This window comes from Lissotriton vulgaris, chromosome 4_1, assembly GCF_964263255.1.
Source record: "Lissotriton vulgaris chromosome 4_1, aLisVul1.2, whole genome shotgun sequence".
Lineage (NCBI taxonomy): Eukaryota > Metazoa > Chordata > Amphibia > Caudata > Salamandridae > Lissotriton > Lissotriton vulgaris.
The window spans coordinates 719,239,594-719,311,682 of NC_141691.1; positions in this window are offsets into that span (position 1 = coordinate 719,239,594).

A 72,089-nucleotide genomic window follows, 5' to 3' on the forward strand; every position below is an offset into this window, starting at 1 on the left:
GAGTTCTTGTTTTAATAAGTATGTGTTTCTATAAGTGATTGTTTAAGAGAGTAAGTATGTGTAAGTTTCCTTAGAAGTAAGAGGGTAGTGTATGTATAGCTGTATATGCAAATAAATGGATGTTCAATAGTTTATTTGCATGTGTGAGTATGTGTGTGAGCAACTTTTTGAAGACTGTCAGTGTGTTAACGGATGTATAGGTGTCTCACTACATATGATGAGTTATTATATGTATGAGTGACTATATAGAAGTGTTGGTGAGTGAGTGGATGTGTATATAAATGGTGGAATTACTGAATTGGTTGTTGTATCTGGTATAGGTATGTCCACTTTTTTTTAAATGGTATTTTTTATTTTTCAAAATGTGTTTTAAGGGTTACTTTACAGTGAAAGTAGGTCAGTCTCTCTGTCACAAGGATGGTGTCTTCAGTGATGTCATGAGTGATGTCACTGACCATGTCATGAGTGATGTAATATGTGATGTCATCAGCAGTGCATTACACGTGCAAGTTATAGTGAGTCCAACTAACTATAACGTGGGAATTTCAATGGTTTTATGTCAGTAAAATTTCCAGGTAACTATAACTGGTGTGAAACCTATGGTTTTTTCAGTGAATTTGATAGGTTTTTTAAATGCTAATTCCTAACTATAACTGGTGTGAAACCTATGGTTTTTTCAGTGAATTTCATAGGTTTTTTAAATGCTAATTCCTTTCTATATCGAGTTTCTAACCTTTTTTTTTTTTTTTACAATTTGCTGTTTTTTGTAAGTATTCATTTTTTTTTTTTATATAATTTTTTTCTTTTGCGCTCTGGGTGCGCGCTCCGGGAAGCTTTCCGGTAAGCTCTCCGGTAAGCTTTCCGGTAAGCTAACCGGTGAGCTCACCTGAAAGCGCACCCAGAGCGCTACTTTCGTTTGTGAAAAAAAATATGAATGAAAAGTTAATAATAATGCAAAACATTTCGTACCATACAAATAAAATCAGTTTTTTTTATAAGGAAAATGATTATGCATTTCCGTAAAAGTTTGATGACGTCACTTCGGCGCGCAACGTAAGTGCCCTCGGAAGCGCCTACGTTCGCGACGCGTAAACGCACCCGGAAGCGCCTACGTTCGCGCCACGTTTGCGCCCCGGAAGCGCCTACGTTCGCGCCGTGTAAACGCACCCGGAAGCGCTCCGGAGCGAGCAGCGTAAGCGCGTCGGGTCATGTGACCTTAAAATAAAACTTTTCATTGGTTGCTAACAGTTTTTTTTACAAAGAATGAAATCCCCACCCATTTCCTTCACTTCTTCTTTCACTTTTGTGACTGAAAGACCTGCCTTTTTGTTCCAGGATATTTCTTGGTTTTACAATGGCTGCCAGACAATCCAGCAGTGAGGATGACCCAGAATTCATTAATGAAGAGCCTCCTCAACGAAAAGTTAAGGAACATTTCATTTGGAAATTTTTTGAAATCCCACCTGGACAAAAAAAGGTAAATGCTCCAAAAGTGCAGTGCAGGATCTGCAAAGAAGAGCTGTCACGAGGTAACCCTTTGAAAAAGTACTCTTTTGGGAACTTCACAATGATCCGGCATGTGCAGAGGAAGCACCCCCAGAATTTTGCCCGGGAAAGTGTCAGGGCTCTGGCACAAGAGGTTCCCAGTGATGGGGCCTCTACATCCACCGGAGGAGCAACTTCTTCTGGGAGGGGGCAATCACAGGAGCAGGTGCCAAACATTCAACCTGCATTTAACCATGGTATTGTCAGATGCAGATACTGCAATCAACTCCTCACCTATGGGGAGCAAAGTGTCCAGCTCATGGTTCGAGCATTGGAGAACCATCACTGCCCTTCCCACCCCTAATTATTTTTGTTTTTTTTGCTCCTGTTGAGCAGTTTCCATTCCCTGTTTTTGTTCCTGTTTTGAAAAAAGAAGAAAACCAAAAGTTCTTTTCAGAACTACCTCCAATTCTCATCAAAGAGCTATATTCTTAAAAAAATGAAAAAGAGTAAGTGAAATAGAGTGCATTGATAATTGAAAGGAGAATGAGTAAGAAAGAACAGAAAGGTATGAGAGGTGAAAGGAAGTGAAGTAGGAGGACTGAAAGAAGGTGAGTGTTAGGAAAGAAACTTATGAGAAGAAGAGTGAATATGGGGAATGATGATATTCAATGAAAATGTTGAAAAAGAACAGGAGTGTTGAAGGATAAGAAAAGATGCATTGCTGGAGTTGAAGGTAGAAGGCCTCATTTATGAAGCCATGCGTCACTTTAACGCCACCAAAGCATCACTTTTTGTAACACAACAGTCCAATAAAAAATGCACCTTATTTATTCATATTTACAAAGTGGCGTTTCTAGGTAAATACGTCACTTTGTAAACCCCTGTGCCACATTATTCCTACGTCAGGTGTAATGTATGCAAAAGGAACGTTTTGACGCAAGAAAGGGTCGTAGAGGTGACACAGTGAATAAACTGGAGGCCTCATTTCTGAAAAGTGACGCATCGCTACGTGAAAACAGCGATGCGTCACTTTTCTGGGCGCACTCCTTATGACATTCCAGATATGTCATAATTAATTTATGACTAATCAATTCGCAAGGAGTTACAGATACTTCAGTATTTCTGACGTATCTGTAAACACAAAATTGACACATTACTGGAGTGCGTCACAAAAGTGACGCAACTCCAGTAATGTGTCCTTTCACATGGGGAAAGCACCATGTGAAAGGTCTTGCGTCAGTCTTACACCTGCTGTGAGGCAGGCGCAAGATTTTGACGCAACAGCATCCTAAAAGTGACGCAGTGAAATCTCATAGATTTCACTGCGTCGCTATTACCAAGCTTTTTGCGGGGGAACGCCCCCTCTGCATACATTATACCTGACGCAGGTATAATGTGGCGCAGGGTTTTAAAAAGTGACCCATCCACCTAGATGCGTCACTTTTTAAATATAGCGCAACAAGGAGCATTTTTTTACACCGCTGGTGCGATGCGTCACTTTTCTGTGCGCACTCCTTACGACATTCCAGATGTGTCCTATTTAATGTATGACGAATCATGTCACAAGGAGTTACAGATACGTCAGTATTTCTGACGTATCTGTAAACACAAAAGTGAAGCATTGCTGGAGTGCGTCACATAGGTGACGCAATTCCAGTAATGCGTCCTTTCACATGGGGAAAGCCCCATGTGAAAGGGCTTGCGTCAGTCTTACGCCTGCTGTGAGGCAGGCCCAAGATTTTGACGCAACAGCATCCTAAAAGTGACGCAGTGAAATCTCATAGATTTCACTGCGTCGCTATTACCAAGCTTTTTGCGGGGAACGCCCCCTCTGCATACATTATACCTGACGCAGATATAATGTGGCGCACGGTTTTAAAAAGTGACCCATCTACCTAGATGCGTCACTTTTTAAATATAGCACAACGAGGCGCATTTTTTTACACCGCTGGTGCGATGGTGCTTTCCCCATGTGAAAGGACGCATTACTGGAGTTGCGTCACTTTTGTGACGCACTCCAGCAATGCGTCAATTTTCTGTTTACAGATATGTCAGAAATACTGACGTATCTGTAACTCCTTGCGACATGATTCGTCATACATTAAATATGACACATCTGGAATGTCGTAAGGAGTGCGCACAGAAAAGTGACGCATCGCACCAGCGGTGTAAAAAAATGCGCCTCCTTGCGCTTTATTTAAAAAGTGACGCATCTAGGTAGAGGGGTCACTTTTTAAAACACAGCGCCACATTATATCTGCGTCAGGTATAATGTATGCTGAGGGAGCGTTCCTCCGCAAAAAGCTTGGTAATAGCGACGCAGTGAAATCTATGAGATTTCACTACGTCACTTTTAGGATGCTGTTGCGTCAAAATCTTGCGCCTGCCTCACAGCAGGTGTAAGACTGACGCAAGACCTTTCACATGGTGCTTTCCCCATGTGAAAGGACGCATTACTGGAATTGCGTCACTTTTGTGACGCACTCCAGCAATGCGTCACTTTTATGTTTACAGATATGTCAGAAATACTGACGTATCTGTAACTCCTTGCGACATGATTCGTCATACATTAAATATGACACATCTGGATTGTCGTAAGGAGTGCGCACAGAAAAGTGACGCATCGCACAAGTGGTGTAAAAAAATGCGCCTCATTGCACTATATTTAAAAAGTGACGCATCTACCTAAAAAAATGCGCCTCGTTGCGCTATATTTAAAAAGTGACGCATCTACCTAGATGCGTCACTTTTTAAATATAGCGCAACGAGGCGCATTTTTTTACACCGCTGGTGCGTCACAAAAAGTGACGCACAGGCGGCGCAAAACTGGCAGCGCAAGGCCTTCATAAATATGGTCCTGGATTTTCCCCGTGCTTCGCTCCCCGGTGCGCTTCCCGGTGCGCGTACCGGGCGCTCCCCCCGCACAAATCGAAAAAAAATATTTTTTTAAAATGCCCCGCAGGGCCCTATTTTAGCCCCCACATTAAACCTAGGGGGTCAGGACGGGGTCTACCCTGCCCCCTTTTGGTCAATTCCCCCCTTTGTTTGTGCCACCTCTTGTGTCTCGATTTTACCGAGACACAAGATGGCGGCCGCTCCAGACTGTTTAGAATGTTTACAGACACCCAAGAGCCAATCAGCTTTCTGCGCGCAAGTCGCGTGGCGCGCCCGTTGCGCTCCCCGGTGCGCGTACCGGGGCGCGCCTATAAATATATATATTTTTTGGAACCTAAATTACTCAAAATCTACTGGAGCACATATCTTGAGCCATAGCAAAGGCACATCGGGCTACCAGTCCCTACAATTTTGCCAAGTTTGGTGTAAATCCATTCAGCCGTTCGGGCTAAAAGTGAAATCGACCGCCCTATGGAAATTAACATGGAGAAAACGTGTTTTGGGACCCCCCTTTTATCTCGGCCCCCGCTTGACGAATCCCCCCCAAACTTTCAGGGAAGGACCGGGGCGCCGCGAGGCCATTTTGAGGAAATTTTGAGGCAGATTCGTCAACCGAAGCCAAAGTTATTCCAAATAGAATTTTGAGATTTAACATTGAAAAAAATCCTAACTATAACTACCTACTGGCGACCGCCAGTAGGTAATATATATATATATATATATTTATATATATAAAGGAGGGCACTCGCTCTTGCACTTTGCTGTAAATAAATATGGATTGCTTGCATTCGAACTACTGATGTGGCTTCTTTGGTGTTTTTGAACGTACTAAAACACCTTCTGGAGTGGAGGTCTACGCCTGCTGTAACCGCTACTTCTGGCGGTCAGGACTTGTTGTTCAATCATATTTAGAGATATATATATATATATATATATATATATATATATATATATATATATATATATATATATATCCAGCAACACCTCCCTTGTGGAACACAAAGAAGCATGCCGCACACCGGACTTTGAAAATGACAGGCGCTTTATTCGTGCAAGTATCAGAATGGCAACAGATTCAATCCTGACGCGTTTCAACTCTCGTGGAGCCTTGTTCACAGGTGAGCCATGTAGATAATTAAGGTGTGACTGAAATTATGTTCGCTTTTAAAGGGCTACAGCGTCTCTCCGTAGTCTTTTATTACTGCAATGTCCATAATGCACTGGGAAAGCACTCTTTACAACTTTTAATAACCTTTTATTCAAGCCTTCAGTTCTGTTTTCCACTGTATTATTTATTTCTGGGGCAAATGTAGGTTTTATGCTTTCAAATATATACACGTGACTTCCCATGCATCCAAAATGCTTGAAATGTTTTGATGCCAAATAATAAACATATTGTCCTGCAGCGCCTGTTATTCAAACTCCATCAAAAGGGCTAGTGTCCAATTGATATCCCTAGCTCTGCTACACTTCTTAATAATTGGTGAAAACATTTCGTACCTTCAGCTTCAGTGTATCATGCAGGCGGGTCGGGCTCATGCTTTAACAACATCCAACATAGTTCCCTCCGAACTTGAGCCCCTGACCTCAACAGGGCGGCCTCGGCGCGCGGGTATCGGAGCACCCCGCTTACATCCAGCAACACCTCCCTTTTGGAACACAAAGTAGCACACCGGACTTTGAAAATGACAGGCGCTTTATTCGTGCATGTATCAGAATGGCAACAGATTCAATCCTGACGCGTTTCAACTCTCGTCGGCAACCCCAAATTCACCTGTGCTTAATCCTCTGGTAGCTTGGCACAGAATGTTAATGTTAATGTTAATTTTAATGTTAATGTTGCTTTTAAAGCGCAATCAATCATCCTGGGTAGGATATCAAGGCGCTATGATTTCTGTAATAAGCGGTGGGCTAATACTTGAGTAATACAGAGTTAGTCGGGTTTAGGAAAAATAATGGTTTTTAATTTTTTTCTGAAAGTCAGGTGGCAGTCCGTGAGTCTGAGATCCTTGGGCAGATCGTTCCATCTGGTTGCGGCCAGGTGGGAGAAGGCCCAACCACAGAAGCAGTCAGGCTTAACTTAGCTGCATTTTGGAAAGTGTTTATGCTGCACTTCAAAGTTATAAAGTGAAAATACCACACAAATAAAATCCCACACCATTTTAGAAAAATAGAGCAATATGTAATAAATAAATTCAGACAAAACAAAAAAAATTCCAATTAGTAGAACTGAATATATGCAGTTTTGAAGATTTAAGTGAAAATAGCGCAAAAAACCACAACGTCAACTATTCGTATATGGTTGCTCCAGACCAGGACAAAGCCACAAGGTCAGGCCGATTGCGATGGAGTGCAGGCCAGCTACAGGCCTTCTGCTAGGCCTGCTGAACAAAAATATCTTAAATCTTGGTTGCAGAGCATTGTGAAGTCCCTTGTCCAGGATGCAGTGCTCAGCCGAGGAGATGCAAGGTCCTAGTTGGAGATGTGTCATGCATCATCATTTCTCAGGATCTGCGTGGGTGCGATGCAAGTCCTGCATCGTCATCAAGGAGGCAATCGAGATGGGGGTTGTGATGTGAAGTCCTGCGTTGAGGATGTGTAATTGTCGGGCTGGTTCGGCCAGGGCTTGTGATGCGGGGTCCTGCGTCATCATCGAGGGTGCTGTCAATGAGGGGCTTGCGATGTGAGGGCCTGTGCCAAGAATGCATCATGGAGTGGAGTTTCCGCTGAGGTTGAGAGCTGCGATGTGAAGTCCTGCACTGGAGATGAACCACTCAATGATACTGATGCAGAGTCTTGTGAGGCGATGAGTCATGCAGCGGCTCCAATGCATAGTTTCTGTTTGGCGATACGTCGCACTTTAGCTTCAATGCATGGCTTTTCTGGGACCACAGTTGGGCTGACAGCACCATCAGGCCCACTTAGAAGGGTCCAGGACTTGGGATGGGACCACTTGGGAGGTGCTGGGTTCAAGGTAGTTGGAGCCTTCTGCCCCTGAGACTCTGGTCAGGAGGCCAGGCAGCCAGCCTTTGGAGTCACTCTGGTGATCCTGGGTTCAAGAAGCAGGTCCAGTCCTTCACTCAGGCAGCAGGGCAGCAGAGTGACAATCCTTGCAGAGCAGCACAGCAGTCTTTCTTCTGAGTTTCCCCACAGGTCCAGATGTGTACTGAAGAGTTGGGGTCTGGGGTTCAATATTTAGGCCTGGTGCCAACTTTGAAGTAGAAGACATTTCTAGAGGCTTCCACCCCCTGATTTGTCAGGCATCCCCCTCCTCCCTGCCCAAGCCCCAGCATGTCTGGGGTCACAAACGCCCAGTGGCAAACCCTTTGTGAGAGTGCTCAGGCAGAGCCTTTGTGATGTGTAAGTGTGGTAGGTGACAGCTCCTCCTCTTCATCAACTCAGTGGCCCATTCTGCCAACACCCAGCTTTCCTTTGTCTTTCTATCTGGAAGCAATTCACAAACACCAACTGCCAGCTAATAGTCATGTGACACAGAAACAGGCGGCAGGCACCAAGTAAGTAGGACAAAAAAATTGTAGCTTTTTAAGAGTGGCAATTTGAGAATTGTGAATAAAAATCCAACTTTACCGTTAAAGACAACACAACTTTTAATTACAATGTTTTTGACACCAAACTTGACCTGCCCACCTGTTTCCAATTGAAAATGTACAGTTTTTAAATACAGTAAGGTAACCCAATGCTATCCTATGGGAGAGGTAGGCTTTACGATAGTGAAAAACGATTTTTGGAGTTTTTCACAACCAAGAAATATAAAACTTAAAAAGACATGTCCAACTTTTTAAATACACTGCACCCTGCCCTCAGGGCTGTTCAGAGCCTACCCTGGGAGTTATGTATGTATATATGCACTAAAAAAGAAGGCTTGGGCCAGGCAACATTTTTATTTTGCCAGCTTGAAATGACAGTTTAAAAACTGCACACAGGCTGCTATGGCAGGCCTGAGTCATGTTTAAAGTGCTACTTAAGTGGTTACCACAATCAGTGCTGCAGGTCTATAGTAGCATTTTTTATTTACAAGCCTTGGGTACATGTAGTGCCATAGTACCAGAGACGTACAAGTAAATAGCATGTGCCAATTGTGTGTAAGCAAATTCTACCATGTTTAAAGGAGAGAAAACAAGCAATTAAGCACAACTTAGCAGTGGTAAAATGTGTAGAGTCCTAAAGCCAGCATTAACGATGTCAGCAGAAGGAAGGCAAAAAATTGAGGGAAAACCATAGAAAAGATGTCAGAACAACAAGTGCCATTTAAGCAATTAGTACCTTTGTAAAATATATGTAGATGTTTCTATTTCATTGCAATCACCATTTTGGAGTGCCATTTCTTAAAAACCATTTTATGTTTCTGCTTCTTGCACTTCGAGAAAGCAGAGGGGTTTGGTTGGGGGCGAGCGGGTGAGCAGACCTGCTCTAGGGCAGAGGAGGAGTGGCTTGCTCACTCTGAGGGCGCACACTGTTTGATCGGCCCCAGGTCCGACCAAACCCGTCATGCAAGCTCTCCCTTTCCTCCACGTAGGCTTGCAGCCTACATGGAGAAAATGGCCTCCCCATAAACGCCTGTGTGGGGGCATCAGTGCCAATCACAACGTTACTATTGCAGCGTTGTGATTGTCTTAGGTGGGAAACAGGGAGTCTGCCTGTGGCTGCCTCCTGTTGTAGAGAGGTCAACGCAGACAAACGAAGCGGGACCGGGCCGGTAAAGTAAGTTAACTTAACTTTCATTCATTTTTTTTTATTAAACCTTCCCCCCACTTGACCACCTCCCCGCGTGACGCCCCACCCGCGAGTCATACTGGCCGAGACTGTAGACGAGACATGAGTAGTGTGTGACATTATTACACGAATAACCACACTAGAACACATAGAAGGTTGACAAAAGAATATATTTCATGTTTCAAATATATGCTGTTAAAAGTTCATTTGACCTCAGTTTAACATACACCCTTCAGCAGTGGATTTTTCTGGCTTTCTAACCTCAACTTACCCATTAACAGGCTGCTGTTAGCAAATTGCGTTGAATAATTAGTGGCATTTTCATGGTCCTACACATGACAAAGAAAACAATACTTGTTTTCCATTACCCTCCCATCTAAAACGTGCAGAGTGCTTGAGAAACGATGTGAGGTGTGAATTTCTGCATGTCAAAATTCACTGCCTTCAACAAAAACAATTAACACTCATTTATTAAACCTCTATTAAATGTAAATATAAAGAGTCAGAAGTGCTAGAAATTTTCATTTTTTAGAAGTAGTCATTATCATATTTTCACCTGCAAATTTTGTGATACCTGCTTCTAAATAATCTCCGCGGCTGTTTAGTGCATGTATTAATTCTAATGTTCATGGAATTATAGGTGAGTAACTTCATCCCTCCTGGGTCACAGGGATGGAAATGGTCTGTAATTAGCACAGGTTAGGACACTCAAACTACTTGGCTCTTTACCAGCATTGCAATCTGTAGCATGCACCCGATGACAGATCTACCCCCAACGAACTGCTGAGAACCACTTCGGATCTTCAAAGTTTGCCTGTGGTCACAAATTATCCAGAAGCAGGAAAAAAAGAAAAACTATTTGACAGAGAAACTCTTGATGTGCTGCTTGCAGGGCTCTGTTGTGAAAACATCTTGAGGGCAATCAAGCACCAATTAGCACATGTCAACAGAAGCTTCACATGAGTAATGTGAAAAAATACAGGTAGGACTGAGATTCTTCATCAGACTCCACACACCTTGATAGTAACAGTCTGCATTGCTCTTTCAGCATTGCAGGAATAAAAACCTCCCATCCAAGAATTGCGATCATGACACTGACAGCAGACAATTTATCTGTCTGCATCATTCACATTACATAATTAATGTGATTCTGTCAGGAGTCAAGCAGCCCTTGTGATGGCAAAATCTCAGCATGACTAAAATCCTCACCTTGCATTAGAATCATAATTAAAGCGTGAATGAGCTCTAGTCACAAAGATTTCTATGTAACATACTCCTATAGCCCTCTTGGATTTTGCCAGGAATTCAGAAGTAAATCAGGAACACTACAAGAGTAATCACACATATTTATGGCAAATAATTGTGAGCAGAGTCTAATAGGAAGCTGATACATAAAATAGTGTGCAAAATATTTTTTATTTACATTTGCATGCAATTAAGTGATGTATCAGTATATCCTTCATTGTTTGATTCATTAAATCTTACAATAATAAGAATTCATATAATACTCCATTATATACAATTATAAAACAACAAATATATAAAATTTTACACATCTTTTGACTGAAATACATACAATAAAATTCATTACATTAAGGATTTACAAAATATGATAGTTAATAGTTTTCTGATTTATACTCATCCAACTTTTTCCATACTTTCATTAAAATGTTACCAATGCAGAGTTCATGAGAATATCGTCTGAAGAAAAACATTGTATTAATGCCCGTCTACATGTTCTTACTCCTCGGTCATTAATTAGTCTCTTTCATTTTTCAATTCATGACAGAGACACAATAGAAGCATAATATTTTCCTCCCCAATTTACACAGCCTACATAATGTGTCCTTTTCTAGTTTTTTCCAAGGCGGTAAATTACATAATCCCGGTAATACACCAAATCATGCTTTAATAAAAAAATTAATTATTTTTCAGTGACCATGGCGTATCCAGGTATTTCTGTACCTATTTTTTGAGAAACCATTTATTATGGGCCATGCATGTTTTCTTTTTACAAATATGTCTTTGTCTCTTATCAACAATAAGTGATCTGTTATTTTATTATTATTTCTTTAAATGATTCCCGAGTTATGGTAGTATCCCAAATCGACCTAACCTCAAATTCTTCCAGTGCCGCATTTATATATTTCCAGGCCGATGATTTTCCTATTTTCACTAATTTCTTTCCATTGTAACTGGGACATTAGATTGTCTTGGTCATTTTTTATTCGGTGCCATACTTTAATTGCTTGTCCTTTTCTTGCATACAGCTGATTATTTAGTCCAAATTCTAGCCTAACTTGAGCTTGCATTATTAGGCAGGAGAAAAAGGCTTTTAAAGGTTTTTGAGACAGCATTGTTGATGATAACTGCGTCTTTTCCATTTATAGCCTCACTACCGAATGTTAGAGAGGGCAGCAATTTAGCTGATATCACCTTTACGAAGGGAAGATAAGTTAAATCGCTAATTGCCTTTTGGATAGTCCTAAATGCAGCTGTCAAAGCATTTGCTTTTCTATAAATATCAAGTTTTTGAGGGAAAAAATTTCCATTATCGTCAAATAAGACACCCAAATATCTATAAGTTTCTGCTTGTTCTAATTGCAGCTTTACCAGAAACCCTTTAGATTTGTGTTTCAGTCTTGAGTTTTTTGTAATCACCATAACTTTAGTCTTTGTTTCATTTATTACCATCCTATTTTCTTTTGAATACTCAATTATTCGCGCAATTAAGCGATGTGAACTCTGTTTGCCTAATAGAGGAGTTGGCACAATAGGCAAACGGGAAACATAACTCATGAAAATAGCAAACAATTGTTATGCCCTTTTTTATTTCTATACAGCGCGTACAGAGGATCAAGGATATGGTAGACAAGGTCACATTTCCTGCTTCCATTGCTCTGAATGCAGGTGAAACATAATTTAATAGTTATGCCTACATTTGAACCTGATGTAAGATATGGAGATCAAATGCTTATCATATGGTCATAGTTGAATAAACTTGTCTGGAGTAGCAAAACACATATTTTGGAATTTTGGGATTGCAGTGTTTCTATACTGTACCCAGTTTGAATATAGTTCTGAAATCTAAGAAATACTGGCAGGCAGTGTTAGTTCTGGAAACAGGAAATAGCTACAGCTCAGGAAACAAGGATTCAAGAGAGCATTGCAAGCAGTACAAATCAGGAACAAGAAATAGCTGCAGCTCAGGAACAGGAACAAGAAATAACCGTAGCTCAGAAACTCAGGAAACAAGGTAGCACTGCCGGTAGTGCTAATTCAGACACAAGAAATAGCTATAGATCAGGAATTCTGGAAACAAGGACAAGAAGGGTGCAGGAACCATGGGTCGGTCTCACCGGTACACAGCTACAATGTCCAACTCTGGACTGTAGAGAGCTGGGGCTTAAAAGAGCTCACAGTAATCACATGCATCAGGTATGAGCAGGCTAGCAGCAGCCAACCACAGGTGAGCTGAATTCCTCCACCCATCCTTAGCCTGCAGGTGGAGCGAAGCAGTGAGCAGGAAATTTTAGGTAATGGAGTTTCAGGCATGAGCAGGCTGGCTTCCACAAAACCGGGCATGGATTGGCAATTTCCAAGTAGCCTCCAAATGTGGCTGGAAGTCAATATGTGCATGAAAAGGAGGATCCAGAAGTGTATTATGACAGTGGAAAGTCCCACAATTCGGTCCCCTGGTGGTGGGCACAAGAGCACATGGAGCGAATTGTGACAATTACAAGTGCATTACACCCTAAGGTAATAGTAATATGGCTGCTGATCCATACCCATGTGTGACAGACGATATTTTCCACCCAAATCTAATTAAGGGACTTTATTTCCTCAATTTACTCCCATATTTTGTAGCTGCAGGAAATAAAAAATCAACTTAAGGAGGAGCCATAAAAAACTCTCCGATGGAAACCTTGCCAACAAAAGAATGGAGTGGCGGAACCTTAGTAGCACTGTGAGTTTCATTATTATAAGAAATCTCTGCAATTAGAAGATTAAAAACTCAATGATACTGAAAAGCATCTCTGATGAATTTGGAATTTCTGCCCATTCGATTGGGGATGATTTCTTGAAGATAGAGCCGTTCCAGTTTTTAAGGCATTACATAGTGTCTTCTGAAAACATGACAGTTATTGAGTGCCTCTATCAGAGATGGTTTTATTATGCAATCCAACACATCAAAATATATCTGTCAAAAATCAATGGACTACTTCTTCAGCTGCTGATAATATCTGCAATTGCAAAATCTACTGTCATCTTTATTACATGATAATTTTCAGAAGGTAGAAGACCAGTAACAAAATCTCTTGAGATTGAATACTATAATTCAGGTACCATTAATTAGGCTTAGAATGCAAAGATTCATGTTTAGTACAAACGGGACAGGTATATTCTTGGAAATCAGAATGAACAAATAGCCATTCAAAAATTTGTAAAACCAAATTCAAAGTAATGTTAACTCCCCTATGACCAGAAATGGCAAAGATGTGACGCATCCATCTTCATCACTTTGCCTTGTAATTCATTAGTAAAAATAAAAATAGCCTGTTGATTAAGATATAGCTTTTTTTGTCAAGCCAAGGGAGTCTTTAAATTAAATTCATCCAACTTTTTTGAATTTAACTGCTCTTGTATACTTGAATTTGAGTACGAATTTGTGTCAAGGTGCCAGAACTGCTCAGACAAACTGAAGGCTCTGCCCGCAAATCGCTGAACAGTAGCGTGTAGGAGACTGTTTCCCTTTCCAAAGCTGGATGAATTTGAAAAGTTCTGATCTTGTTCTATGCTCTAGGCACAAACATGTTAGTAGCTCTACTAAAGATGTTGATTTTGCTTCATTTTGTTTCTCTACTGTGCCTTATTACTACAAGGATAATTTTTAGAGGAGCATTTTGAAGGGAATATTGAGTTTACTACAGTCAAATAAAAAAACATGCATTATACCTATTATACCTATTATACCTATATATGCCAACTTCAGGGAGACAGTAGCTTACCAAGCTTCCAGTTCACCTATGATATACCATTTACATCGTATTGCTCTAGATGTTTTCCTTCCAATAATGAAGCCTTTTACAACAATTCACTGCTTGCAAGTATCTTAGTTGGTCTGAATATCAGTCTTCCTTGTTTATGAGATTAACCCCAACCCAAAATCAAGTCAAGCATAAGGTGCTATATACATGGTAGTGAGCGGCACCAAGGGTCACAAGTACTTTGAAACAGTAAGTTCCTGCAAATAACAATTAGAAAATCGCTATTTCAAATGCATAAAAACTCTACCGAGTTTCATTTGCTATTCCCAGTGGGTCACAAATAGACCTAACTCATGAAAATTAATGAGGTAGGTCTCGATTTGTGACCCATAGGAAATCGCTAAAATCACAGGGATGCTGGCCAGCTGGGGTCAGCAGACCACTATGTCTGTTATTGCTTTTTCGATAAAAGCTAACTTTTTTTTATAAATGCAGAATGTTTTCTTTCAAGGAAAACAGGAAACTTTTAAAATAAATAAAATAAAAAGTTTCTGTTTCACTTTTAAAGAGTAGACAGTGGTCCAGGGAACCACTGTCTGCTCTTAAATAATGTTTTGCCAACCATTCTCAAAGGGGAAGGGGTCCCTAGGGGACCCTTACCATTCCACATTACTGTCACTAAACATTCATACATACCATTTGAATCCAGTATTAGGAAGGGATGCCATCACGCACCCCTTCTGAAATTTTGAATCACAAAACCAAAATTGCAATTCAGTAACAAGTTACATAGGGCCATATGTATCATAGTTCTGTTTTGCGATTCCTAAATAGCGATTTTTAAGGAATCGCTATTTAGGAATCGCAAAATGGTATGTATGAAGAAATTCGCTTTTAATTAGCGATTCCTTAATCTTCCTTAATTGCGAATTCGCATTTTGCGAATTCGCAATTAAGGAATCATTTCCAATGCATTCCTGTGGGCCAGGAGGCCCATAGGAATGATTTCCAAATAATTCTCAAATTGCGAATTCGCAATTTGCTAACCGCAATTTGAGAATTATTGCAAGGGTGCAGGGGTGTCTCAAGGACACCCTGCTGCACCCCTGTAAATTACATGTGTGTGCATATGGCGCACATACATGCCCTATGGGCATGTATGTGCGTCACATGCCACAATCAAAAATAAAAATTAGTGTATTTTGAACAAAAATCGCAATTTACCTCCAACTGGATGTTGGTGGTAAATTGCGATTCCTTAAGCTGAATTCGCAACAGTAAAATGCTTCATAAATAGCATTTAAGGAATCACAAGTATTTGCGATTCCTTAACTCCTTGGACGCTCATGACGAGCTCAGCTTGTCATGGTGTACACCTCCATACACTCATGACGAGCTGAGCTCGTCATGAACAATGGGGATCAAAGCTTTCCAGCACAGGAGGAAAATAACACTAGCATCGATGTGGTTAAGATGCGATTGTTTGATACATTTCAAATCATGCTAATTAGCCTTTTGCAATTCGCCAAAGGCCGAAATTCTGCGAATTGCGGCCTTTGCGAATCAAAAAAAGCTTGATACATATGGCCCCAAATTGCTATTTGGGCTTTGTAAATGCCACAAAGCCTTTTTGTGTTCGCACACTAGCTGATGCTGCAAATCGGCCCTCTGCAACCTGAAAAAAAGGGTTCTACATGTGGCCTCAGATCTTTTACTATTAGTATCGTATTCCTGCAATACATGCTGAAACAAGGATTAAGGGTTGTAGTGCATCCAGTTTAAAACAAGCTCCACAACTTTTGCGAACTGGGAGTCAATATTGGTTCCATCAAACATTTCCTGTTAACAGATCATATTCAGCTTTTAGAATGTAATAAAGAGAGCTTAGGGCTGAACGATCATTTTTTTCACTTACTTAATAGACACTCCCCCTGACCGGTGTAGATTCCTCAAAATTAATTGTTGCTATCAGCCTCCAGAAGCAGACCTAAGGGCATGGGGGCGTTGCAGGCATGTCTTCTTTCTAGGACCTTCCAGTTTCAACATCAATACTAAGAAATAGCAGGGTAATACCAGTTTAGCTTTTATGTTTTTATGCATGGGAAGAAGTAGGCTTGTTTACTTGTTTTTTGCTTAAGAGGTGTAAATTAGTAATATATGCACTTTTATTCTTCTTGGATGCTGCACTGTAGACCCTTCTGGGTACATAAAATCAACTGTTCAATGTATGATGAGTGCCTCAGATATGGAAAAGATAATATAAGTTATTGGGTAGATATGCTATGGCTTGTCCTGATCTAGGTAAACATTGGACATTGTGAGGCTCCTTCTGTAACGCAGATAGCACTGGTGCACATTTAATGCCACACCTATCTCAAGAGGGAGTTCCCTCATTAGCCTGGGGAGTGGTTCCATGCAAATGAGGGAATCTCTTTACCTCTGTGCACGTGCTGCATTACGGATGTGGGCGCAAAGGCAAAGAAGCTGACAGGAGGCGCAGTCATTGCAGCCCCTGAAGGGAGCCCTTTGGAGGGGGCGAAGGGAGTCCTAATGACCCCTCCAGATATTCCTTTGCAGACAGGTGCAGCACCCACCTGCAAGGGAATCGCTAATCTCACTTTGAAGTGCAGGCGGGTTGCCGTCTGCATAGGGAAAAACGAAGTGGCTTTGAAACAGCTGCTCCGTATTTCACTTAAATGTGCTGCCTCCAGGGGCAGTGCATTCAGGGTAATAGGGTCACATTCCCTGTTTGCGCAAGGCGCAGCTATTTAAAGTTGCGCTGTGGCACAAACCGAAAAAGTGCTCCCTAAGTGTAATAGAGCCCCATATTCTAAAGTAAGAGTGAAGCAAAGTACAGAATTGACCCACACAACAGACTTCTATCTACCTCATTAGGTGGAGTTGGTCCCTTGCAGAGGTCAAAGTGCCCTAAGGGAGCCCTGCTCCAGGAGTAATGATTCAATGCTGTGATGAAAAATTTGATCTTCAGATGTTTCCAAAATGTCAGATTAATTCTCAGGATTGACATATTGTCCATGCCTTGGCTTGTTGGAATGAAGAAGAGATGAAACCATAGCACTTTATGAGCATTAATGTGGGTTAATATAGCTGAACTATCTGTTTTAATGATAATCCTGCCTGTTAGGAGTACTATGATTGGCAGTGCAAACTCTTTTGCTCTGCACAAACTGTCCTAAGGGTGACCCAGGCATGGTAGTTGCTTGCCTAGCCTGATAGCGAGCTTGTACATAGATCTCATCCTGCCTATGAACACTGATCTCTACCACTGCACTGTAGATATTGTGGGCACCATTAGTTTCGTGTTACGATGTTCTTGATATTGTAAGGAATGGTGTGTTTGGCTAGAGCCCCGCAGATGTGATTGTACAACTCTGTAGCTGAATCCACATTTATATGTGAAGTATTTCACTTTGCTGTGATGCACAGTAATTCTCATTTTATTAAGCTAAACACTGGGCTGGACAGTCAGTTGTTCTGTTTGTTGATTGAGTTCAGAGTTTCTGCCCCCAACACTACCTCTATGAGAAGCCTTTGACCGCTTGCCCTTTCTACCCTGAAGGTCAAGTGCAAAAAGCTTGTACTTGGCCCAGTTTGCAGAGCCACAGTAGGACTGACCCCAGGACACCAGAGATGAATGACCCTAACTGTGGCCTAGAAGCCCCTGCCAACCCTATGTCCCTCTCTCAAAGTAGTCTGATAGTTACTGAAACATCATAAAAGCCACCAATGTTGTCTTTACGATGACTGTATGCAAAACAATGACTCAGTTTAGTTTCAAAAGGTTTCTGTATACCTGCTGTAGGGTGACCTCTTCACTCCAGGTCATTAAGGACAATCTCTTCTCCTGAACTTTTCATCTACAAACCAGTCATTTGAAATGTGTTAGTCTGAATAGTGCTATGGAAGCAAAACAAGACTGAATGCATTAAACTGTCCCACTAAGTGCCCATAAGGACCTGGAGGGAAGTAGTCATTCTACTGCGCACGCATCAGTGAAACTACTTATTCTTAATACTTTTTTTAGTTATCAGAAGACCTTGTTCGCAAAATCTAACTTATTGTACTGTACAGTAGGAGTGTCTCCTTTCTAAAGTAAGAAAGGGGAAAATGAAAACCTCCCACTGTATCTTCATGTAAGAGCACTGTTCCTGCTGAGGAAGTGTTGAAGTTCACAATCTGTCATCTTCAGAGATCTCTCTGGTCTTCCCCTGGTTTGCCCCACACAGGCAAAGTGGGGGCACTAATGATAAGAAACAATTCTATGATTACTTAAGTCACTTCTACATTTGCTGTTTGGGGTGCATCCCTCTAGGAGCTGCGTGTGCACTCCATGTCCAAGACCCCATCTTTATCATCAAGTGAACTTTACGCCTTGTGGTCATCTCTATGGCCCTTTCCTGTTAAAACTCCTTACACAAGAGGACACAACAGGCAGTCTCCCCAATATGCCCCACTGTGTGCTGGCTCTAGACGTGCTCTATGAATTGCTGTTAGTTGCACATTACCTAATGTCCTTGCTTTCAGTTCTAGCTCTTCACTGTAGGATGGCCAACTAACATCAGTTAATGCCCTCATCAGAGGGCATTAATTTCTTTCAATGGCACGAGTTCACACTTACAGTATATAGTAATAGGTGGCTTGCTTCTCTTCCATTAAAACTCGGTGGCATAGATTAGTGGGGGAACAATGAAGCTATGACGCACACCCAGTGTGCACACATCCCTAAATATTAAATGGAAGCCGTGTTCGTTCAAACATTCGGCTCTCATGTTGATATGAATCGCCGTCGTCAGTGCTTTCATCCCCGGCCCTTCCTCAAAACCTGAACGACGTCATGTTCTTTCACTGCTGACAGACGAGCATTTGGTCCAAAGATAAAAAGTCAATTAATACATCTCCTCGGATGTATTCTTCATATCTCCGCCATCCCTCCCTTCTCCCCTTTAATCATACGCCTGTTAACCTTTCCTTTCTCGCACATTCACAGAGCCCTCTGGGCTTATGTTGTACATCCCAACTCAGATCTTTCCCTCTCGTCAGGCGGCCCTCGCTGCCTAATTGGCTCTTTGCAATGATTACCACATACATGTTCATTAAGAGATAACTCACTTGTTTGTCAGCGTCTTAACAGTTAAATTGTCCTATTTGGGAGCAAATATTCTAATGTTTGTGTGAATTAATCCAAGGGGCAGCCTGGTTCTTGTCACTGTGGGCACAGTCGCACTCTGAGCCTGAGACCTGCTTGGGCCCTCACCTTAGGGCGCATCAAGCACCCAGCAATGGTTGAGGGGACAGTGGAGTGAGTGAGAGTGCAGCTCTGCACAGCAATACTGATGCAGCCCAGCCCAGAGCAACAAATTACAAAATGTGCTGCGTTAGACGTTACTGAATACTTCATGCTGCACCCACAGTTTTTATGCATTGCTATGCACGGCCTTCGCCACTTGTAAAGGAAACAATAGGAACCAGGTTCGAGTCTTGGCGTGGGCTCAACAACCTATGATTCTGGCCAAATCATTTAGGGCCATATTTAGGAGGCCAAATTGCGATCGCAAACACCGAAATTCGCAGAATTTCAGCGTGTTGCAATCGCAATTTGGGCAGTGTGCGATGTAGCAGACAAAAAACAACTCGCAAAATAAGGAATCGCAACATTTGTGATTCCCTATTTCGTGAATGCATTTAAGGAATCCCAAATTGCGATTCCTTTAATGCATTGCAGGAAGCACGCAAATTGTGCAATTTTGGCTTAAGGAATCGCAAATTACCACCAACTTCATGTTGGTGGTAATTTGTGATTTCTTTTCAAAATGCTCTTTTTTGCATTTTTCAAAGTGCCCTAGCAAACCCTCGAAAAATGATTGAAACTGGTCAATACAGAGACCGCCCTTTCCGTAGAAGGACACACTGTACCCGTATTCCCCAGCCACGTGCACCATGTCACCTGCCTTGAATACGTCCGCGGCACGCCTCACGTATGAGTGGCCCACGACCCACACCTCCTTTTTCACAGCCGGTGATGTCTGACCGCTGACCCGGTGTTGGGTCGACTGCCCAGTCCGCCCCGCCTCGTAGGCTTGCGCAACTGAAAAACCAAAGAAAAACAAGAAGCGTGAGTACATCATTACAGCTTCACAACATGTGCAAACGCACATACCTTTTATAACAATTGGAGGACCAACGCCCCACACGTTTAACTTGTTCCACATTCAGACCCCTGGCTGTAGCCTCTGTAGCAGCCCCTATCCGAAAGGAATGGGTCCCAAACTCGCCCGGGTTCAAGCCCGCAGCTGTAATCGACATCGCAAGCACCCGCTGAAACTGAAACCTTGTCAGTGGGGTGGCGTCCGCGTGTCTCAACAAGGTCCCCCCCCATGATGCCACCCTTCGTGTTAAATAATCCTCTAAACACTTCACTGGGCACATGGACGACCCGGGAATCCTGCGTATAATTATGCAGTCACCCATCCCACTCTGATCGGTCTTGGACCTCACAAACGAGACAGTCATTGTCTCCCCTCTGATCTGAACGTGCTCTGCGCACAGTCCTCCCGTCACATCCTGCTTGTTCCTCGCCACTAATTCGCTTACCCGCATAGCCCCATGAAATGCCAGCGTAAAAGCGGCTCGGAATAACACTGTCTCAAACTGAGATGAACATGTTGTAGGGAGTCTGGATAATAACTGGGCCAACCTATCCAAACCTATCGGGCGCCTCTCATCTACTCTGCGACCCTCAAGGCGTTGCCACCCACGTAGCGCTTTTTGCACAACGAAAGACGCTGTCGGGTCCTGGATCCCATGAGCCCTAGCAACAAAGGAAATGGCAGCCCGATGCCTCTGGGCCGTGGCCACCGATTTCCCTGCCAGATGTAACAACATCAGAAAGTTCACTACCCATTCCTCCTGGCGCAAAGCTCCTCCCTAGCAGTCCCCAAAAAGGCTAAATAGGACCAGAACGCCCCTTCATATGCCTTCCTCGTCCTGGGTGCTAAACTCTCTCCCACGAGGTTACGAAGTTCGGGGCACCGAGAGACCAGAGAGCTTCGGGAAAGGGTGCTGGCTCCGGGTCCGCTGTGGGAAGAAAACCCCAGAAGGCCTGCATACGAAAACGAGAAAGGGCATCAGCCGCCTGGTTCATTACCCCCGGGACATGTCTTGCTTTGAATAGCACATTCAATTGCATACACAGTAATACGATTTCCTTGAGCAGTCTCAAAATCCATTTGCATCGTGCTGCCTGGCTATTGATACACTCAACCACGGTCATATTGTCAGACCAAAATACCACAGAGTGATCTCTGAACCCTTCGGGCCACGTTCTCAGGGCCACCAAAATGGGGAAAAGTTCCAGGAAAGCAATGTTACTTGTCAGTCCACTGTTATGCCACCATGCCGGCCATTTTTGTGCAGACCATCGAGTGCCGAAAATGGCACCAAAACCCATGCTCCCTGCCGAATCTGTCCACAGCCCCAGCTCCTCAGAGGACACGGCCGGTTTGTTCCAGACGACTCGACCATTGAAATCCGCCAGAAATGCCAACCAAATGCGCATGTCCTGGCGGACCTCTGCCGAGAGCCTTGTGCGATGATGGCCCTCCCTCAGTCCGACCATGGCTTGAGCGATCGAACGGGAAAAGGGGCGGGCCATTGGTATAACTCTTAGGGCGAAATTCAACTGTCCCACTAACTGCTGTAATTGATGCAGCTTAACCTTAGATTCACTCATACACATTTGCAGGGATGCCCTGAACTTTAACACTTTATCACCTGGCAAACGGAAACAACCTTCTCCGGAGTCTAACTCGATCCCCAGAAACTCGAGGCAAGTCGAAGGACCCACCGTCTTACCTGGTGCCAATGGCACGCCAAACTGATTCATTAAAACACAAAATGCAGCCAAAGCTTGCCCACATTCCGGATCCCCGGCGCCCCCAGGAACAAAAAATCATCGAGATAATGCATCACATGTTGGAAACCCGTCTTCTTAGTGAAGACCCATTGTAGGAAACTACTGAATTTCTCGAAATAGGCACAAGATATAGAGCATCCCATCGGCATACACCTATCCATGTAATACTGACCCTGAAACATGAATCCCAGGAGACGCTGATCGTCTGGATGTACCGGGAGCAACCGGAACGCTGACTCGATATCAGATTTTGCCATCAGCGCACCGGGCCCCAGGCGATTCAAAATGGCTACGGCCTCATCGAAGGATGCGTACCGCACCGAACACATTTCCGGGTCTATCGCTTCGTTTACAGACAGACCACGTGGGGCTGACAAATTATGTATCAGCCGAAACTCACCCGGGTCCTTCTTGGGGACCCCTCCTAAAGGTGAACAAACAAAGTTAGCAACCGGGGGTACACTAAACGGACCGGCGACTCGACCTCGAGTAACCTCCTTCCGGATCTTTGCCTGTACCACAGTCGTATGCTGCAAGACCGATATCTGATTTTTGCATTTCTCCACACCCTGAAAGTCCCGCACTGGGATGCGGAAACCATATGAAAACCCGTTCCGCACCACCCCAGCGGAAGCACGATCCGGGTATTCACTGAGCCAGGGAATCATTGCCAAGGTATCAATCGGGGTAGGTAAAGGCGCTCCTCGGACTATGTTAGACCTGTTTGGTACCTCCTCTACCCCCGTTATCACCCGTTTTGGCTCTGCACGTGGACTCAGGATGGGATGATTGCCCACACCCACTACATTCGTGTCTAAATTTGCACGACCCCTGGGGCCTAGTACATTTACCCCTGTTAAAGTTCCAACAAACCCCCTTTTTACCTGTATTACCGGTAGGCCTCGAGTGATTGTCGGTACCCGTACCTGATCGAAAGGGCGTCCCCGCGTACTGACGGGAGGATTCGCCCACGTTACTCCCTACCAATGGCAATTTCAACATACCAGTGTCCTTCATTTTGGACCAGGACACAGAATCATAACAATCCCAAGTTAAGTTTTTATCATGTTCTTTTGCTTTTCTGAAAATATTATCATAGCAGAACCAATGATTACCCTCGTGTGATACAGAGTACCCCATGATCCGTGACTGATAAATCGGCAATTCGGGTAGCAATTCGGGCCTTCGTTCTCCCAAGATCGATGTGAAAACCCCCCACGCCTTGCCCCAATTGCCAATGTTTTCATTTACCTTAAAGGCGGCCATCTTTGCGCGCCAAACACTCGGATGCATGAGGTCCTTCTGACCTTTAACATGCTCCATCTCATAATGATCAGTAAGCAACGAGAAGATGTTTACATATATCCCCTGCCCATATCTTTTCCTTAATAGCTAAAGGGACATGCTGACCCAACTTCTCCCTTCGAGAGGGTGCCGACTCCTCCCTCGCAATCGGCAATGGCCGCTTACCTGAACCGGACGCTGTGTCTGTGACTGAAACCGTCCCCTGTGGCTTCTCAACGGCCGCAGCCGGCGGGGATACCCTCGCTGCTTCCCGTGTTTCACGCAGTTGCTTCATCAACACCTGCGCGTCGACAGCCGTGGCGCCCTCGCTACCTTTACCCAACCACGCTGCTAATTGTGCTGCCAGCTCGGGCGGCATATCTTCCCCGGACACGGGGGTGACCACAACGGGAATCGGATTCCCTTCCTCCGGCACGGGAGTGGGTGCCTCGAGCGGGACACTGGGACCCGGGATATCTCCCCCAGCTGCTCCCCTCCTGGGCCTCTTGCCTTTTCCTCCCGGGGCTGCTCCCACCAGAGGACGTTTCGGCCCCCCTTCCTCGTCCTTATCCATTCGCCTCTTTAGGTCGGTCACCTCTTTCATGAGAACACGCAGCATCTGGTCGGTAGTCATTCGCTTTCCCGCCTTCTTCGGCATTCCCCAACAGAGTATCTGGAAAACAAACAAGAACGATTACAACGCTCAAAATTGGCTCTTCGTTCCGTCTCGAGCTCACGTGCAGCGAGGAGGTGCAGCTTCAGAGCACAGGAACAAGAGGATGCTTTCTGGTCTTGTTCCTCCTTTTATCCGTCGTCAGGGCGGGCGTAAACCCGCCCCTGCCTGCCCCAAGGGCGTGGCCAGCCGCGTCAGTGTCTAGGCCAACCCACTCTAGGGCGGGAAAAGGCGCGCCCCGGCTACACCGCTTCGGGCATACCAGCCGAGACTCGCCTCCCGCCCAAGATGGCTTCCCGGGGGGATCGTGGTACTCTGCCATACGTTCGGGGGGACCGATTGGTCGCCCCTTTCCATTTGCGATTCTCTATTTGGGAATCGCAAATTGGGAATGAATGGGAAGGTATTCCTTATTGACGAATCTCAATTTGCGATTCGCAAATAAGGAATATGTAGGATTCGCAAAATATTTTGCTAAGCCTTCCTACATTGCGTTTTGCGATTCTATAATTGCGATTCCCTTGAAATCGCAACTTGAGAATCGCAAAAAACGTTTTACCTACTTATGGCCCTCAATCTTCCCATGCCGAAGTACACAAAGATGAATGAATGTGTGTGTACTCATGAAATGTAACTGTTACTCATGTAAAGCGCTCCAATACTGTCGAGTCGGGTTTTACGCTATATAAAACTGGGTGGAAAATAACAGAGCAACTCCACAAACCAACATTACAGTTTGCATGCGGTGGTAGCCAAGTCTGCCACATTGTGGTATTAATAAGAGACAAGGACAACCACATATGCCTGAATGGAAACTGGGCAAGAGTGTATTCCTACAACAATACTTCACTGGGGATTCATTTTTATAGCTTCACAATGCATATTCAAGGTAAACTGATTGCTACTGCAATTAATGCAAGAAAAACAGTCAGCCAGGCATAGTTTTCTAATAATTAAAAATTTACAAAAACATTGCAGAACTCAAATTGTATGGTTCTCAGGGCCACAAGTGACCACACAATGAAAAGACATTTGCAGTGAATTATATACATGAATATGCAGAAGCAAACTTCTTTTAGAGAATATGTGAATAGAGGTACAATTGTATATTCACTGCCAATTTATTTTCACTGTGAGGATCATTGAGGGCACTGAGAACCATAGATACTCCTGCCTTAACTACAGTCAGTAGTAGTCAATTTACTATAAATATGTATTGCCTATAACATGAACAATGCACTTCAGTGAATCATTAGTGAAAATATATACCGCAACGTGGTAGTCACTACTCTGTCACAAAAGGGTGACCAGAGCTGAGAAATGTCATCTACAGTTGACTTTTAATTGCTGGTGAAGGACGTCACTCATCGTTCACAGTCAGATGGGACAACTTTGAAATGAGTAACCTTAATTGTGTTCCTGATACTTCTATTTTTGTCCTTCCACACTCATTTTATATTTTGAGGTTGCACCACAAAAAGGATACTTATTCAGTCCATTTGTAAAATGGTGCACAGGGGAATTCATCACTCTTCTCTGGGCGGTGGGTGGGTCCTTGTGCCCCCAAATGAAATGAGGGCTTTGAACTACCTCCCAAGGAGGCACCATAAGGTTCTTATCTAAAGAGCACAGAATCTCCCATCATGCTTTTGGATGAGCAAAGAAATGAGCTGGATATTTTTTATTTCAAGAATGTAATGTTTATCAGGCATATACACTTACATAATGATCTTGTTTTCATAGGCAACCAATAAAGAGGTGACTGTCAAGAGATAGCACATGTTGAAAGTACTTTGTCTAATGAGAAAAAAACAATTTTGAAATATGACTTGGTCAGCCAGCCTCCTAGCTTTCCAAGGTGTCAAAATGAAAATCATTGAATGCAGCCAGAGAAAGTTCAGAATTTCCTAGATAGTTATAGTTATGACCTAGTTTCAATGGGGAAAAGTGTTTTTGACTTGCCTATGTCTTTGGCGCCCTCCTGACAAATCTTCACAGAATTTTCCTAAAAAGTGTGCAAATGATTCTATTTGTGCATGGAAGGTTTTGGTGTAATTCGTTGAGTGGGGGTTGAGAAAAAAAGGGGAGTCAAAAAAAGTGTGTTTCCCATGTTAATTCCCATAGGAATTTTAGACATGACTACAGCCCAAACTGCTGAACGAAATTATACAAAATTTAGCAGAAAAGTAGATGTTGGTCCAGAAAACAACCTTTTTATGAACTGGTGTAAATCTATTCAGTAGTTGTCAAGAAATTAAAGGAAATCCATATTTGTATATCTAGGGATGCAGATCCTCCGAGGATGCAACAGGTCCCGATGCTGGAATTTGATAGGCTGCCAACACTTCAAGCAGGAAGTTTTGGGAGGCCTCTTGAGACTCGTCCTCAGGTGAGTTCCAGAAAAAAGGGGCAGGGCAGCAATACCCTGACCCCTCATCTCTGGCCCTGGGGAGCCAGAAGGACCCAGCCAGGGCAAAAAAGATTTTTTTTTTATTTTCACTGTAAATTTTGACAGATCCATGACTCCAGTGAAACGTAAAAAAAAAAAAACAAGCGTGGGTTCCCATGGTTATTTTGAAAAGGGCTGCCCTCCTGAGGCTCTTTGAACTTCACCTCCTGGCCCTCCTAGTAGCCCCGGGGTCCATCGCCTCCCCAAGGCTTTCCTTACAATAATAGAGGGGGTAGTGCGTGCACCCTTCTACTGGGCTTACTGAAAGGCCCAGGGACCACCACCTTCCAGGGGCAATAATATAAATACATTGTGGGGGTCCACATGGCCCTGGGGACCACCACCTCCCTGAGGCCAAAATAAGATTTTAAAGTAGGAGGGGGGCTGTTTTGCCCCCTGCCATGCCATATAAGGCCCCAGGGACCACCACCTCCCCGGGTCCAGCCTGTCAATACAGAAGGAGGGGGACTGCACGGCCACACTCCTGGAGCCAAATATGGCCCTGGTGACTACCACTCCCCAGGGCCAGCTCCTGCTATGTCCTGAGTGCCCACCACAGGCACACAGCTGTTTGCTCTGTGCTTTTGTCGGTTTCCATGCCCGCTGTCATGTGGGCAGGGAAAGAGACAAAACAATTGCTGTCACACACAGGGAGATGAATGTTTAACACTAGGGATGTGCAATTAACTCCGCTCACTGGAAGGAGTTTGCAGAATTCTGCGGATATCAGCAAAAACACAGATTCTGCTGAGTAGCGGTGTTTGCCCCCACTGCTCACCATTAAACTCAGGTGTGTGCCAGGAAGCTGCCATCTTGGGAAAAGCAAAACACAGCAGTGTCACAAAACATAGAGAGCGGCCAAAAAGACTGATAGGTCTCTGCCCTGGCTGCAAGCGGAGTGCATTTTACAGGAGGAGGAGTGGACCTGCTGTGGGAGAGGCTTAAGCAGGAGCTGTTTGCATTCAATAGGGTGAGGGTTGTAAACAGTTGCCTCAGTTAATGTAGCCTCATTGCAACACAGTCATATTCCAGTAATGTTTCAGTTCCTGCTGGTTCAGTCTGTGACTGCTTTAGGTGGCGCCTTTCAGTGCAGCCCTATGGACAGTGCAGCTTTGGCAATGTGGCCATTTCTAGGGAAGCATAATTCGCCAGCAGCTGCATCCAATGTTGCCTTATTCTAGTGCTGCATGGATCCGACCTAACTCTTTTAAGCTCTGCCTCATCGTTGTGCTTACTCTTTCAGTGCAGCCTTGTTGGGGCAGCCAAATTTCGGACTAGTGCTTCTTTTGGACGTTACAAAAAGGTTTCTTTCTAATGTTGTCTTTTTAGATTGTCCGTTTGCTCTGTAGTACATAATTGCAACACTGCCTCATTGCAGTTTGGCTTCAGTTCATGCAGTGTTACTGAATACTTCCTTGTTCTGTTTCACCCTTTCTCTAGTGCTGCTTCAGTTCGGTGCAGCCTGCCTTACTCAGTGTCGCTGTTAATTGCAACCACCATGTCTTTCTACAGTCTCATTCCAGTGCTCACTTGTTCTAGGGTAGGCTTCGTCAGTGCTGCATTATTCCAGCAAAGCTGTATTTTGGTGTAGCCTCATTCCAGTGCTGCACCACTCAGCACTATTGTCTTCTAGCACTGACTCATCCGAGTGCATTCAAGTTAGGGCTAGGTAAGTGGAGCAACTCCGCCCGATCGCGGAACTCAGGGGAACTCTGCGTAACTCTGCTGAATTACAGAGAGTTTTTATGCAATTCTGCACAATTCCATGTAGTGCAACTCCTCAAGCTCTGCACATTCCTATTTAGCACCTCCTTGTGTGTAAGTGCAATGCCGGCTCCTACAGGAGGCAGGGAGCTTGTGGGGACTGCAGGGTCATTCAGGCTCCCCCTGATGTCCCCAATGGGGTTCACCGGGTGCCCTGGGTGGGCTCCAGGGCACCCAGCATTTGAAGACCAAAATCAGTTTGGGGAGCCATGTGCCCCCCACCCGTTGATTGGGGGAGGGGGGCACCCAGGGACAAAATTGGCCCGGGGAGGGGGGCCATGTGGCCCCCTCCCCCTTAAATTTCAACTGGACCCGGGAGGGTGGGTTCCTTAGGGCAGAAATCGGCCTGGGGAAGGGGACCGCACAGCCCACTTACCCCATTAAGTCATGGCTGGCCCCAGGTGTTGGAGTTCTCAGGCCTTTCTGGTGCTCATTTCACAAAAATGAAACCTCAACAGTAAGCACTTACACATATAAACATAGCAGGTGCCCCTGTTGAAGCTCTACTTGTATAAAGGACATATTATTCTAACTCCTGGTCTTGGCAAAGGCAGAGCAAGTGTGTTTTTTTGGCAATTCCATATTAAAAAAACTATCTGAATTCCTTTATGGACGTGACTGCATCATTGATCTATTAGAGCACAATCTGTATGTGACTGTGACAAGTGGGTTCTTTCTTGTGCTCTCTGGGTGAGAGCAGAGTCCACGGTTCTCGCTTTAAAATGCTAGGAGTATGCAAATGTGGAAATCATGTAGATGCTTCCCTGTGTGGCCCTGCCCACCTTAGTAGTATCCAAGGATCTTCCTGAATTTTACCAAGATGATGGACAGCTTAACAAGCAGCCCCCCAGTGCTTTTCCCACAGATTTTGGTGAGGAGTTCTTGATGCCGAGGATTATGAGAATCTTTCTACCAAGCAAAGGAATACTTACTTCATATAGTTAAGAGGAGGGACCTTTGTTTGGTGGAGATTTACCTCTTTGTAGTCTCAGCGTCTTCTCTATAGGAGGATTTAAGTTATCACATATTTATGGATAAAGAAGCACCAGGAAATAGCACATTACCAAAATGCACACAAGGTCACTGGTGACATTTCCTCATGCTCCATTACAAAGCTATAGTATGGAATACATACTCGACATTTGCCCAAGGAGGGAGCGCTTAGTAATTAATCAGAAGAAAAAACTCCACTTGGGTAGCAATTTTGTGAAAAACATGAGACTTTTGTGGGGAAAAAGGGCAGGTGCTTTTCCTTTGTGGCTGAGTCATTCCCACAGCTACTGACACACCCAAACACTTAGACACCCACTCACATACTCAGGAGCTCCCACTCCCACTGGGATCACTGAAATAATATCGAGGGACAAAATATCGACTTGCCAAAATATCGTGGACAAAATATCGACAGTCAAAATATCGAGTTTGTATCTACAAACAGGTAAGTACAAAAATATTGAGTACAAAATATCGTTAACAATAATATAGATGTAAAAAATATCGACTTTATTAAAAACAGTGTTAAATTAAATTAATATTAAATTTTAATTACTAAAATATACTTAAAAATACTTAAATTAAATTATAATAATTAAATAATAAATTAAAATAATAATAAAAAAATTTTACAATCTTATTTGTTGACCCTGAACCCTAAAATATACCCCTTTACCCAAAAACCCAAAACTGACCCTGAACCCTAAAAATACCCCTTTACCCAAAAACTAAAAACTGACCCTGAACCCTAAAAATGCCCCTTTACCCAAAAACTGAAAACTGACCCTGAACCCTAAAAATGCCCCTTTACCCAAAAACTGAAAACTGACCTTGAACCCTAAAAATGCCCCTTTACCCAAAAACTGAAAACTGACCCTGAACCCTAAAAATGCCCCTTTACCCAAAAACTAAAAACTGACCCTGAACCCTAAAAATGCCCCTTTACCCAAAAACTGAAAACAGACCCTGAACCCTAAAAATGCCCCTTTACCCAAAAACTAAAAACTGACCCTGAACCCTAAAAATGCCCCTTTACCAAAAAAATGAAAACTGACCCTGAACCCTAAAAATACTCCTTTACCCAAAATGTATCAATATTATTTAATTACCAAATAATTATTAATTAACAATAACAATAAAGTAAATATATTAGCACATTAGCTGTAATTATTTTAATAATTAATATTTTTTTTCCCCAATTAATTACTTAACAATAACACAAAATTATATATATTAAAATGTACTCTAATTAATGTAATTAACTAATTACAATGACTTAATTACCAATTAATTACTAATACAAAATATGTACAAAATTATATTAATTAATTAACTAATTATTATTAATTAATTATCAATTAATTATTAATTATAAATATTTACAAACATATATTAATTAATTAATTATTATTAAATTACTTCCCACCCTATTCCCCTATAAACCCACAACCCGCTACAGAATTACATTACGCAATTATTAAAAAAACAAAATTCATTTAATAAAATATTTTATAACATTAATACACACTTTTCACACATATTATTACATAAAAATACACTATAAAATATTATATATTATTAAAAATTCGATATTTTTGCTATCTATATTTTATACAGTCGATATTACTTCACTTACCTGAAAAACGATATTTTTGTAGTCGATATTATGTCCAGTCGATATTTTGTCCAGTCTATATTTAAAACTCGATATTATGTCCAGTCGATATTTTGGAGTCGATATTTTGTCTGTGCACCCTCCCACTGACAGACCCACTCAGACACTCACACACCCATTCACAGATGTACTCAGACTCTCATGTACCGCTCACAGACTCACACAGCCACTGACATACCCACTCACATACCCATTCAGACACTCATGCACCTACTCACAGTTTCACTCAGACACATACACCCATTCATAGACCCACTCAGACACTCATGCATCCACTCACAGACCCATACATCACTCACACAGCCACTGACAGACTGACTCAGAGACTCAAACACCCAATCACATACCCACTCAGAGACTACCACTCCCACTCACAGACTCACTGAGACACTCCTGCACTCACTCACAGACTGACTCAGACACATTTGGAGGCACATGCAAACCCACTCAGACACTTTCATACCTACTCAAAGTCCACTCAGACACTCACTCAGACACTCATGCACCCACTGAGATACTCACTTACAGATCCACTGAAGACTCTCGCACACCCACTCACATACCCAATAAGACACTCACGCAGCCACTCTGACCTATGGAGAAACTCACACACCCACTGAGACACTCAGATACTCCCTCACATACCCACTGAGACACTCATGCACTCTCTCACACACTCACCCTCAAAGGTTACAGATTACAGTTAAGAAATAGCATTTTAAAAGCCTTAGAAATTGACTTAGAAAACCAAAGGTTTCACAGAGTTATGGTTAGGAAACAACATTAAAAATCTTTAGAAATTGACTGAAAAAACAAATATTACCGGAGTGTTATAGTTAGGAAATCGAATTAAAAGAATCCTAGAAATTCACTAAAAAAACAAAAAGGAAATGGATGTTATTGGTAGGCTCAGATTTCCCTTGTACAATGCCATAGAAATTCAGCAGTTATAGATACCTGAGCTAACTATAACTTATGCTCCTGCAATGTACTTCTTATGACCACACATATCACATCACTTAGGACATGGTCAGTAACATCACTGATGACATTACTGATAACATCTCAAATGACATCATTGATGATATCATCCACAGAACCACTCACACACCCACTCTCAGCCCTATACAATCTCTCATACATCCACTCCCATTCCCGTACAAACAGTCACATATCTATTCACAGATTCACACAAGTACTCACATACCCACTCACTGATTCATAGAGCCACTCATATATCTACTCACTCACTTATACAGCCACACACACAGAACCATTCACTCACCCACACAGCTACTCACACAACCACACACTCACCATTACAGATACTCAAAACACTTTTATTCACCTATACAGACACTCATAAACCCTCTCAACCCAGCCACTCACTCACCCATACAAGCACTAGCACACACACATACTCACACAACCACTTACATACCATTCACACATAAATACATCCACATCTACTCATTCACCTATACAGCCATTCACACATACACTCACTCTCCAATACAGCCTTTCACATAACTCACTTAATCAAACACCCACTCAAGCAGCCATTCACTCACCTACACACCAAGTTTCAAACCCAGTCACTCACTCATACAGCCATTCAGACACCTACTCACTCACCCATACAGTCACGTATACACCCATTTACACACCCATAGAGGTAGTCACACAGCCAATCACCCATCCATACAGCCACTGACACATCTACTCACTCATCAATGCAGGTACTCACATAGCCACTCACTCACCCACACAGCTACTTACAAACCCACTTATATACCCATAGAGTCACTAACACACCCACTTACAGACTCACACAGCCACTCACACACAAATACAGACAGTCACACAACCACTTAAGACACATATGGTAAAAATAATATTTCTCATTAGTAGTACAGAAACATTAGTAATTTAATGTATGGAGTTGCTTAGTATCTGATTTTATTTAAATTTAAATTCGTAAAAGCTCATCAAGGGGTTTTAGATCACCATCGAGAAGAACCAGCTCATAGTCCATAATAGAAGATAGCTAAAAGGAGAATAACCATGTCTTAAGAGACTTCCTGAAGGACAGGAGATGATGAATGGCCCTTATAATTTGTGAGGATGTTCCAGATTTGTGCTTGAGGCTGTACAAAGTGTTGTCGCACCATTTTCTTCATTTGGTTCTCGGTACTGTGAGCTATAGTTGAAGCAAAGAATGAAAGGGTCTACCTGGGAGATACCAGCCAAACATAGTTTTTAATCTTGGAGAGTATGGAAGGTGAAGGGCCTTGTGTACCATGCAGAGAGATTTAAATTTAATGTGTTTGTTAATTGTGAGCCAGTGTATGGTCTTCAGTCCCTTCGCAGCGGACCCCCGCTTGGGTATGTCCAGAACCAATCTCGCCAACGTATTCTGCATAACCTAGAGTCTATGCTGCATGATCCTATTTAAGTGCAGATACAATGAGTTGCAGTAATAAAGTCTGGACATTATCAGTGTAAAAGTGACCTACTTGTGAGCAGACCGCTGGATGAATGGGAATATTTTCTTCAGCATCCTTATAATCCAGGTGTAGGTTGCTATGGTACGATTTATATTGGCATTAAAATTGAGTTCAGTGTCCATCAATATTCCAAGGTTCATGGCCTTTTTTCCGGGGTAGGACAGGTTCCTAAGGAGTATGGCCAACAGCCACTGCTCCAGCTTGATTCCCCTGGGCTGAAGATCATTACTTCAGTCTTGTCCCCATTACGTTTTAGAAAATTACATGACATCCATTCTGCCACTTTGATCATGCAGCGTGAAACGTTCTCTGCTATCGAGCATGAGTTCTTGGGGATTGACACCATGATCTGAGTGTTATATGCATATGACACTACCTCCATTCAAAAGGAGTGGATTATTGCTGCTAAGGGTGCTACATAAAGATTAAAAAGGGTAGGGCTCAAGGATGAGCCCTGCGGTATGCCACAGGGCAGAGAAAAAGCCTCTGAGTAGAAGTGCTGTAGCTTCACCATTTGGGATCAATCCTTATGGAAAGAGGACACAAGAGTTAGCATTTGATTAGAGATACCAAGGCCTTGGAGTCAATTCAGCAGCAGAGTAGGAGAGATGGTATCAAATGCTGCTTATAGGTTAAGGAGTATCAGCGCTACCCCTTGTCCTTCATCAACTAGATGCCTAATGCAGTCCATGGCTGAGATTAAGCAGTCTGTGTCCTATGCATTTTCCTAAAGCCGAACTGAAGTCATCAAACCAGTGTTGCATCTCTGCAGTTTCCATCAAGTGGATATTAAGGTGCTTCTCCAGGATCTTTGCTGGGATGAGAAGCAGAGAGATCGGGTGATAGTTCTTACAGTCCGTAATATTCAGATTTGTTTTTTTTAAAAGAGGCCTGGTGATAGGTTGTTTCCAGTTATAAGGGTAAGATCCGGATAGGATCACATTGTTCATTACTTTACAGAGTGGGTTGGCTATAGTATTTGCCACCATGTGAAGGCCTGCTGGAGGGCAGGCATTTAGGGGTGGTCCTGAGAAGGTTTTCAGGAAGTATTGTTTGGCCAGCTTGGGAGATAGTGGAGGAAACACCGAGAGTCCTTTAGTTTCTTGACTTGAACCTGACAACAGCCCTTAAGATGTAGGTAAGGGCCAACTAGTAGCAGCTGGCTGTCTAAGCATGATAGTAGTTGGGCCAAAATCTGCATAAATGTCCATAATCTTGGAATGGAAGAAAGTTGCTTGCTGGTTACAGAATGCCAGGAAGCTCTCTGGCTCCGTATTGTGATGAGAGGCCGAGAGCAAATTATACTTGCCTAAATTTTAGAGTAGGGGCATTTTCGATTTTAAAGGTGCAATAGTTTGATTTTTCTTCCATTAGTATGAGCTTGTATTCTCTAATGTCCCTTTATAGGCACTCTTTCTCATTCATCTAAGGTTTTCCTACAAGCCTTTTCTTCACGGCAACATGCTTGTCTGAGCATCCTGAGCCTATCATTATACCAGGGTGCCGAACGGAGGAATCTTTTAGGTACGATTGTCTTCGAAGGGGCGAGTTTATTGGCTGCAGACTCCAGCCATGCTGCGAAGGCCTCAGCCCCGCTATCAGAGTCATCTTGGATTACAAAGGGTATACTGTTTAGAGTTCTAGCTAGAGTCTCCGCTGAGACTTCTTTCCAGTTTCTGGATTTATTCACGGGAAGAGGAGTTCTATTATTTCTGATTGCCGGGAGGGGGGCAAACTTGAAGGAAACTGCGCAGTGATTGGATCAACAAATAGGGATGATTTTTTGGCAAACTACTCTGGTATCATTAGTAAAAATCCCAACCAAAGTGTGGCCTGCCTTATGTGTGGAGGCTGATACTAATTGGCACATTCCAAGATTAGCAAGGGTTTCTAGACAGGTGCTTGAGTCTTGGTTGTTCACCTCTTCTAAGTGAAAGATAAAATCATCCATGATGGTCATCCAGCTGTCTACTTGAAACGGTTCTAGCAAGCATTTAAGTTCCATAAGAAACAGAGGTCATCAGAGATGTCACTAACCATGTCAAGAGTGAATTAATATGTGCCATGTATGTCAGTTACATTATGGGTGGTATATTCTGTGTAGTGCTTGGCATGGGGATCTGCAAGTGCATGAGTAACTTACTGAAACTCAAAAGCACATCTCTCATCTTTTAAGCACAAAGCGCCGTGCTTTATGGCATACATGCAGCATATCTCAGAGGTGAGTCATGTTTACTTAAACATAGGTTTAAGACTTGTTACGGAAGGCTTTTACATGCCAACGAAGCTGGCAGTGAGAGTGCCTAGACACAGTCTGCATTAGAAGGCCAGACCCATGTTTGAGCGCATAATTTTTAACAATGCCTAGTACTCTAATACTGCACGTGTAACTCAGTATTATTCTAAGACCATGCAAACCTGCTCTATAATTTACCAACACCTACCCTAAAGGGTATATATTAGCTGTCAAGTTTCACAGATTCACGCATTATGTACACCTTCAGTGCATGTTTTTTCCTTTTAATTCTGAGACTTCTAGTCCTCTTTTAAAATGGATAAATAGGACTGCAAGTCCCAGAGATTGAAGAAAACCATTCTTTGTGAACAGCACATCATATATAGACATAAAACTTTGCAGATATTAAAATACATTAAGTATAAGTTTAACCCTTAGCAGGCAGTTTTGTTTCTAGCAATTACAGTAAGACAGCACATGTACAAGAATCAATTCCTGGGTAACACATTGTGAACTAACTTCTCACTCAGCTACTCGACTCCTCACCCAAACTGTTACATACTCACACACTTAGAAAGTGTCTTACTCACCTACTAATAAATATATACACACTTAGAAATTGTCGTACTCACCTATTGAGAAATATATAAAAGCACTCATACTACCACTTATAGGCCCTCTGATAAAGTTTCAAAGCTTTTCTAAGTATTTCATACTCACTTTTATCAACCTCACATACGTATATACATTTTCATTTTTTGGTCAAAATACAATGTATTTCACATACCTGAAAATTGAGTTTGTTGGTGAAAATGATTTTTTGCTCTTATTAGATAGATTCAATATTCTCAGGAAATGTGAAAGCTAAGCATAAGAATGTGCCTGAGTGGGTTTGTGAGTGGGTGTATGAGTCCTCTGAGTGGGACTGTGACTGTGTATCAGTCTCTGAGTGGGTCTGTGAGGGGGTGCATAAATCTCTGAGTGGGTCTGTGATTGGGTGCACAAGTCTCTGAGTGGGTCTGTGAGTGGGAGTAAGAGTGTCTGACTGGGTCAGTGAATGTCTGAGTGGGTCAGTGAATGGATGCATGAGTATTTGAATGTGTCTGTGAGTGGGTGCATGAGTCTCTGGGTGGATATGTAAATGGGTGCATGAGTGTCTGAGTGGATCTGTGAATGGGTGCATGGGTCTCTGAGTTGGTCTGTGAGTGGGTGCATGAGTCTCTGGGTGGGTCAGTGAGTGGGTCCATGAGTCTCTGAGTCAATCTGTGTGTGGGTGCATGTCTCTGTGAGTGGGTCTGTGAGTGGGTGTGTGAGTATCTGAGTGGGTGCACGAGTCTCTCAGTGAGTTTGTGAATTGGTGTGTGAGTGTGTGACTGGGTCTGTGAATGAGTGCAAAGGTCTCTGAGTGGGTGTATGAGTCTCTGAGTAGGTCTGTGAGTTGGTGCATGAGTTTCTAAGTGGATCTGTGAGTGTGTGTGTGTCTCTGGGTGGGACTGTGAGTGGGTGAATCAGTATTTGAGTGGGTCTGTGAGTGAGAGCATGGGTGATGAGTGGGTTTGTGATTGGATGCATGACTGTATGAGTGGGTGTGTGAGTGGGAGTGTCATTGTCTGTGACTGGTTGCCTGATGCTGAGTGGTGTGTCACTGTCTGAGTGGGTGTGTGAATATCTGAGTAGGTCTGTGAGGGGATGTATGGGTGACTGAGTGGGTCTGTGGTAGATGCATGTATCCCTGAGTGGGTCTGTCAGTTTCTGAGTAGGTCTGTGAGTTGGTGCATGATTCTCTAAGTGGATCTGTGAGTGGGTTTGTATCTCTGGGTGGGACTGTGAGTGGGTGCATCAGTATTTGAGTGGGTCTGTGAGTGGGAGCATGGGTGATGAGTGGGTTTGTGAGTGGATGCATGACTCTATGAGTGGGTGTGTGAGTGGGAGTGTCATTGTCTGTGAGTGGTTGCATGACTCTGAGTGGGTGTGTCACTGTCTGAGTGGGTTTGTGAGTATCTGAGTAGGTCTGTGAGGAGGTGTAGGGATGACTGAGTGGGTCTGTGGTAGATGCATGTATCCCTGAGTGGGTATGTGAGTGTGAGCAAGAGTGTATGAGTGGGTCTGTGAACAGGTGCATGAGTATCTGAGTGGGTCTGTGAATGGGTGCATAGGTCTCTGAGTATGTCTGTGAGTAGAGGGTATGAGTCCCTGAGTGGACCTGTGAGTGGGTGCATGAGTCTCTGAATGGATCTGTGAATGGGTGCATGGGTCTCTAAATAGGTCTGTGCGTAGGAGTGTGAGTGTCTGAGTGGATCTGTGAATGGGTGCATAGGTCTTTGAGTGGGTCTGTGAGTAGGGGCATAAGTCTCTGAGTGGGCCTGTGAGTGAGTTCATGAGTATCTGAGTGGGTATGTGAGTGGGTGCTTGGGTAGGTTTTTGAGTAGGTGCATGACTATCCGAGTGGGTGTTTCAGTGGGTGTATTATCATCTGAGTGGCTCTGGGAGTGGGTGTGTATGTGAGTGGGTCTCTGTGTAGGTGCACGGGTGAGTGAGTGGGCTTGTGAATGGGTGCCTGAGACTCTGAGCGGATCTGTGACTGGGTGCAATATTTCATCTGAGTGGGTCTGTGAATGGGTGCGTAATTTCTGAGTGGGTCTCTGAATGTTTGCATGAGTCTCTGAATGGATTTATGAATGGGTACATGAGTGTCTGAGTAGATTTGTGAATTGGTGCGTGAGTCTCTGAGTAGATCTCTGTGTGGGTAGATGGGTCTCTCTGTGGGTCTGTGAGTGGCTGTATAAGTCTCCTAGTGGGTCTGTGAGTGGGAGCATGAGTGTCTGAGTAGGTCTGTGAATGAGTGTCTGAGTTGGTCGGTGAATGGGTGGATAAGTCTCTTTGTGGGTCTTTGAGTGGGTTCATGAGTCTTTGGGTAGGTCTGTGAGTGGGTATCTGAGTGGATCTCTGAGTGGATTTGTGAGTATCTGAGTGGGCATGTGAGTGGGTGACTAAGTGTATCTGTCAGTGGGTGCATGGCTATCTGCATGGGTGTGTGATTGTGTGTCATTCTCTGAGTGTGTTGTGAGTGGTGCATGACTGTCTGAGTGGGTGTGTGGGGGCTTGAGTCATTGTCTGACTAGGTCTGTGAGTGGGTGTGTGAGTATCTAAGTGGGTCTGTGAGTGGGGACATGGGTGATTGAGAGTGTCTGTGAGTGGGTGTATGAGTCTCAGAGTCGATCTGTGAATGGGAGCAAGTGTGTCTGAATGGGTCAATAAATGGGTACATGAGTGTTTGAATGGGTCTGTGAATGGGTGCATATGTCTCTGAGTGGGTCTGCAAGTGGGTGTAAGAGTCTCTGTGTGGAAATGTGAGTGGGTACATGGGTTTCTGAGTGGATCTGTGAATGGGTGCACGGGTCTCTGAGGGAGTCAGTGAGTGAGTGCATGAATGTCTGAGTGGGTCTGTGAATAGATGCATAGGTATCTGAGTGGGTCTATGAGTGGGTGCATGTTTTTATCAGTGCATCTGTGTGTGGGTGCATGAGCCTGGGAGTGGGTTTGTAAGTAGGTGCATACATCCCTTGGTACATGTGTGAGTGGGTGCATGAGTATCTGAGTATGTCTGTGAATGGGTACATAGGTGTTTGAGTAGGTGCATGAGTCTCTGAGCGGTGCTCCGAGTGGGTACATCATAGTCTCGGTGGGTCTCTGAATGGGTGTGTGAGTGTCTGAATGGGTCTCTGCATGCATGCATAGATCTCTGAGTGAGCCTGTGAGTGGGTGTATGAGTCTTTGAGTGGGTGTGGAAGTCAGTATATGAGGCTTTGAGTGGATCTGTGAATGGGTGCATGGCTCTCTGAGTGGGTCTGTGAGTGGATACTTGTGTCTCTGAGTGGGTTTGTGAGTGGGTGCATGAGCCTCTTAGTGCATTTGTGAGTGGGTGCATCAGTATCTAAGTGTATCTCTGACTAGGTGCAATAGTTTCTCTGTGGGTCTGTTAATGGGTGCATACATCTCTGTGTGTGGCTCTTTGAGTCATTGCATAAGTCTCTGAGTGTGTCTGTGAGTAGGTGCATGAATTTCTTCTCAGTGTGTCTGCGAGTTGGTGCATGAGTGTAACGGTACATTTGTGTGCGGGTGCATGAGTCTGAGAGAGCATCTGTGAGTGGGTGCATGAGTCTTAAGTGGGTCTGTGAGTCGGTGCATAATTGTCAGAGAGTGTCTGTGAATCTTTTTTCTAAATATCCTTTTGCAGATATTCGCGAACTCACCACGCCATTACGCGGGTGCACGCTGGTGGTCGCAAAGAATTTGCCAATATCGCAGGTGAAAAAAAAACTGTTTAACGACATATTGTACATATTCCTCCCATGGGCTCGGGGCACATCTAACATGACCGCTTATGCCAAGATTTACCATTTTATTTCTGCCCCAGGGACTGTCCCGTTGAACTAAAATGGTGGCTGCGATCTCTGCTCAGCTTGCGGCCAACCAATCATGGCATTCTTTTTGGTGCATGCATTCACCGCAAAATAGTCATGATCCTGGATAAACAAAATTGAATTTCCTTAACCACATCCATGCTTATGACGAGTCCAGCTCGTCATGAGGCACAGTGGAGCTGTGCTCATGGCGAGCTGGGCTTGTCATAACGGCCGCGGCACTCCCATGCGCAATTGATTCCCCGCCTGTGCGGGAGAATCAATCAGTGGGCGTTGTCGTGACGAGTCCAGCTCATCATGAGCACAGCTCCACTGTGCCTCATGACGAGCTGGGCTCATCACGAGCACCGCGGCGAAGGGGTTACATTTCTCAATAGCGACTGAAGTGATGGCCACCAAATAACAAAAAGCACAATATGCGAACCTAAAGCTAGCTTTCTGGCAAATTTGGTGCAATTCTGGCCAACGATTTGGTCTGCAGACATGTCTTAAGAGTCTATGGGAATTAACATTGAAAACACACTTTTACTGACCCGCCACTTTTGTCTCAGCCCTTGATTGATGGATCACCCTGAAACTTTCTATTCACAACGAGAATCACCAACACAATTTGCTCGAGAAGTGTTGTGAAGATTCACCAACGATGGCAAAGTTATAGGCACGTAAAAATACTTTTCACAATGGAAACATGGTCCTAACTATAACTACCGACTGGCAACTGCCAAAAGATTTTTTATTTTATATAAACCAAAGGTTACAAGAACATTATAATTAGGCCCTAAAAATGAAAAGATTTCCTATATCAGGAAATAAATAACATATGTGCACAGATCTTTAGGCAATTCAATATGATGTGGACCTTCAAAACTTCAATATCGATATATCAATTACCAGATGCTAATCTTTTTTTCGTATCTTTTTTGTAGGCCTGGGCAGTAAATTCTGTCCTGCTCGTGGAATTTGGGTAATTTCGCGTTCTGCGGAGAACGCAGAATTGCCAAAAATTCCACGATCCGGGGCTTCGCAGAATCTTTTTCTTGTTTGCGCTTTCAAAATGCCTGTTCGCGAGATATTTCCCCCGAGCACGCAAACAGCATTTGCGACTATGCAAATTCCACCCACCTTTACTTTTTTGTTCAAAATCAATACAAATACATTATTTACATATACAAAAGCTCTTATTTAGTTCATTGGATACCACATGATTAATATATTTCTATAAACGTTCTCACTAGATCTTTTCAGGCATGCTCCCACATTCATCCAATTCATATCTTATCATGGGTTTTATGCAGATATAATACAGAAATTCTGAGCAGTTTTTGTACTTTAGGCAAAACACAGATTGTCCATTATATTCATAGCATGTAGTCTCTAATCATTGCTAAAAATATTTTAGGACTTTCTTCATGCACCTACTGAATCATTGATACAGGCACTCATACACCCACTGATATATCAATACACCTTGGTATATATATTTAACATTCATAAACATTTAAAAAACACTCACAGCCACTGGATGATGTCATCAGTGATTCAGTGATGCCATTTGAGATATCATCAGTGATATCACTGACCTTTTCATGCGTGATGTAATATGTGAGGTGATAAGTAGTGCATTGCAGGGGTGCGAGTTATAGTTAGCTCAGCTAACTAAACTGCTGAATTTCTCTGGTCTTCTACGAGTGAAATGTCAGCATAATTATAATGTCCCTGTAACCTTTGTTTTGTTTCAGTGAATTTTTAAGGTTTAAAAAAAATTCTATTTCGTAACTATAATGTCCCTGTAACCTTTGGTTCTTTCAGTGAATTTCTAAGGATTTTTAAATGCTAAATCCTCACCATAACGTCCCTGACACCTTTGTTTTTTTCAGTGACGTTCTAAGGTTTTTCAAATTCTATTTCCCAACTATAACGTCCATGTAACCTATGATTGTTTTATGGAATTTTTAAGGTTTTTAAATTGTATTTTCTATCTAAAATGGATGTCTATGGGGTATTTTTATAAGCTTGTATTTTCTTCTGTGGATTAATAAGTGTTGTTTTTTTCTTTAAATTTTTTACATAAGCTATGACGTCCAGATCCCCACAGACATTCAATGACCACCAACACATCCAAAAATAGTATGTAAAAAATCAATTCTGAACATTACCCTTCACATATTACTATATACCTACTTGTTTAAAAATATGTTTAAACTCATGTTTTTGTACTAAGTTTCCTTAAAACTCGTCTTTCAGACCTATTTTCCACTTTTGCAGTTATTCGGGATGTCGCAGTGACATTGATAACCATGACGATCACGGAACAGATTAGCCAGAGATAATACTGTGGACTTATGGATTTGACTAGCTTAAAATGGCTGCCACGTACCATCTGATAGCATGCCGACTTGGGCGGGACTTTTGTGATGTACACTTAAGCTACGCCCACTGGGGTGTTGCTGTTCGAACATTATTTTATTTTTGCTTGATAATCATACAGAAATCATGTGTGCTTATAAGAATGTTTTTTGAATCAGCAAAGTAACGTTAATTCATTTTCCCATACAATAGATTTGCTAATGAAATAGTGTGTTAATATACTATGAAGGTCGACTACTATGAGCTTATGGAATTGACTAGCTTAAAATGTCTGCCATGTAATAGTTGGTTGTCCTACTTCACTGTTTATGCACAAACATGTAAATAGCACTGGTCACTTTCACAGCTTTACTGGCGAAACGCGTCGGTAGGCAGTTGCCACATTTGCCTAAATAAACACCTTTACAAGCATCCAGAGGTATCCTGCGTTATTTCCTTTTGGAGAGGAAAATTCTGTTGATTCATATATATATATATATATATATATATATATATAGATATATATATATATATATATATATATATTCGGTATGAAGAACGTCCAAAACCCAGCAGCTGGATAGACGAAGCAAGACCCATAGATAGTGCAGAATTTCTTTATTTAGAGACCCAACACCAGTCCGCAATGACGCGTTTCGGCTTCACCAAGCCTTGATCACATGACACTGACATGGGGGCTGATGACCCAATTTAAAGTGCACAGTGCTAATTTACATAATGGAAATTGAAGAAATACTTTCACATTTTTAGTCGCGTATTGCACAACATACAGACTAGTCCTGATTCAAGTGATCTCTAAATCAAGCATCAACATAAAATGTTTATATGCAAATGTTTAAATTCAAGATAGCTGACCCTCAGATTTGTAAAATGTTATCCAAATAAGAGAGTCCTTGGGGGCAATTAAAAATAATGTTAAAAACACCTACGCTAGTAATCTGTTTTAAAACAATAAATATTCACAATAATTGCCCCGGTTGCTAAAATGTATGCACAATTCTACCGTATGCTTAAATATCTACAACAGTAAAATCTAAGATCACATACTAGTGCCAGAAAGTTTAAAACACTGTGTAATAAGTATTTTAAAACTGGCAGGGATTCAGCCCAAGTGGGCATAAAGTGCATTATCTGGATTAAGTCCATGTGCAAACTCGCAGTTGTAAACAGACAAGGAATGAACGGTACCGCCCAAGTGGGCAAAACCCTCTGTGCAAAATACGCTATAATCATTGTGCAGAAATGCAAACAAAACTCCATTATATAATACATTTAAAGTGCTACCAGTGAATTTAAAATCATAGAACAGATGTTAAATATCATGTATTTACAATCGTGTGGAGGACTTATATTAACACACAAACTCCCGATCTCCAGACTCAACCGCCACCAGGACGACCAGGAATCAGGATGCGGACCACACGGTAGGTAGGAATAAAGTGCTTCTTTATTATCTCAATACAGACATGACGCGTTTCGTCCGGTGCTCCCGGACTTGATCACAAGATCTATATATATATATATTGTCCAGGACAGTCTGAAGTGCGAGGAAGGGGGAGAGGTGTGTGGAAGTCATCACCTGAACCCACAATAGCCACAGCTCCTGCCAGACGACATGGCACACCGGCTGCTGACCCAACAAAGAAATTGAGCCGGTAATTGGTATCGCCGCTGGCATGCATAGAATGCTGCATGCTGGGAAATGCAGTTTACTACCCAAGGCAGAGGCGACTCCATGCCGTGTTTGTGAGGCAACCCACACTACTTTAGAAGATGGGATGGACAATCGAACTTTACTCTGGAACTGCAAGCAAGAGAGACACAACTCGACCAGGGGGCATTTGAAAAAGGAAAAACCCCCGAAACGCGTCATGCCCATGGTCTGATGAGAAAATAAAAGGTGGATGCTCCATAAGCCTCGTGTGCTGCCTGTTTCTTTCTGCTGGAGGAGACGTCTTGGGTAATATATATATATATATGTGTAGCTCACAATCCTCACGATTAAGTTAGGAAAACAGCACTCGTGGGCAAGTTGGTATTAAATCTCCCATTTTAAATATTTCAGAGTCAACAGAACTTGGAGCTTGGGATATATATATATATATATATATATATATATATATATATATATATATTCACTGAAAAAACCATAGGTTATAGACCATATATAGTTAGGAATTCGCATTTACAAAACCTTATTTTACTCACACAAAACCATTGAAATTCCATATATAGTTAGTTGCACTAACTATATATCGCGCACCCGCAATCCACTGCTGATGATGTCACATATTACATCATTCATGACATGGTCAGTGACATCACTGATGACATCACTGATGACATCTCAAATGACATCACTGATGACATCACTGATGACATCTCATTTGACATTACTGATCACATCACTGATGATATCATTCATGTGATAATACGATGAACCTCTTCAGACTCTAATATAACCTTAGATACAATCAGTGTAAACAGACACTCTCAGACTGTCACTCATCCATGGAGTTACTCACACACCTAGTCAGTCATGCAAAGAATCAATCACACCTCCATTTCCTCAACTATACAGTTATACAAACTTTACTTATTCAAACATATACTAACACATATTTACTCTCTTATACAATCCCTGATACAAGTTCACAATGATCCATACAGCCACTCACACATTCACTGGCTCTTATGCACAGTTATTTATATATGTCAACTCTCACATGTACTGTGTTTTACATATGTACTTACTTTGACATGTAGCACTGAGATATCCATTCACTCACCAATACACTCATGCACACAGTCAACCGCCCATACAGCTGTTTCCACATGCACTTTTGAAACCATACATCTAGTGAATCAACTGCTCACACATCTATGCACAGAGTCATACACTTCCCAGCCACCCACACACACACTCAGTCTCCCATACAAATACTTGGGCAACCAATCAATAACCCATATAGTTACTCATATAGCTACTTATCAACACATGCAACAGTTTACAGAACAACAGACATAATGATGCAAAAATTAAGACAGTTTAGTCACTAACCCATGCACTCAGTGAGACACATTTAATCACTCACTCATACAGTCAGTCATGCACCTACTAAATCCTTCATCCAGACACTTATACATCCACTCATTCTTCAATATGTAAGACATATTTTAACTTTACAGAAACATACAGTCACTGGATGTTGTCATCAGTGATGTCATCAGTGATGTCATTTGAGATGTCATCAGTGATGTCATCAGTGATGTCACTGACCATGTCATGAATGATGTAATATGTGACATCATCAGCAGTGGATTGCGGGTGCGCGATATATAGTTAGTGCAACTAACTATATATGGAATTTCAATGGTTTTGTGTGAGTAAAATAAGGTTTTGTAAATGCGAATTCCTAACTATATATGGTCTATAACCTATGGTTTTTTCAGTGAATTTTCAAGGTTTTGTAAATGCTAATTCCTAACTATATATGGTCTATAACCTATGGTTTTTTCAGTGAATTTTCAAGGTTTTGTAAATGCTAATTCCTAACTATATATGGTCTATAGCCTATGGTTTTTTCAGTGAATATATATATATATACATACATATATAAACATATATCATCTGTATATCTATATAAATACAAACATAAATGCATGCATACATATACTTATATGCATACAGATGCATGTTATTTACATGAAAGTTGAAAAAACACTAATAAAAGCAAAGCTAAAAAGCCACCTCATTACAAACAGAATGGCTTTAACTTAAACGAGGGCGAGATCTATTGCATTTTCAATGCTTGTTTACTTTGGTTCCATCAAAAAGGCATTAAGATGTGTCACACATTTGCCATAAATTCTGAATGTTAGCACTCTAGTTGCACATTAGATCACTGTAGTAAAGCTACTGCTCACCAGGGACGTCTGCTGCTGGTATTCAAAGTGCATGTTTCAGTCTGCATGTCACAATTTTTTTAATGAAATAGAAGAGGATTTGAGAAGTCACTCAAAATGATCCCTAATTTTTCTTTCTGAAGCACTAATCATACTTTCTATGGCAAAATTAACCCCCTCATGTTGTTCCTTTTTAAATTGAGTGTTTTCAGACTTACCACTTCATTCCAATCAAGATGGCTTCTGGAGTGCCATACTTTTGTCATAAGTAAGACTGTTAGCGCTCTAGTTGTTCTTTAGAACACTCTGGGACATTCTGTCATTGGGCTATACTTGGGGTACATCTGGGTGATATTTGGGCTACATTTAGGCTCTTTTGTCTCTGGTGGCCATCTTGGGAGACTGTATGTCAGAATTTTTTAATGAAATTGAAGAGGGTTTGAGAAGTCACTCAAAATGTGCCCTAATTTTTTTTTCTGCAGCACTAATCATAATTCATATGGCAAAATATACCCCCTCATTTTGTTCCTTTTTAAATTAAATGTTTTAAGAGTTACCACTTTATTCCAATCAAGATGGCTTAAGGTGTGCCATACCTTTGTAATAAGTAGGACTGTTAGCGCTCTAGTTGTTCTTTAGAACACTCTGGGACATTCTGTCATTGGGCTATACTTGGGCTACATCTGGGTGATAATTGGGCTACATTTGGGCTCTTTTGTCTCTGGTGGCCATTTTGGGAGACTGCATGTCAGAATTTTTTAATGAAATAGAAGAGGATTTGAAAAGTCACTCAAAATGTGCCCTAATTTTTCTTTCTGCAGCACTAATAATACCTTCTATTGCATAATATACCCCCTCATTTTGTTCCTTTTTAAATTAAATGTTTTAAGAGTTACCACTTTATTCCCATCACGATGGCTCCAGGTGTGCTATACCTTTGTAATAAGTAGGACTGTTAGCGCTCTAGTTGTTCTTTAGAACACTCTGGGACATTCTGTCATTGGGCTACACTTGGGCTACATCTGGGTGATATTTGGGCTACATTTGGGCTCTTTTGTCTCTGGTGGCCATTTTGGGAGACTGCATGTCAGAATGTTTTAATGAAATAGAAAAGGATTTGAGAAGTCACTCAAAATGTGCCCTAATTTTTCATTCTGCAGCACTAATCATACTTTCTATGGCAAAATATACCCCCTCATGTTTTTTCTTTTTAAATTAAATGTTTTAAGAGTTACCACTTTATTCCACTCAAGATGGCTTCAGGTGTGCCATACCTTTGTAATAGGTAGGACTGTTAGCGCTCTAGTTGTTCTTTAGAACACTCTAGGAGGCTGCAGTAGAACACAAAGGAATCAACTGACAGTCTCTGTCCTTGTTGGATGTACATGTTTTACTGAGAATGTCAGACTTCATTTTCACATGACTGAGAAAGATAATGTGAATTTACAGAAAATATGCTTTCAGTTTAGCTTATAGATCCCCTTCCAAACCACTGTGGGAAAATCATGAGATATTAGTTTTCTTTCAAACAATATTCATGATATCACAGCAGAAGGTTTTTTCACATGGTAAAATCACCTTAGAACCCACCACAATTCCTAAAACGAGTATGGTACCATCAACAAATGATTTATAATGTAACTAAAGTCCTAAAACCCTCTATTAACTACAATGCTTTTTAATGAGGTGCTATCATGTATATTGGTCCCAAGATGGCTGCCAACACTTCTTGGATGAAGTGCTGACAGCCAATCAGATCAGATGTGTGGTTAGGCTCCGCCCAGATATATATCTTTTTTTGAACCTAAATTACTCAAAATCCACTGGAGCACATATATTGAGACCTAGCAAAGGCACATCGGGCTAACAGTCCCTACAATTTTGCCAAGTTTCGTGCAAATCCATTCAGCCGTTCGAGCTAAAAGTGAGGCCAACCGCCCTATGGAAATTAACATGGGAAAAATGCGTTTTGGGACCCCCCTTTTTTCTCAGCCCCCCCTTGATGAAACCCCCCCAAATTGTCAGGGGCTGCTCAGAAACAAAATGTTCCATTTTCCTGAAAATTTCAGCCAATTCCGTCCACAAACGCCAAAGTTATTAGACATAGAATTTTCAAAAATCCCATAGAGAAAAAATCCTAACTATATATACCTACTGGCGACCGCCAGTAGGTAATATATATATATATATATATATATATATATATATATATATATATATATATATATATATATATATATATATATATATATATATATATATATATATATATATTGCAGAAACAAAGGTTAAAGTAACATTAAAGTTAGGTGAAATGTTGAGTAACAATGTAATGTTCTAAAGTCTAAAAACCATTGAAATTCACCAGATATAGTTATCTCAAATAACTTTCACTTGTGACATGAGGTAACTTTAACTCGCACACCCCCTTCATGGACAGTGATATTATCAATAATGTCAAAGAAGATGTCATCAGTGATGTAATCTGTAGGGTAATTATCAGTGCATGGCGGGGTTGTCGTTACCTTAGGGTAATTTCCATGATTTTTTAAATGTAAAGTAATATTTAATTACCATATGTTAATCCAAACCCCACCACGTGTGGCCTTTCCCTGCATGCAGCCAACCGCATGCTTTGACGATGCTCAGTGGGGGGTTGGCCACAAGGCCTGGCCCTTGGGACAACATCCCCCAGGGCCATATATATTTTAAAAGGGAGTCATGTGCCCCTCTCCCTATGCCTCCTTAAGCTCTTGGAACCCTTCTACCAGGGCATTATATTTTTTTAAAGGTGGCAGGGGCCACATGGCCTCCCTCATCAAGCCTTATTTGGCCCTCAAACCCCATCCCCTAGGGACTTTTTGTGTGCAGGGGGAGTAAGGTCACGTTTACCCCTCCTTGATCCTCAGTAGGCGCTGGGGACCCCATTCCCCAAGGCCACTATTACATTAAAGGGTTGGGGGCTGTGCAGTCTGCCCCTCCCTAAGCTTTGTAAGGACATGGTAACCCCATCCCCCAGGGATATTTTTAAAAGTATAGGGGAAGGGGGGCACATATCCCACCTGCTAAAGCATTGATAGGCCATGGGGACCCCATATCCCAGGGCCACTAATTAGAATCAAGGGGACAGGGCATGCAGCTCCCCTCCCCGGGCCACTTTTGAGCCAAGGGAGCCCATTCCCCAAGGTCTGTTGACATATTTAAGGGGGACGGTGACCATCTTTCTCCCTCCCTGGGATGATTTCAGTCCCGGACACCCCAATACCCGATGCCCGGCACAATTTTAAATGGGAAAGTGCACATAGTCCCCATCTCCGGACAGGTTTTGGGCCTGGGGATGCCATCCCAAGGGCCCCGACAAACAAAAGGGTGGGTGCCCTGGTGCCCACCCAGGGCACAGACCACAGTATTCCTGGGGGCTACGGGGAAGCCCCAAAGCCCCCATGGTCCCAGCCGGCATCCACTTCCAGCGGGAGTAGCCCTTGCTCCAACCCACAGGTAGCATCCAAAAATGCTGCTCATTGCAGGCGGGAGCAATCTTTTCATCTATTTCCCTGCCCACATCACTGCGGACAGGGAAACAAATGAAAAGCCTGGACTTGGTGTTTGCTCCCACTTAGAGGGAGATTAGAAATTGCTCCCACAAAGCAAGAGCAAACACTTAGACAGACATGGAAACCATGTTTTTAGCCCCAAGTGGGATCCTCCGGAACCACACCACCAGGCCTAGGGGGTCAGGGTATTCCTTACCTACCCCTTTTGGTTTGTGGTTTTTAGGACTGGGGACCGAGTCCCGAGTTCTAAGATGGCTGCCACAACTTCCTGATTGAGGAGGTGGCATCCAATCAGATCTCAGTTTGAGATCTGTCGGGATCCACGGAACCTCTGGGTCCCACAATATACAAAGATTTTAAGCACTAATTGCTCAAAAACTACTGAATGGATTTAAACCAAAACACAATAAGCACTCTTTCTGGACCTAGCTCTAGCTTTCTGCTAAATTTGTCATAAATCTGTTTAGCGGTTTACACTGTAGCCGTGTCTAAACTTCCTAAGGGAAAATGAATGGGGAAATGCGTTCTGAGACCTCTCTTTTTCTCAGCCTCTGCTTGACAGATCACTGTGAAACTTTCCATGCACAAATTAGCCATATTGTAAAATATACATTTGATTATTGTCATTGTTGATTTTTTTGACAGTGCCCAATGGTCGGCTTTATATATATATTGATGTGCTGATCCCTTCATAAAGCCAATAGACCTGCCTCTTTGTATATTTTGGTGTTCTGACCCGTTTGCCTTTCTTCAAATGCCACCCTTCATAATGTTGAAAGACTTAGCTGTGTGTGGCGGTGGGGGATAGGCGCCCATTCCTTGCCGCGCATGGCGATGGACATCTTACTTAACATTAAAAGCATAGAAAAAAACAAAGGTTAAAGTAGCGTTAGAATTGGGAATTGTAATATCTTACTTTACAATAAAAATCCTCTGAAATGTGCTGAAAAACGAAGATTAACCCCTTCGAAGCTAATGACGAGTTGGGCTCGTCATGGCGCTTACCTGCAGTGCGCGGATGACAAGGCCAGCTCGTCATGAATAATGGTCCTTTTGATTTTTCAGCGCAAGACGGGAAAACGCCTAGCAGCCATGTGGTTAAGGGAGGTTATGCTTAGTTGAAAATGTCATTTAACCCCTTCAGCGCGGCGCGAATTTTCGCGCTGTGCTGAAGGTTCTAATGAGCCTATCGGCTCATGACGGAACGGTTCCGTCATGAGCACAGCTCAACCGACGCTCATGACGGAACCGTTCCGTCATGAGCATGGAAGGTGTTAAAACATACATTCCAAGCAAACAAACCCACTGAAAGTCACCAGTTAGAGTTATTTCAAGTAACTATAATATGTGCCCTGAAGTAACTATACCTTGCGCCCTCACCATTCCCTGTTTATTACTGCACATATTACATCACTCATGACATGTTCTTTGGCATCATAGATAACATCACTACAAAATCTGAATGACATTTTCCCTTGTTCCCAGGCAAAGCAAAGGAACACCCGGAAGGATTCTATTCAAGGTCAGCAGTAGATTTCATTTCATAATAATCTTTATTTATCTTTTTCTAGAGGGCAAAACTCAAAGAAGCAGCCATAGATAGTTATAGCATAAATCGAGAATACGAAAAAAGAATTATAACGCCTGTTGAAAACCTGGTCTGTGGCAAAGCAAGAATCATTGTTCCACACTTTTAATAGGTAAACGATCTGTTCCAGCTAAATCACAAATTATATGGCTGAAACAAGCCTGTAGTTCCGCCATGACGACTTTTTCAAACACTATAAGAGGCCAACCACAAATTATGGTGACATATCACAGAAACTCATGCAATAGTTGCAGCTCTGCACAATCTTGTCCCCATACTCCCTACCTAAACTCCAAGGTGTTAAACTACACATCTGTGTCTTACTCAATGCACATCTGGCAGATGGATTATATGTTACCGAAAACACAGATTGTGCTATTACATACTACTCGAATTATTATGTTGATTTTTACAAGGAATCGTCATATCTTGAAAAGGAAATATTTAGCACTGCTTCTGCCCACAATTGGTTTTGCCTTATTCAAGATGAAACTTTCCGACAGGTTTAAATTGCAACTCTAGATGGACAGAGTGTGATGTTTTAGTTAAACCAATTTAACTAGAAGCAGGTGCGAGGGATTTAAAATTGGTCGGAATTTATGGTTCGCACTTATTGAAGCAGAGGGACATGGAAAGATTTTCTCGGAAATGGCTCATTTGTTTAACTCCATGCAGATTGGTGGGGCCAGTAACTAGCTGCCTGGCTAGAGCTGGGGTTATAGAAGAGAGCCTGGTGTACAAGGCAGCAATGATGTCTAGAAGAGGGGGCATTGATTAGTGAGGTGTGAGAGTGATCAGAGCCCATCTGTTAAAATATTCACAAGTGACAAGCAGGATGGGATGAGCAGTAATGTCTCTCTGCCTGCCTATGTGGAAACAATCTGCAACTAGGGAGATACTAGAGTGGAGACAGAGCAAAAAGAGCAACCTAGACTGTTAGGGCTCAATTCAGAAAAACATGAGTAATTCTACACGTTGTAAACTTACTCCTTATAACTTGTGTAGATTACCTAGTTTCGGGGATCTGCAAAATCTCATAGCATGCGTTCAGAAATATAAGAAACTCACAAATTCCAGGTAAGGCCCTGCACATGCTTTTGGAACATTAGGTTTGCATTGCAAATTGAACTTTTTTCCCCCATTTTTGACATATAGAATTGTTTTCACCTGCACCTACTGAAAAATTGGAGGCATTTGAGGTACTCCTGAATCCTAACTGCAGACGTGAAAGTAGGAATGTAATTAGAGTGCTAAATATTGACATAGCAAAAGTGATGAACTAGCCCTCCACTAAGGCCTTCATTGAAATTCAGTTTCATATGGAAACTGGTGTTTCTGGCCACTGTTTTTCAACCACTGATACTCAAGTTTATTTTTCATTTCTCAGCAGACTGTTTGTAATCCTACAGTAATCCCTGACCTCGGTAAATATGGATTTCCTTGGTATTGACGCCTCCGGGTGCATGGTTACCAATGCTATCCCAAGCTCTTCTGTGATAGGGGGCCATACAAGGGACCAAGACTTCTTCCAAGGAGGCATTAACTGAGTCTGTATTACACCAAGCAGTAAGAGACAATTCAGCGTAGATCACTTCAGGTAGGTGCAGCCTCCTGGCTCATCATTTTTCAGAGATGTACAGTTTAGCATCCTGCCATCAAGGCTGAAAGTTTCCACTACAGAAAGATACTAGGGGTTGTAAGAACCTGATTTAGCAGTCTAATAGTTGGTGGGAGGAGATGTGGGAGGGACAGGAAAGGGAGTAGCGGAGACAAAGAAAAGGGGCAGTTAGAGTAGGGACAGGGAGCAGTGTGCATCTCGAATAAAGAGTTGAAGAAGCACATATAGTCTAGCGTCATTATTACCCGCAAGACGCTACAGGGTATTTTGTATATTCGTTATGCACACTAAATGCTCATTGTTGGCTTTAAAACATGTTTTTTAGCATTAAAATATCCTGCCCACATGCTGTGAATGTCCTTGCACTTCATATGGCAGACAGACTCCAGGACCTCATCAAGCATTGCTGTCACATTTATTCTTCCTGAGTCAAACACATTATTATAAAAAATAAATAACAAGAAGAGGTCCAGTGGTCAAATTTAGTCCTAATATCTGATGGAAAGAACAGTCTTGGTGGTTAATAGACATTTTGGGGCCCATTAGGATGGCGGGCGGATCGACCCCACCAGGTTGGCGGTAGCCACTGCTGGCCTGGTGGGGGTGATCCACCCGCCATCCTACCCGGACTGACCCCCGCCATATTAGTATGGTGGGGCGAATCGCCGTGGACGGAAAGACCGTCTGCCGCTTTTCCGCCCCGGTCACCTTGCGGCCGGGGTGGAAAAGGTTTAATATGGTGGTGGTGTCTATCAGACACCGCCAGCCATATTAGCATGGGCATTTTCCAATGTCTTTCCGTGGCGGCATGCGGAGACACCCTGCGGGGGCCCATTGTGGATCCCAAGGGACTCCGGAGGGGCGGGGGCTGCACATGGGGGGTACCTATGGTACCCCCCATCATTGCAAAGTACAACGTGGCAGGCACCGCGCGGTGCCTGTCATGTTGTGCTTTGTAATGCACAACATGTATCTTTAGCATTGCGACGAGCGGTGCTTTCAGCACTGCCCGCGCCAATGCTAAAGATACAGGATGCGCCCGCCACTGTGGCGGGCGCATCCTAATACCCCCAACGGGACCCCCCACCTTATGGCAGGCGGTCCCTTAACACGACAGGACCTGTCATCCTGATGAGCCCCTTTGTATGGAATGGAGGTGAAGACAAAAATAGAAAACTCTCCCTTAGCTCTACCTTAGCCTTAGCTCTACCTGTACTGGATGGAGTTGACAATGTCCTGTAGGCCATATGGCCATTCATATAAAGACTATCGATAGCCAAGGTTTACAAAAGGCATAGGATAGAAAACAGATTTACAAAGGATAGCCAATCTTGGTTATCCCGTTTTGCCTTTAATCCTGCTAAATTATAGGAAATACTATTCGAGGATGACCTAAACAGAGCCGTCTTAAAAACAGGATCTTGAACTCCCCAGGTCATTGCTGCATGTGAAAAAGATGAACTCTTACTATTCAGAGTATTCAGGCATTAAATGACCAGCCGTGCTTATACAAAAACCTCAGTTGAGAATGAGTGATGTGGAATAAGAGCAAGTAATCTGCTAGAGCTGTGTACAGGTAAGTCATACAAATGTTATTCCTTTGTGAAATGCAGATTAAAGAAGCGGGTACGTGGCTCAAAGCTTAGTTCTATATAACCGATATTCCATTACGGAAATCAAGGGACACAAAAGTTTTCTTGGGGCTTAGGTTGCAGATAAAAGTGATGCAAAATAAAGTTCAAATTTTCCTTGAAGTGGAATATTAAGGTGCAAATCAATTAGATAATTGTCATTTGTTTACAGGTGCAGCGTATTATAAAAATAACAAACATAAACAAAGAGAGGGGGAATTTTTAAAGGAGCAGTGTAAGCGATTCACATGCATGTCAGAGTGTTGGTTGAATCTGTTGAGAACCTAGCCCTCTTTTCAAGATTATGAGAATTACTAATTTAAAGTTAAATATCGTAGTATGTGAGAGGAGATTGAGTATTTTAGGTTTCAGGTTCATGGTTGCTCAGGATGTACTCCTGCTACAAGAGGCACATGTGGATTTTGCTGACCAGTTTTCCCACCAAGGATGCCGTATTGATCGCTATTGAAAACAAGGAACCAACTGTTCAACTAGGAAGGAGTGAAACCAAATGATATACCACTTCATGACCTGCGGAAAAGGTAGAAGACACAACACTAAACAACTGCCTCTTAACAAACTTACAAAATCAAAAAAAGAACACGAGGGAATAGGAAAAACAAGTGAGCAAAAGCTAAAGCTGAGTTAACGCAAAAATCAACAACAAAAACAAACGCAAATGCACACTGGACATGTTTTGAACATGTTACTATTGTGCCTTCTGGTACTGCCAAGCAGAAGGACTGCGAGTAAACCATGAATAGTTCTCTGCTGTATGATGGAACACTAGAGGCTTGTCCAGCTGGCTAATTATCATGTTACCGTGCACCATAATTGGCAGGACCACAGAATGTGCTTTCTTTTCTGCAACATTTGTGGTTGTGTGAATAAGGGACAATCCCAATGTGTTTGTGAAGTTTGCCTATCTCCATGTGTTGGTATTTGTAGAGTTTGCACCTTACCCGAGAGCAACAGATAGCTGAACAGGGTGCATGGCCCTGGGAAGATACAGTCATTGAGGAAAGGTCAATGGTAGACTGTCAGGTCAGGGAAGAAGGTCCTTGAAGAGGTGTGTCTTCAATTCATTTCTGGATCAAAAATTGTCAGAGTTGTTGCTACTCTGATGTTGAAAGGTATGCTGTTCCAGATTCGGGAGCATGAAGAGGAAGTCTAGATAACTGTCTGCATTTGGCTATTTTTAATAGCTTAATTTAGATCTCATTTATACAGAAGAAATAGTCCCAGCTAAAGGAGCCTAAACTTGGTTTAATTGCATCGTTGAAATGAAGATGCAGCTGTTTCCATAAATAAAATTAACATCAATGCTGTATCAATCATTATGAATACGAAGAGTCCTTAAAACATTAATGAACAACAACAAACATTAAGCCAGCAGCTCCATGCAATACCTTCACCTGAGTCAATGAATATTCCAAGACAATCATTCCTTTTTAAGGTTATGTAGCCGAAGGAAAGAGGAATGTGAAAATCTTCCCTAATTAATCAGCGATTTGTAGCACACTGCTTATCACCCATGAGGGCATCCAAGTGCTGGGGGTGGAGGGGGGGGGGGGGGCTGCTGGGAGTTGTCAGTCAAACATCCAGATTTTTAAGCCATCTCTGAACTTATGTAGGGTGGGTGCAGACCGGAGGTGGAGTGCGAAGCCATTCCAGGTGTTGGTGGCCAGGTAGGAGAAGATGCTGCCACCACTACTGCTTTTGTGGAAGTGGGTGTTTGGGCAAGGGAGGGGTGGAGCGTAGTTGTCTGCCAGTTTGGTTTAAGTTCAGTCTGTGGTTGAGGTAGGCTAGAACTTTGTTGTGCAGGGGCTTGTAGGTATGGGTCAGCAGTTTGAACTGGCACCTGTGGTGTGCTCTGAGGAGGGAGTGATGTGGGCTCTTCTTGGGAGGTCGAGGATGAGCCTGGCTGTACCATTTTGGATGATTTGCAGCCTTCTCCGCAGTTGTGCGTTGATCCCAAAGTAGAGGGATTTTCAGTAGGCGAGGCGGCTGATTATGAAGGATTGGGTGTCTTGCCACAACTTGCCACAACTTGCCTGGGGGTGCTGAGCTGCCAGAACCTCGCCTTGCCTCGGACTCCATTGGTTTCCCTCCCGCCGCCGCTCGAGTCCTTCTCGCGGCTGCCAAGCGGAGGGAAACTACATTTCCCAGACTGCCCAGCGACCCGGAAAAACATCTCTGGGGTCACCGCGCCCGGAGGCGCTTGAAATTGCCGCCGTCCTCGGTGGAGTGGGTGTCTTGCCACAACTTGCCACAACTTGCCTGGGGGTGCTGAGCTGCCAGAACCTCGCCTTGCCTCGGACTCCATTGGTTTCCCTCCCGCCGCTGCTCGAGTCCTTCTCGCGGCCGCCGAGCGGAGGGAAACTACATTTCCCAGACTGCCCAGCGACCCGGAAAAACATCTCTGGGGTCACCGCGCCCGGAGGCGCTTGAAATTGCCGCCGTCCTCGGTGGTGCGGGTGTCTTGCCACAACTTGCCACAACTTGCCTGGGGGTGCTGAGCTGCCAGAACCTCATCTTGCCTCGGACTCCATTGGTTTCCCTCCCGCCGCCGCTCGAGTCCTTCTCGCGGCCGCCGAGCGGAGGGAAACTACATTTCCCAGACTGCCCAGCGACCCGGAAAAACATCTCTGGGGTCACCGCACCCGGAGGCGCTTGAAATTGCCGCCGTCCTCGGCGTCGCGGGACGCGAGCGGGACGCCCGGACGAAGCCCGGACAAAGGGCGGACAGTCTAAGACAGTCCAAGACTGGCCACGACTGGACTGGACCAGGCCTTTAACATCATCAGTACCGTGAGTCATCTGCCTTTGCGCTCTACTGCTATTGACTGTCTATAGACGTAAGGGTAACATCTTGCCCGTAGCACTCCACAATCGTGTTGAAATATGTCGAAACAGAAAACACCCAACACCCCTGCTAATACTAAGGACAATTATTTAGTACACAGGGTGGCAAAAATAAATAGTGAACGGAGGTCTTCTTTGGGGCTTAATGACTCTCCTCCTTGTTCCCAAAGAGAAGCCTTAGGTTTAATTGAACTGGATCCTGAAGCAATGAATATAATAGATGCCCAAATTGCAGAAAATAATGATTGCTCAGTATTAAATGCTTCTGTAAATGTCTTACATTCAGATATTAATGTTGATCTACTAACGGGGGATGAGCTACATATGTCCTGCAATGATTTAGAGATAGTTGAAGAGAGAATCACTCCGCCAACGCCAGTCCCTGCTCCAAGAGCGGCTAAAAGGTCTACTAAGGTCCCCCCCAAAAGACCAGGGCTACGGTCCAGTAGCAAAAAACCTGCAACCCCCCCTAAAACTAAACACAAAAGTGTTACTGATGAAATAAGGGAGGAAGGGAGCGGCACAATAGATTGGGATGAGCTGTTATCGAACAAGTTTATGGGCATGTTAGAATCCAAGATATCACAAATAATCAAACCGCTCATATCCAAAATAGACCATTTGTCTGATAAAGTACACAAACTGGAGACCCTCCTAAAAATTACAAATGACAACATGGGTGAAATTCCAAACTCAATCATGAACAAAATAGATGAAAAACAGGTTAATATGACTGGTAATTCAAAAGCAACACCCGAACCAACCCAGACAGGTGTAACCAGTGTTAGAAATGATCTTAACAACCCCACAGTTGTAGTACCTTCGACAACTCAAGGGAATGATTTAACACCTGATCTCCATTTAGAATTAAACCCTGTAGAATTGATAGTGGAAGCCTCTCCCCTGGTTTTAGTACTTGCTAATGTCCCACCGCTGAAAAAAGACCAGATTGAGACTCCTGACTCCCTTCTAAACAAATCTTTGCAGTGGTTAGGTAATAATATGCAAATATCTCCATGGGGCAAAGAAAAGCTGTCCGAAGATCTTCTAACAGCAAGAAGAGTAAAGTGGATAGCGACTAAACCAAAGAAATTTGCCGGGGATTGTGTGGTACTAAACCTCAAGGGCCCAGATGTATTACCAGACATTCTGTTTAATATCTTCCCACCACAACGTAGAACGGCAGAAATAATCCCACTAACGCTGGACTTCTTTTATAGCAGAAGAGGCCTAGTGGCAAAGCCAAGTATCCTAAGGACTAAGTGGTCAGTAGTTGGAAATAGAAGGGCTAGGGGTGGACCAAGTTGTGATTGGGGGCTAAATTTGGAAAACTGCTTCTCGGCTTTATCCGATTTAAATGAATGTGATTGACTCACAAGCCGTGATTCGGCCCCTCCCAATAGGCCGATGGTGCAAAAGTATGTAAGCGGAGGAAACATGATATGCACTCACTTGGCCAATCACAATATGGATAAACAGAACGCACTCCATACGGTATACAAAAACCCTGCTCCTGAAGAGCCAAAAATAGTTACAGAGGGTACTGTCAGTATTGCAGAGGAGAAAGGGACCAAGGTTACATCAAGGGAGGGAAAAATAGTAACATCAGAAAGTAAAGCAAATGCAAGCAAATATGAAAATGGCCAGCTATTGCCTCAACAAGAATCTACCTTACTATCCCTTGTATCTTGGAATATTGCAGGCATAGCAAGTAAGATAACCACATTGGAATGGGTCGAATTCATTGACCAACATGACATCATTATGCTGCAAGAAACCTGGTCTCTTATTCCAACTTTTAAAGAGGGGTATCTAAATTTTTACATCCCAACAACCAGAAATCGCCTAGGACGTCCCTCTGGAGGCTTGTTAATTTGGATACGCCAGTCTTTGAATTGTACCATAAAACAACTATCCATACCATCTAATGATATTATGGCACTCATCGTTAGATGGGATAATGGCCAAGAGCTTATCCTGTTTAATGTCTACGCCAGGGGGGTGGCTAGTGGCAAATCCTCAAATACTGTAACAATCTTAGAGCAGAATATTGAAATGTTAACACCACAAAGCCAAATAATAGTGGGCGGTGATTTTAACGCCACTTTTGAGCCCCTGGGTGAAGAGGATAGGATTTTGACTGAGGAAGAGGACGACAAGTGGGGAATACCACAGTTGGAGTTGCCAGCCATTAAAAAATGGAGTAGTGTGGCAATCCAGCTAAAAAGTCTCTGTCTAGCTAGAGGCTTGAGAGCGGCAAATGGGCGTTCGCCTTCCGACTTAAGAGGAAATAATACGTTTGACAATGGTCGATCAACTAGCAGAATTGATTATATACTATTAGACGTAAGGATGTGGAGTAAAATGCTAGACATGGTTGTAGAAGATAGACTAGAAAGCGATCACAACCCCCTGCGATTGACATTCTATTCCCACTAGTGCAAACCAATAATAATGGAATGGTGACGCAGGATGTAGCATGTTCGAATAATTTACGCCATCTCAAATGGAGAATGCTGATAGAGGACACAGCAAAATTAGAGGTACTTAAAAAACTAGTAGTCGATGAAGTAAATAACATCAAGTCTCATCAAGGGATGCCCAACTTCCAATACTACATGATGGAGGCCCATGAAAACCTCTTCTCCAAAATACAAAGTTTTTTCACCAAAAGAGCAGATCCCTGTAAAGTGGAAAAAATTCAACCGAGGCAAGGCTGGTACGATAAGAGTTGCAGGGTGGCACGACACAATTTGAGTCTGGAACTGAAAACAGGCAATGCAATAGCAATTAGGAGGGCGAGAGATGTATACAGACAAACCCAAAAACAGGCCAGGAAACGCTGGGATGAAGAAGGTTGGATGGACTTGAAGGAGGCCTGTGCAGCAAAGGATTCTAAGCGCTTTTGGGCTATAGTAAAATGGGAGAGGGGAGGAATAGCTGCCCAGCGGCAAAACAATGTCGCCATAAACAAATGGACTGAGTTTTTTAAACCACAGTATGCCCGTAACCCTGCCCACATTTCTAATCAACCCCCCACATCTATCTTTTTCAAAAACCAAATATTTGACGAGAAGGATGTGAGCAAAGCATTGGATTGTATAGCGGGGGGGAAAGCGCCAGGCATGGATGGTATCCCGGCCGATGTTTTCCTATCGGACCGGATTGCCTGGTGTTCTTACTTTAAAATGTTGGCAAATGCTGTGGCGATGGGAGGGGAAGTGCCCTATTCATGGAAGGGAGCAGAAAAAATCCCCATATTTAAAAAAGGAGATAAAACTTTAGCCCAAAACTATAGACCCATCAGTCTTATAGACACAGCGCAAAAACTGATGGGGCGCTTAGTCCAGAATAAGCTGCAACAATGGATTGACGAAAAGAACATACTGTGTGTCCCCTTATCAGGCAGGGTTCCGTCCACTGACTAGCAGTGTTGACCAAGTTCTCTATTTTATAACCATTTATTGGAGAAATGTCACACTTAAAAAGGGTTCGTTGTATGCTGTCTTTGTGGACTTAAAAGCAGCCTTCGATTTAGTCCCTAGAGAAAAATTGTGGCAGACCCTGGCTGATGTAGGACTAAGCCAGGAACTCCTCACCCTCCTAGTTCGCCTCCATGATAATAATTTTGCTAAAATCAGATGGGGGAAGCAAGGAGAAGTCACAGATTCTTTTCCAGTAGAACGAGGAGTAAGGCAAGGGTGCGTCCTAGCACCAACACTATTTTCAATCTACATAAACGGAATTGTTGCCCATTTAATGAAATCCCCAAACGATGCTCCAATCATAGCAGGCTGCCACGTCCCTGTCCTAATGTTCGCGGACGACACGCTTTTACTTTCACGCACCCCGAGCGGTCTCCAAAAAGTGGTTGATGCCTTTGGTGAATTCTGTGATAGTAGGGGCCTTGAATTGAATACCACCAAAACCAAATTCATGTGCCTAAACTATCAGTCCTCTTTCAAAGGTGTAATCAAATACAAAGGTACTCCTTTAGAGAAAGTGGATGCTTTTACTTACCTAGGCATCACCCTCCAGGGAAACATGAAGTGGAAATCGCATATTAACAAGACATTATTGAAGTTTAACCAGCTTGCTGGCGCAGTGGCCCTAAAACATCGTAAATCGCTAACAAAGCCGGTTAACTGTGCACTTGAAATATACAACATGAAAGTACTAGGCGCATGCTTATATGGATCCGAATTATGGGGGTTTTCAAATTTGGGAGAGTTGGGACGTGCAGAAAACAGATTTCTACGAGGGCTTGTTATGGTTCCCCAAAGCACACCCACAATCCCTTTGAAACTGGACCTTGGTAGAAAAAATATCGAGGACATAGCCAGACTACGGCCACTTCTATACTGGAGACATTTGATGGTGACCCCATGCTGCAGCTCTGGAGGATGTTGTTGAGTTCGATCGTTTTCATTGTATTGAATGGCTAAAAGAACTACGGGGGCTTCTTGTATTGTTAAAGCTGGAACACCTCTGGGGCAATCATGATGTGGCTAGCTTTCCTTCGAAAGCAAAATTGAAAGAATTATATTGGGAGATGGTGTATGTAACAATGTTCTGCAAAGGTTCCCAATCAAAACTGACAACTCGCTTTTGTGATATTAAAATGTATCCATCATGTGAAACATATTGGGACATAATAGAACGACCACATGATAGGAGACTATACTTTCAATTTCGTATAGGAACTTTACCAGTGAATGCATTCAAAAAACACTGGTCTCCAATGTGGGATGATCATTGCTATTATTGTAAAGATCAAATAGAGCACATTTCCCATTTGTTGTTCTGTTGCCCATTATATGCTAGCCCCAGACGTAAATGGCTGAAGCCAGTGTGCCTAAATATTGGCACCCGTAGTCAATCGACAGCCCTCAGAATACTTGAATCTGATTGTTCCACACCATTTGTTGTTGCCGTAGCTAAATTTCTTGCATGGGCATGGACAATTCGCACACGCACTTTAAAGTCAAATGTAAATGAAATGGTGTTGCCCTAATCTAATCATTCTATTGTATGAATTATTTTTTAAGAAACTATTTTTAGAATTAATTGAAAATGTTCCTGTATTTTTCATGTATAATATTCGACTGTCATTGTTTAATATGTGTTTTAGAATTATTTTTAAATGTAGTATTTATTGTAATAGGGATAGGAAGGATGCTTTTATGACAAATGTCGAATTAAGCTTTGAAATTTGATATTTGAAGGATTGGGTGACGGTGCATTTGGTGTTGATGGGGAGCCATTTGAATATTTTCCAGAGCATGCGAGGTTGAGGAAGCAGGCTGAGGAGATGGTGTTTATTTGCAACTTCATAGTGATCTTGTTGTCGAGTATGATGCAGAGGTTTCTGGGGTGGTCAGTGGGAGTGGGCGAGGGATCCAGTTCCACCGGCCACCAGTAGTCATCCCATGGGGAGGTGTTGCTCCTGAAGATGAGTACCTGTGTTGTTTTGGTGTTGAGTTTGAGCCATTTGTTTTTTGTCTTGATCAACAGAAATGGGAAGGGCACAAAACATGATTTTTTTTCACTAGCTACCAACTACAACTATTGCCATCAATGCCTTGATCTGCACTGATAAGCCCCCAATACGTTGTGGAGGCAACAATCATGCTCTTTCACAGTTGAAAATAATTATTTACAGATCTTTACATCATGTCATGTAACTATGCTTCTGGATTCCTTGAGTAGCTAATACATTGAATTCTATCATGTGCCTCAATCTATTTGCACATCTGAAAGACAAACTTCTACTAGACTACTTTCAATATGGGTTTTGCTATAGATGTCGGACAAAAGTTAAAATAGCAAACCTCAGAGAACAGCTACTCTATGCCCACTGCAGAATCAAATGTGCATGCTGATTCTAATTGACCTCTCTAATGCATTATATGTAACCCCAATGTACCGCTGGGGTGTCATTCTCCATCTGCAGGATTTGAAGTAAATGCCTTATTCTGGGTCACTTCATATTTAATCACAATTGCCAGCAAGTCATACTGTTCTCTCCTGCAAATACTGCTGAAAAGTGAGAATGCATATGGGTCAGATCACTTCATATGCCTCTTCAACATCTGTTTGCCCCCTTTTGTCAACATTGTGGAAGCCCACAAGCATTTATGCAATATTAAATGCAGGTTAACCTACTCAGATCTACCTTTAACAGCGTCAAAGACTGAGGTAAACAAATGACTGGAATATGTCCAAACTGGCTCTGCTTCTACGATCAGAGGACAGTCATCCCGTGCATGGAACCTACGGACTGTTCCATTTGTACGCCCAAATAGGCAGGATCTACATGACCACATCTTCCACTTTTTCATCTTCAACCACCTCATGCATTTTTCCTTTACTACATGTCCTTGGTAACCTATCAATTGCATTTAAAATTGACTCAACTTCATCACTTTTTCATAGCATTTACCAGATTGCTAGTCCTAGTCATATCTCAAATTATAACCTTTAACCGTACGCTGACTATTACTCTAATCCTAATGCTATCTCTTAAACAAACCTTACCCTTGACATTGTCTACTCCTAACGCTAACCACATACCCCACCTTAGACCTCCTGCTTTACATTTGGGTACTTTACAACAACTTATTGGAAAATGAGCAAATGGTCAATGTTAAGGTATAATATATGAGGTAATGGTAAGAGAATATCAAGATATTAGGTAAGGGTAAGGCGCTGATTCAATCTGTGTGCCAGTGTAGGAGTCCCGCAGATTCTGGATGTCATCTTGTGTTGAATTTTCCTTTACACCACAAGTACATCTAGCCTACAGAAATGCATCATATTAGTTTTGTCCCCTCCCAACTTGAACACATGCACAAAAGTCCCCCAGTGCTCCCTATTGTCACTACAAGCTAGACTTTTGCAGACATTTTGTATTGTGTTGTCAATCATCTCTCCAAACTTCAATGAATCTAGGTTCAGCTAATATTTGGCCTTTGATGTATGGTCCATAATGTCCCTGATGGGAAGCCCTGCATTGGCAATAAAATTAATTGATTCAAGCTTAAAGATCTACTACCTTTTCAGCCCAACATATCCTGAAATCGAGAGGTGAGGTACACAGTGGAACGTCCTACCGACATAAAGAGACCTTCTAAAGTTTTGGTATGCAGGGAATATCCACTTGCTCCTCGCTTCATTCAAGTAGCAAATGTGTCTGCCAATCTGCATTTATCCAGTTGTAACTGCCATAGCCACTCTTGATGAGACTGTCTGTTAATCAAAATAGAGGAAACGTTTGCAGCATCATGCTATGGCCATACCAATACTCATGAATGTAGCAAAGTGTTTTTAAAAAAAACCTAAAATAATGAAAAAATTAACAACAAAACATGTGACTGAAGTTCTTACAGGATTGTGGATCATAAGTATTGTTAAGGATTACAGTTAGACAAGAATATTTTCAGTTTAATGCCAAAATACTGATAAGAAATCTATCTAGTCTAACTTATGCAAGCAACGGCTGAAGCATTCTATCTTTATTGTTTGATATCTGTCCCTAAATTCTGAACGTGTAGCCTTTATCATTTGCTAACGCTATCTAGCATTGTAAAAAGTGTGGTGGGTGGTCTCAGACTCGTGGATGCATTCAGATAGGACCATGAAGTAAATAATTATATGTGCCTCAGCAATTTTCAATGTTCCACAATTACATCCAATGCTTAAAGGTGGCCTTCTGAATTTCTGTTGTGAACTAATGACTGGGTACCAGTAGGAAATCTTCATAGCTTACTCTCTTAACCCTAGATTAATTACTCATGGAAAAAGTATTTTTTGTGTGTTTTAGCCGTTCTTATAATTTCACAAAGAATCAAAGATAATTTTGCTTCCTTTCTTCCACAATCTGCTGACTTTATATCTTGCAAGAATGACCTGTATACCAAAGCTTCAAACCCAAATCCCCCTACCTTATTATTGAAATTTGATTTATTTAGCTGTGTTATAATTTGAATTTGCAAAGAGTTGTGTACAATGTTATTTGAAAAAGAAACATTACATTCTTCATTTCTTTAACCACAGCAGAACTGAAAGCTTCTGCTGAGACAAGCTACTACACAGCAGGTCAATGATCCTTAAACTGACTTGGCTCATTGTTCACAAAAGAATTCACAAAGGCAACTTACAATTTCGAGTAAATTTACACTTTTGAGGAAATTTACTACTTTTCAGTATTCATAAACTCGGAATGTAAATTACTAAAAAAAAAAAGAAAAGAAGAAACATAGAAACAGGAGTAAGGCCAGCACTACAGGTACTGCAACACTCTCCCGTAGAAGATAATGGAGGTAAACACTTACTATAAAACCCCATAAGAAATTATGTTAAATTAGACTAAATCATTAAAACAGTTAGAATATAAATAGGTATAAATTAATGTTAAAACAAATATAAAGACAGAGTACATATTTATTATTTAATTATAAAATATTTTATTAACTTATTTTAAGCATAGATAATAATAATTTTCAATCTAAATATTATAGGAATAATTGTAATTCATTCTATATATCAGTTTTAGTTATCATGAATGGACATTAGGTTTTTCCTTCAGTGAGCATTCATTCTTTAATCCAAACTTCAGAAACAAATCTCATTTGATTTAATATATTTTCATTCATTAAAGGTTTATGTCAAAATTAATGTAATAGTGCTATATCATTTTCTTAACATTTGGTCTACATTTAAAGTTAAAACATAAACATTGATATTGAACATAAAATATTTTTAATGTTTATTTTTTAACCAAATCATTTTTTACATACTTCACCATTGGGAGACTCAGTAGCCAGGTCAGAGATCTCTACATGGTAAAGTATAGGGAAAAATAAAAACATTATGGTATGTAAATTTTCATTTAAACTTTTTCACCGTTTTTTTAAAAGTTGAGTGCTTATTCATTATTATATTGTAGGTATGTGTAGGCCTAAAATCATATATGTATTTGTTAATTGATAATATAATGTTTATCTGTTAATTAATAGTGCATAGGGAGTTTTTATGTAGAGATTTCGGCCTCAAATAGTTTGGGTGTAAAAATCACCGACTCACACACAGGGTAAATACCCATTGTTTAATAACATTGATGATGAGTTTTTACTGAGTACCTCAGAATCTGTATTTTTACTGTATGTGCTCAATACTGAATGAGTGTTATTGACTGCATGTGGTAAACACAGCACCCGATTAATAGCACGTGCATAAAACATCAGGAAGTCAACATTTCAGGCATTGCAAGGTCCTGTAGTGATGAAATTAATTGCTAGACAACAAACACAGCCAGCTTAATACACAGAATAACCTTAAGACACCCAGAAAGTACACCAACAACTCCTTCCCGTGTCAGAGTGTGCAGGCATTAATTTTATACAGGCAAAGCACCTTGAAAAAAGGCAAACAGAGTCCACTACCATCCTTTTAGATCACTCAGTCATCACAAGCAGAAACCTGCTAAAACTCTTCCATCGGATACCCAAGCAGGGAAAGGAAGTACAAATGTACAGATCTTGATCTGGAGGCCCATGAATATCTCCCATCTCATACTGAAGATGACACCAAACAAAACAAAAAATGCTTTTGAATTGAAATAATGGACACAATCAAAACTAAATCAACATATCCACGTGATCTTGATAACATTAAAAACAGGTTCCAAACCTTGAAATACCAAGTACTTAAGCAAGTTGCTAAGCAAAAGAATTAAAACATGACAGCTTATAGTAGTTCTTCACCTCAGCTCTATCTCAAGCTTTTGAAAGAAAGAATTATGAACATCCTCATCGTGACTGGAGTGAAAGGGATGAAAGAAGGTCTAATGGTCAGAAAAATCCAAGGGAAGAGACATGAGAGTTGCAATGGAAGTATGCGTGCTTGCCAGCATCATCATTGTGAAGTGCGACCAGTGTAATTCTTTACGCATTTTCACAGCAATCCATGTACGTGATGTCATAAGGGCTAAGAACTCTCTAATGGTACTGGTGACATGTATTGAAATTCGACTACAAAAATCATAATACATTGTAATCGTGATGATGAAGGGCTGATTTGTCTGCCCAGTGAATTGAGGGTCATATGTTACCACAGTATGAGTAATGTTGCTTCTCCACAGATCACAGTATTGTGGTTTGTTCCAGAGCACCTAGCACAGCTATTTAATATATTCAGATCCACATCACACAACATTTGCACATAACTAGTATGCTTAATTTTACAGTTTTAGCACAGTTTCTGTCTACATGAGGCGTACATGAGTACAGTCAATTGATCCTAGAATCAGAGAAATTCCTGCTCTATCATAAATGTTTGCTTGCTGGCCTTGGCTGTGAAGGTGTCTGAGGGGAACTGTATATGCTGAAAATTCACTGTCTGCTATGTGGTGCCATTGCAAAGAATCCTGATAGTATTTCCAGGATGTTGGGATGTCAGTGGATCCCTCTGCTGGGCTCTAGGGTATCCGCAATGATGAAAAAATGGTGTATAGCCTCTGAATCCCAAGCTGACTATTGTGTTGCGTACTTATCCTGCACTTTTACATGATTTAAGGTAATCGATTGGTGGCTTGTTTTCCATTGTTGCGCTGCATGCATGTGACCTAGCAGTGCTACTTTCATGGTGTTGCACTGGGGAATGGAAGTGTGAGGTGCTGCAATCAACTTGTAGGAGCTCCCCCTGTCAGTGGCAGTTTATGTAGATTTGGCCCCGTTTGCAGGTGTGTTTGATTTTAATTTATCAGCTCAAACAGTGCCTGTAGTGGGTTTTTACATCACGGTGTTTGTCTCAGTATTTTTAATAGTTTTACATCTTTCTTTGATTTCCAACACTTTTGGGAATTTTTGCAACACTTCCTTTTAGCTGGAGTTATTTTAAGGTGACATTTTCCACTGGTTTCAATGATCTCTCATACTAGTAAATGTGGGGCTCATTACGATGGCGGGCAGACTTGAGTCTGCCCGCCATCGTGGTGGTAGAATCACGATGCGACTGCCACCGTGGCGGTCGCATCTTGCATCTTCACCATTGCGGCGGGAACTGCTGGCTGTAGCACCCGCCGCAATTTGTAAAATGCATGTATTATGCTTTCCTGCATTACGTGGCAGGCACCAAGAGGTACCTGCCACTTAGTGTAGGGAAATGTAGGGGGTACCATGGGTACCCCCAGTGCACCACCATCTCCCCCCTACACAAGGGGGGACCACAAAAGCCCCTCAAAACATATCCCCACCAGCCTTTCAATGGCGGTTTACCCACCACGGAGAGGCTGGCTGCGACCAGCATTGTAATTTGGGGGGCGATGCCTGGTAGGCACGCCACCCTTTTACTGATGCTGACCGCTCCGCCAGGCAATCGTAACAATTGCCTGTGGGGGATCCATGGCGGGTGGTCTTTGCACCCGCCACGGTCGTGGTCCATTTCCCCCTGCCATCCTAATTTGGCGGGGGGAAATTGCTGTCCAATGGCAGAGGGCCCAACACTGCCCGGCTGGCAGTGGCCAGTCTTCCGCCATTGTAATCACTCCCTGTGTGTTTTTTTAACTCATGCTTAATTTTTTTCATGTGGTAGATTTCACGATTAGTAGCACATGTGTTAAATAGTGCATGTGGACCACAGACTTATGGTATTTAGCAAATGTACTAAAAAACTTGTGATCAGATGATTCAGTGAATTTATGCGCTATCTACCCTGGCATGCGATAATTACCATTATGCTTAACTCAGAATCGGGGCCTTTGCGTTTTTAACGTGTGTTTTGGGTGGTAATGTGTGAATTTATTTTTTAGGTTTAATCGATTCGGTTGTAGCGCAGATTTCTGTACGGATTATGCATTTTCTTTTTAAGTAAGTAAAATGCTTTTCTTTTGGTGTTGGTTTTACTGGAACATTTAAGTTTTTTAAACTATTTTTATAATGATTTAAGTCATATAATTTATACATTTTATTCTAGTTTATTGGTCTAAGAAATATAAAACATTTACAGAATGGAATAACATATCTATATTAAGGTAATTTTCAAACTGATATTTACAACTCACAGTTTGGGTTTTAGCCTGGTTCCCATGGATTCTGTACTTTTTTGGTTACTGTTGTTTTTGATAGTGTAGATTGTATTAATTTGCATGTGATTGTTTCAAATAGCTGTTTTCAAGATTGCTTTGAAAAGTTAGGGGTTTAGTTCTACAGCTAGTGGCTGTTGTGGCATAGTCATGATAACTATGCTCTTTTTGATAACTTACTACAAATTGATACAGGAATGCGTTGAAGGTACTACCCTACCCTGTGTCAATTTATAGAAACTGAATAGTTGATTCTTCTTGTTTGTATGTGCTATTGCACACATTCAACCAGGAAACTTGAAACTTGGCCTGGCGCCTGAGTCCTGAAGGGTGAATACATTCAACCCAAGGGCCCTTAAAGTAGTCTACAAAGGAATTTGGCTTGAGTTCATAGTTTTATGGAATTGTGGGTCTAGCAGTGAGTCTTAGTACGTTGATGCTTCATTGTGGGAACAAAGGCTAAATCTATGATTTTTGTTGTTGTTTCTAAAGCAAATTCACTGTTTGTTGTCTGTCAGTGGCACATAGTCTTTTACTATTGTGTCTGTTAGTGAAGACAAACTTGTCGATACTCCACAAGTGTTGTTATTTTAATTTTAGCCATAATTGGTAAATGGTTGTGTGCTTTAACATTTTGCACAATATCGTTTTCAGTTGAAGCATGACTGTATTATCCATCTGAATACTGCTTCATATAGTTCAAATGAATATGCCCATTGGTTAAACTTTCTTTCATATAAGTACAATCCATACATTATATGAAAGGCTTGTCTTTTTGGGAAGGTTAGTAAGTTACTTCATTAGACATAATATAATCTGCAAATGAGAAAAATATGATAAATCGTTTTGAAGTTTCTAGGTGTTATCAACATTGTAAGAGAATAAATAAATGTTATTTTATAGTTTTTTACACAAAGATTGTATTGCTCCTATTTTCTTCAGATTTTTTTGGGGTGATCTGTTCACTTTTGTTGCGTTATTGGCTCTTAATGTCTTATTGTTTGTAGGTGTCACATAGATTTGTGATGAAGTCTGTATTGAAAATATTTATAAACAATTATTTATTATTATTTAATTTCATTATTAATATTGTTATCTTCCAGTTTAGTTACTTTACATTACTTATAAAATTTTATTTAATGTTTTGATCTTACTTTTTAGTTAGTATAATCAAGTTTGTTTAGACTCATTAATGTCCGTATTAATCAAACACATTAATCAACCTTTCAAGAGTCACAGTGTTACTCAAAGCATATAAATATTCTTTAAAAAGCCCACAAGAAACTTTTTCATTAGAGTTTACCTAACTTCAGCCGAAGCAGGTCATTTATTTAGCAATTGTGGTCTGAATTACAGACGTATATTCAAAACATAAATATGAAAGTATTGCACATAATCATTTTTCATTTTTTTAGTTGCAGTGATGTAGTGACCCCCAGTATAGTAACCATAACCTATTTAGTGAAACTTTAGTGACATAGTGAACAAAGTATAAAACGGTTATTGGTGAGCATAATTTCTGAAAAAAGAAAAAGAAAAGGACTAGCAGAATATAATATAAAATATAAATCAATCCAAGCTGTATCTTTTTTATGTTGTTGACGGCTCGGGATACAAAGCCAGGACGAGAGGTCACTAAATGATGAAACATGTTCAATCTAAAACAATCATGAGCGCTGGTTAAAAGAGTGAGGTTATGCTCTGTTCCCGACACTGATTCAACTGAAGCGTGTGCTTAATCAGTTCCTTACCTTCTCGCTCAAAACTAGCTTTCTTAGAGAATAGTTAATTAATTCGTTTTTTATCGTCTTTTCACTGTTCTATAATTTGTAAAATTGTCTATTCTTCCTAGGGCACCGAGTGTTTTCTTAATGTATCTTATCCAGAGGATTTTCAGGGCATGATGCAATGAAAGGCCATCCACAATTACAGCTTGATTAAAGGAGGCTTCCTCATTGGACCAAATATTCACCCAGCAAAGCAGGTGCTTGACTGCAACTAAGTCACTTATATACCTTACCCCGATTTCTTCATGAACCGAGTAAGCAGAAGTACCCTGAGGGATTTTTAACAACCGTCTCAAAAATGTATTATGCATCATCTGTAGTTCAACCAGTGCCTTCTAATCCCAGATCTCCCTCCGATACAAGGCCTTAGAGATACAGATTGATTGATATAATTTTAAAATCACCCCAGGTGACCATATACCTAATCTGTGTGCATAGTTTGCAATGGCTTTCATAGCTTTCTTCATATCCCTTACCTTCTCTCCCTTCAGATTATTCCAATTCAATTTGGCGTCAAATAAAACACTGAGGGCCAGATGTAGGTAAATCACATTTACCGATTTTGAAATACCGAATATTACCGAATTTTACCGATTCGGTATTTCAAAATCGGTAAATGGGATGTAGGTACCAACATCTGGATTTTTT